This window comes from Salvia splendens, chromosome 16 (assembly GCF_004379255.2).
Source record: "Salvia splendens isolate huo1 chromosome 16, SspV2, whole genome shotgun sequence".
Lineage (NCBI taxonomy): Eukaryota > Viridiplantae > Streptophyta > Magnoliopsida > Lamiales > Lamiaceae > Salvia > Salvia splendens.
Window position 1 is genome coordinate 22,839,870 of NC_056047.1, and position 72,089 is coordinate 22,911,958.

Sequence of the window (72,089 nt, forward strand, 5' to 3'; positions counted from 1 at the left end):
TAGCATTTTTGGCCAATGCCCTCCTTAATAAAACAAGTAAATAAAGTAGTCCTCTGATTTGGAATATTAGTTTTAGTTTTGTACCAATTGTCCCAACCGATCCCAGGGGCAACAAGTTTATGTTGGATTTGGGGAGGTGGCCAATCGATTGGATCTCCTTTATGCTTGCCCTACTATTTTCCTTTAATTGTTGTTTTGTTAGCATTGGTTATAACTAATCATAATTAAACTGATTTCGTGCGTCTAATTGAAATGGTTACAAATAATTAGTTTTAGAAAATAATTACTATCCCAGATGATATAAAATGGTCTCCGAGAGTATATAGCAATACACTTTCAAACAACCATAATATTTCAGCTTGTATTCGTCTAGTTTAAAATGAATTAAAGGTAATACTAGTACATATTTTAGATAAGATAAAGGGTGATTCTTGGAACTTCACTTCAGCACCAAGTCTTGTTTAGAACAAATCCCCTCTCTATAACCTAAAATTTAATTGATCAACTTAATTATGACAAGAAACGCTATATAGAGATTAGAGAGAAGGCATGCATTAATTATCAAAACAAAGTATGTTAATTGGATTCCATAAATGCACAAACATGTGGAATTAATTTTGCCATGTACTTAGAGCGTCCACTGTAATGTGGACGCGGCTATAGCCGCGTTTTGGGCGGAAGCGGGGCGGCTATAGTGGGGAAGGTGGGCGGACAACACGCCGCGGTGGTGGGGGTGGCGGACGCGGGATAGCCGCGTTCGGGGCGAGCCCGCGGCTGGGGTGAATGGAGGAAGAATGGGTGGGGCGATGGCCGCGGCGCCCTATAGTGTGGAAACGGGGCGGATGCGGGCGCCGCGGCGGTGGGGCGACTGTGCGAGAAGGGGGGGCGGCGCGGCGGTCGGGCGTCCGTGCCATAGTGGACGCCCTTAGGTCTTAGGTACTCGAAAATGCTGACGTATACAACTTCGGAGCCTGCCAATGGGAAATATATTGTTGTGATCCGGCTTACTCGGATATTAGTGATGCTGATACGTTAAACAAGTAAACTTATTTTTCCTTCATATTGGTTGCTCTTTTAATTGCTAGTTATGATTGATAGAAATCCATGGGTTCCATCCTAAAATCAATTGGTGATAGGAGGAGAGGCCCATGAGTCTTATATACTGGATTAAGCTCTTTGTGTACACCGATGTGGGATATTATGTTAAGGGTAATCCCCTCAACAAGAATCGGTCGACGACGAGGTGTCGACGACGCACACGTGAACGATGGACGTCCCGGGCTCTCCCCGAGATCAGCTCCGTTTGGTAACGCGGAAAAGAAAGGAAACGCAGAAACTAGGGCAAATAATATGTATTTTCTTGATGATAATTCATAGCATTCGAACCTTTTTATATCTAAGGACCCTAGACGATTCGACTCTCTTTTGCGATCCGGGAAAGAATCGACAAGAAAACTCGGAAAGGGGCTTAATGGGCCCGACTCTAAAAATTAATAAGATTCGTCCATAATGCAGCTAAAAAGAAATAAAAATTAACAAAAATATAAGTTTAACTAATCTAGGAAATCATGCTCCACTCCACGCTTCTTCTGCCGCCTCCTTACTTCGAGACGAAGTCGCCGTATCGAACGACCGATTTCCTCTGCCTCCGAGGTCGCTCAATGTGCCTAGGATCTGCCTCCGGTCCCCTGCATTCCTCCGTCGTCGCAAAGTCGCCTGCGGGCTCCTCTGCACGCGGAACTTCGGTCTCCAAGTGTTGCCGGCCATCTTCTGTCGGGGTCTCCTCACGCGGAGTCATAGTTAACTCCGTATCAACTCCCTCCCCGTTAAGCAGCTCCTTGTCCGCAAGGAGCTCCGGAAAATGACCCTCGATCACAGACATTGGCTCCCAAGTCGGTGCAGCTCCCCCCGTCATCGCTCCACTATACGCGGCCTTCCTCCGTGGCTGTTCCATCACACCACACTGTTCTTCTCTCCAATAACGCCGTCGGTCGGGCAATGGGATGACCACGAGCAAACACCTCAGGAAACTCCGACGGTTCAGGTCTCGACCCCTCCACAAACGTCCTCAACAAGCTAACGTGGAACACGTCGTGGATTCGACTCCCCGCCGGCAGCTTCAATCTGTACGCCACTTGCCCAATGCGTTCTATGATCTCAAACGGGCCGTAGAATCGGCGTGCTAACTTCACCGAAATTGGGCGAGCTACAGAGTGCTGGCGATGCTGCTGCAACTTCAAGAGCACTCTATCCCCTACCTCGAACTCCAAATGCCGTATATGATGGTTTTCCGCAGTTCGCATACGAACCTGTGCCTTCTCCAAATTTCGTCTCAAGGCAACGATCAACTCCCCTCTCTGCTGAATGTCGCGCGCCACGTCTGGTGGCGTTGATGGTGAAGGATGAACTGCGACAAGAGGTGGCGGCTCACGACCGTACAACGCGTGAAATGGTGACATGCCCAGACCCTCGTGGTGGAAGCAATTCAACGCCACCTCCGCCCACGGTAAAAAATTAACCCACTTTGCCGGGCGATCCGCCACAAACGCCCTCAGATACTGCTCAAGGCCTCTATTTTTCGGTAAAAAATTAACCCACTTTGCCGGGCGATCCGTCCGACTGAGGATGATAGGCCGTCGAGAAGTGCTGCTTAGTGCCGCTCAATTTCAACATATGCTCCCAAACGTCGCTTAGAAATATGGGGTCCCTATCTGACACCAGCGTTTTCGGAAACCCGTGATGTTTCACCACCGTATCAATAAATATGTTGGCCACTCTCCACGCGTCGAACCGTGCCGGAAGCGGTGCAAAGTGTGCGTATTTAGATAAACGATCCACTGCCACCAATATCGTGGTATACCCCCGGGATTGTGGCAAACTAGTGATGAAGTCCATCGAGACGTCCTCCCATACTTGAGACGGGATTGGCAATGGCTGCAATAGGCCCGCAGGTTTCTGCGTGGAGTACTTCGTCGTTTGACACTCAAAACACGCCTCCACGAAACACTTCACATCTCTGCGCATGTGTCGCCAGAAGAAGCACGCGGCCAGTCTACGGAACGTGCGGTCGACCCCTGGGTGACCCGCCATCGGTGTACTGTGGTGCTCATAAAGGAGTGCCTCTTTTGCTGCCGGCGACGTTGCAACCACCACCCGTCTTCGCGACCGAGAAGTGAGGGTTCGCGCTACCCGTCCGGACTGCAATGTGCAACTCCAACAACTCTCCCAATGTGCGATTCTCCTCACGCAAGATCTCCATGATGTCCGGGATTGGGTGACTCACGGCTGTAAGGAGCAATGCCTCGGCGTCTGGGGTAGGTCCATCGGCATCGCGGCGGGATAGTGCATCAGCCGCTTTGTTCGACGCTCCCGTTTTGTATTCTATACGGAATTTGTATCCCATCAACTTCCGCACATATAACTGTTGGTCAGGAGTCTGGATCACCTGCTGTAACAATTCTTTCAGACTCTTCTGGTCACTTCTGATAACAAATTCTCGACCCAACAAGTACTGCCTCCACTTCTGCACCGCCTCCACAATCGCATACAACTCCTTGTGGTAGGTTGACGTAACTCGCCGTCTTGGACCCAATATCTTGCTAAAGAAAGCCAAAGGATGGCCATCTTGGAGCAACACCGCACCGACACCAAAATCTGATGCGTCGGTCTCCAAAAAGAATGTCTTGTTGAAGTTGGGTAAGCGCAAAACAGGAGCCAATGTCATGGCCGCCTTTAAAGCGACGAAGCTCTCCTCTGCTCTGGGTGTCCACTGAAACACATCTTTTCTAAGTAGCTCGGTCAATGGCCCTGCGATAGACGCGTATCCCGCAATAAAGCGCCTGTAGTAACCTATGAGCCCCAGAAATCCGCGTAACTGTTTGATATTAACCGGAACTGGCCACGCTACCATGGCCTCTATTTTGCTTGGGTCTGCTCGCAGCTGCCCATCCTCTATCAAATGGCCCAGATAATCCACCGTTGTGCTACAAAAGGTGCACTTTGATAACTTCACAAAGAAACACCACGACGCAAGGATAGAAAGCACCTCCTGTAAGTGAGTCATGTGGCTCTCCATTGTCGGGCTGTATATGAGAATGTCGTCAAAGAATACGATGACCGACTGTCGAAGCAGGGGCCGAAAGATGTCATTCATCGCTGCCTGAAAGGTGGACGGGGCGTTCGTCAACCCAAACGGCATTACCAAGAATTCGAAATGCCTGTCATGCGTCCGAAATGCAGTTTTGAATACGTCCTCCGAGTGCATTCGGATCTGATGATATCCCGCCCTAAGATCCAATTTTGTGAACACTCTAGCCGCCCCGAGTTCATCAAATAGTTCGTCCGTTGTCGGAATTGGGAAGTGGTCCGGCACTGTTATGGAATTATGAGCTCTATAATCGATGCAAAACCTAAACGAACCATCGTTCTTCCTTATAAGGAGCACTGGCGATGAGAAGGGGCTGTGACTGCGTCGAATAATCCTCGAGTCAAGCATTTCCCGCACCTGCCGTTCTATCTCTGTCTTCTGGAAATATGGATATCTGTAGGGTCGGACATTTACTGGTTTCGAGTTGGGTAACAGGTGAATCCTGTGGTCAAAGGGGCGAGGTGGAGGCATCCCTTTCGGAACCCGGAAAATCGCACGGTTGTCGTCCAAAACGGCCACTATAGGGGCCGGAAGATCCGTCGGAAACACTGCTTCTTCCTCGGCCACATCCCCAGCTGGTGGTAACTGTACTAACTCAAAAACATGGGCGTCAGTCGCGTGTAGCAACAAAAGCGAGGTTGCGCGGAGAGACACCTCCTTTTGCCTAGTTGGGGCCACTCTGAGACAAACCGGCACTCCATCTCGCAAGAATTCAATCGTGCCAGCCACGAAGTCATTCGTCACTCGTTGCAACGAGTGTAACCACTCCAATCCAAGCACCACGTCCGGCCCGTGTATGGGCAAAATGTGTAGTGTTATCGGAAAGGTCTCTTGTTGAGTCTGGAGCTTCGTATCCACACTAGCAAAAGAACATACCAAGGAAGCCCCATTCCCGATATATACCCTGAACGGTCGCACTGCCGTCAGTGGCAGCTTCAACTTCTCGGCGACACGGGGGTGCAAAAAATCATGGGAGCTGCCCGTGTCGACCATAACCTGAACCGGCTCACACCCAATCTGTCCCTGAAGAACCATAGAACCTGCTCACGGCTTTCCCTTCATCGCGTAAATGTGCGAGAGGTCGGCGGCGACCAATTCCTCCGACGGGGGCTCCTCCTCTACCACCTCCTGATCGCCCTCATCAAAACCCATGTAAGCCAGGAATGTCTTCTTGCAAGCGTGTCCTGGTATCCATTTTTCCGGGCAGTACCAGCAATGGCCCTTCCGAGTTCTCTCCGCCTTTTCTGCCGCAGTCACCCTGATCACCGGTATCCCTGCGTAATCCGCGGTTTGAGAAGGAATAGGGCGGCCCGGTAAAGGGTCAGACCCATGCTGCTGCAGCCTGACTGCCTCCATTCCCCGATGGCGCTCTCGAGTCCCGAGGTTGCCACTACCGCTTTTAAAAGGGCGGCTGCGCCGGCGGTCTCTCCATAGCCGCGTCAAACTCCACCGCAAGTGCCATAGCGGCCGCCACCGATGGTGGGTACTGAAACTTCACCTGATTCCGGACCGGTTGCTGTAACCCCTCAACATACAAAGTCACCAATCGGTGTTTCGGAACCACCCCCCGCGCACTCTATTTAACATCCCATCAAACTCCGCAGTGTAATCCGCCACCATGCCCGTCTGCCGCAACTTCGCTAGCACACCGAAATAATCAACAAAACATTTGGGGTCAAACCTACGGCGAACATCCTCTAGAAACTCACTCCATCCCACCGTCGGGTTGCCTTCGCGATAGTTAAAAACCATTCCGCCACCTGTGGATCGAATAGCATAACTGCATAATGTAGACGTTGGTCCTCCGGAAGCATAAAGTGATCAAAGTAGAACTGAACCCTCGATATCCAACTGACGACGTTGGAGCCGTCGAATCGCGGAGGTTTCATCGGTAATCCAGAGGGCTTGTCCCCGAATGGTAATTGTGGCTGCTGTCGGGTTCCGGGAGGATCCCACGATGATCTATTTCGCTGGCCGGGATCATCACCAAAGCGAGAACCCCACGTATCCCAAAGCAGAGCCCACGCTGACTGTTGCTCCTGCATCGCAAGCCGTTGGGCTTGGCCGGCCCGCCAAGAGGCTGATGGGCCTCTAGGGTTCTGGCGAAGCCCGTCACACCCACCAGGAAAGGTACCGCTGGCCGGTAGATGCGGCGTGGTCACGCTAACCACCGTGAACGGAGGCGCAAAGGCCATGGTCATCTCCAAGGATTGCGGAGGGGGCCTGCTGTACGGTGGGGCAGGCTCCTGGCGCTGCTGCTGCCGATTCGACGAAGGCCGACGCTCCAAATCATCCAAGCGGTTCTCAACCCTACCGACGATGACGACCAGATGTTCCAGCATGGTGCGGATTGGGTCCAGAGGTGGGGAATCCTCCGCCGGCACGAGAATCGGATCTGTTATCGATGGCAACGAACACATAGGGTCAGTTCGTCCCACAGCAGATTGAAAATCAGACATGAGATCAACAATGGAATCACCAATTGTTAAGGGTAATCCCCTCAACAAGAATCGGTCGACGACGAGGTGTCGACGACGCACACGTGAACGATGGACGTCCCGGGCTCTCCCCGAGATCAGCTCCGTTTGGTGACGTGGAAAAGAAAGGAAACGCAGAAACTAGGGCAAATAATATGTATTTTCTTGATGATAATTCATAGCATTCGACCCTTTTTATATCTAAGGACCCTAGACGATTCGACTCTCTTTTGCGATCCGGGAAAGAATCGACAAGAAAACCCGGAAAGGGGCTTAATGGGCCCGACTCTAAAAATTAATAAGATTCGTCCATAATGCAGCTAAAAGAAATAAAAATTAACAAAAATATAAGTTTAACTAATCTAGGAAATCATGCTCCACTCCACGCTTCTTCTGCCGCCTCCTTACTTCGAGACGAAGTCGCCGTATCGATTGACCGGTTTCCTCTGCCTCCGAGGTCGCTCAATGTGCCTAGGATCTGCCTCCGGTCCCCTGCATTCCTCCGTCGTCGCAAAGTCGCCTACGGGCTCCTCTGCACGCGGAACTTCGGTCTCCAAGTGTTGCCGGCCATCTTCTGTCGGGGTCTCCTCACGCGGAGTCGTAGTTAACTCCGTATCATATTATTATATTCCTTTTTATGTTTCAATTGTCAACACCCTCCCTCAAACCCTTCAAGGTGAATCTTGGATATTATCTTGAAGTAAGGAGTTGATTTGTGTTTCAACAACTCCTTCGAACTACTCGAACCCTTGGTGGCGTAATTTGTCTTTCCTCCTTGTTATAGGAGTTGATTTGTAATTTCCTCCTTCGGTATCCAGCACCCTTTACTGCTAGGCCAAGGGGCTTGGATCCCTTCAAGATGAATCTTGAAGGGGTGAATCTTAGATATTATTATATTCATTTTTATGTTTCAATTGCCAACAGCCTCTCTCAAACCCTTCAATGTGAATCTTGATATTATTATATTCATTTTTATGTTTCAATTGCCAACACTCTCCCTCAAACCCTTCAAGGTGAATCTTGGAGGGGTGAATCTTGGATATTATTATATTCATTTTTATGTTTCAATTGCCAACAACCTCCCTCAAACCCTTCAAGGTGAATCTTGGAGGGGTTGGACTTTTTTATGATCGGTTGGACAATCGGCCCAATCTTTTTTTCGATGGGTTGGACTACTGGCCCAAAATTTTAGCCCAGCCCAAATTTTTAGCCCAGTTATACTACTAGGTCAGTCATTTTTTTCGGTTTCAGCCCAGATATACTGGTGGGTCTTCACCTTGGAGGGGTTGAACTTTTTTATGATCGATTGGACAATCGGCCCAATCTTTTTTTTTTCGATCGGCTGGACCACTGGCCCAAATTTTTAGCCCAATTATACTGCTAGGTCAGTCATTTTTTCCGGTTTCAGCCCAGATATACTGCTGGGTCAGTTAAATATGACCCACAGTCGGCGACCCGCTCTGATACCATGATAGAAATCCATGGGTTCCATCCTAAAACCAATTGGTGATAGGAGGAGAGGCCCATGAGACTTATATAGTGGATTAAGCTCTTTGTGTACACCGATGTGGGATATTATTATATTCATTTTTATGTTTCAATTGCCAACAATGATAGTTAAGTTTTGAGCTTGTTTGATCTTTGATTGTGTAGAATCTACGGCCACCAGACATCCCTCGTTGTTGCCCAAGCTCTCTTGCAAGCATAATGAAACGGTGTTGGGATGTGAACCTGAATAAACGGCCGGAGATGGATGAGGTTGTGAGAATGCTCGAGTCAATCGACACCAATAGAGGCGGCGGCGGCATGATGCCGGAAGACAAGTCATTAGGCTGTTTATGCTTTGCTCCCACTAGGGGGCCATAAAAATGGAAAAAATGTCTATGTTTTAGAAAACTTTCCAATTGTTAGTTTATTTCTTTTATATACTCCATTTGTTTCATTTTAAGTGAAACAAAATTTTTGTAAAATTTTTGTAAGTCGTGGAGAGAAAATAAAGCAGAGAAATAGATGTTTTGTATTTTAGGCATTATAGAGAAATTTGTTACTCACTGATGAATCGGCGAATTTTTGATGATGATGAATGCTCGTAAAAATAAATTACGACACAGAGAATTTTACGTGGTTCGATTTACGGAGGTAAATCTACATCCACGGGGAGAAACGGGGGCAGGTTTGTATTGCTTGATCTGCGAATTACAGCTTACAACACAGACTTGCTATATGATTATTTCTCTAGAGAGATTCTAACCTCTCTCTATCAGATCTAAGTCCTATTTATATATTGAACTAAGATCGTGGCTTGCATCACCACCCTAAGTCGTGGATGTCGTGTAGGTCATGGCCTAAGATCGTGGCCTGAGTTGACGCCACGTGGTAGTGGGTGTGTTGGAAGTTGTGGAAATCCTGCATGGGTCCACTAACTCCTTGTTCGGTCGAATACTGAGACCGAACTGCTTTGGTTGCCGATCTGAGAGTAGAGCTTGATGCCGACCTGAGAGCAGAGCTTGATTGGTTGGCTTTTACCGAGCTGTAGGCTGAGGCCGAACTCTTTGGTAATGCCGAACTCCTCCGAACTCTTTGGTATTGCCGAACTCATACTCTTCCTTGGGCTTTGGGCTGATGGGCTTGTTTAGTTCGTACCCCATCACTACCCCCCCCGAAAGACGAAGTGAATCACTTCGGCGAAGCGAGTCACTTCGGCATTCTGGATAAAGGTACGGGGGAGGCTGACGTCAGGGGACGTGCCTTGCATGTGACTGCATTAAATGCGACAGTAAAATCCGGCCGTTGAATCCTGAAAAGGTGGGATTCGAAACGGTGCGACGATTTTGAAATCTTCGCCGAATCTGATAAATATGCTCTTTCTTCCTCATTTGAACACCTTTGCTGTTGCGTCTTCTATACTCTCTCTTTCTCGAGAAATTTTCTTCCGCTTTCAAGAGCTTCTTCAGACTTTCTTCACTTTCAAAAAGTAAGAAAAATGTCTTCTTCTTCTTCTTCGGTGTCGGGTAGCGGTAGGAAAGGGGATAAGGGGTCTTCTAGCCGGAAAGAATCCGGGGAGAAGACCGTAGAGTATTTTCACAGTATCTTGAGTAAGGATACTGTGATATCCCTTCACGAGAAATATTTTTTACCTGGGGGGAAGGCGGTGGTTCCCGACGATGATCATAGGGCTAACGACCCGCCGGAGGGTTATGCCACCGTTTACGAAGCCTGCTTAGAATGCGGGCTTCGTTTCCCTCTTCCCCCACCTTTTGTAGAGCTTCTTGATTTTTTTCAACTCCCTTTAGGTCAGGTGACTCCGAATTCTTGGAGGCACTTGTCGGCTTTTGCTGCCGAACTCCGTAGGTTAGATAAGGATCTGTCTCTGCGGGCAATCCTTAATTTTTTCCAATTTAAAAGGAAGGGATCTTGGTTTTACTTGATCCCCTTACAGCCTTTTAGGGCATTCTGCAAAACCAAGTGGCCGAAATGGCAAAACCGCTTCTTTTTTTATAATAGGACAGCGGCTCCGGGCTTCCCCTGGAGAGGGCCGAAGTCCGTGATTCCTCACCCTCGGTTAGAACCATTGGCCGAGCTCGATGACGAGCTCAACAAGATTCCCATAGTTAGGAAACAATACACGGAGTCTGAGCTCGTCAAGGGCGACGTCGTGTTCGACATCTCGTCTTCGGACGAAGAGGCCGAGGGTGAGGATTTCTCTTTACCTTTATGTTCTACTGCTTTAACGAAGAAAACTAACCTTGCTTTCTTGCTTTTTGGCAGTGTTCATGCTGAACAAGGCTACCCGAAAATCTTCGGAGTCCAAGGAGCCGGAGAGGCCGAAAACCACCAGCTCGGCGTCTGATGCCGAGAGGACTCCGAAAAGGCAAAAAACCGCTTCGGATCCGAAGAAGCCGGAGTCAACTTCGGCAAAGGGGAGGGGGAAGGCCCAGAAGCCCCCGAGAGCGCCAGAGAAAGACGTGGTCTTGGCGCCTCCTTCGGAACATATCTGTGAGCCGTTTTTATGGCCCACGGACTTCGCCGAGGTGAATTCTCTTCTTGATTTTCTGGCCTTGCTTTTTTTCTGTATTTTTTGTGGTCCCTTTGTTGACTTTTTTCTTTATTCATTTTCAGAGGAACGATATGCTCTCCAAGCTCGTCGCCGTCGAACTCTCCAAAGCGTCCAATGACTATGCCGAGATGCAGAGGAAGTTGGCGGCTGCTTGTCATCGGGCCGAACAGGCTGAGGCTAACTTTGAGAAGGCCAGAGCTGCTAGGATTTCGGCCCAGGATGAAGCTCAGTTTGCCAAAAACCAGCTCGTCATCCAGCGAGAGCAGGCGAAGCGGAGCGATGCTGCTGCAGTGGTTGCCCAAGGGGAGGCTCTCCGTGTTTACACGGAGAAACTCTTTTTGAGCAGCCAGTTCTCGGCCTTTGTCGGTAGTCTGGTAAGGCTAATTGCCGATAAGGGCGAGCAGGGGGCCGACGTCGTGCTGCCTCTGTACAGCCGAGAGATAGCAGCTCGGCTTCAGAATCTGCCGCTCCTTGAGGAGCTCGCTTCATCTTCGGTCCTGCTTTCTGCAGACCGAGTCCGGAGTTGTCGAGCTGATCGGGACGAGAACCTGGAGGCTATCTTTGCCTCCGTGGGACCCGTTTCACCCGCTTCGACTTACAACGGAGAGGGTGAGGCCGAGCCGCTGGAGCGGGAGGCCGAAGTCGAGCGAGCCGGGCATCCGGAGAAGGAAGCCGATCAGGAGACGCAGCAGATCGGCTACGGTGGCGCCGAGCAGGCTGGGGAGAGCAAGGAGGCAGAGGCTGAAGCTGAAGCAGAGAAGGAAGCTGAACCTCACCGAGAAGGTGGAGACGAAGCTAGCGAAGTATGATTTCGTCTCCCTTCTCTTAGTTTAGTTTCTTCCTTTATGTAAAATGGCCTTGAAGCCCTCCTTGTATAGAAAAATTTTTTTTCTTATGAATGAAAAAATTCTTCTTTCTGCTCTTGTGTCTTCGTATAGCCTTTCGTACTCGCCTTTATTCCTGTTGTATTTTACTATCTACTCGGTACAGCTGCCGAACTAATATAGCTGCTTTGTACCCAAGGAGATGGAGATACTTCACTGGAAACGGCTGTACTCTTCGGCTTTGGACGAAGCTGAGAGAAGAGCTATAGCCGATCAGACGAAGAATGACGAACTCTTGGCTCGTTCAATGAAGCTGGAGGCCGATAATAGGGACTTAGAGTCCGAAAAGAAAGATCTGGAGGCCGAGCTGAATACCGCCGTGGCTGAGAGGACTGCGTATGAGGATTTCATCAGCAGGCGCGGGGGAATGACCATCTCAGAAGTTCAGGAACGAGTTGACGAACTGTGGGAGGAATATCATGCACTCCGGAGGAACAACGCGCTGGAGAGCTCGGCTTGCCAACAAGTTGTGAAATCACTGCGGCGTTGGGCTTCTCGGTACAACATTGTTCTTTCTCGGCGCCCCTCCATAGAAAGATTCCTTCGGCATATCGTGCCAACAGATGCTCGCACTCCAGATCAAACCTCTGGTTCCCTTGTTCAAAATCCTACTCCCAGTCAACAACGAACTCCGGAACAGCCGGAAACGTCGAGACGAGAACGGGCTCAGGAGCAACCGGAATCGTCAAGACAGGGACGGACTGAAATTCGCCGAGGAGTTGTGACTATGAGCGAGCAAGATCAGCAGATGCTTATTGCAGAGACTCTTCATCGCCGAGGTGTTAGGACTTCTCGGGCTCGGGGAAGAGGCGTTGGGTCGAGGATAGCATCTCGTCGACCTGCTTATTCTTCATCTGCTCGGAACAACCGAACTCGGCTTCCAGAGGATTTTGCAGATAGGTGGCTTAACTTCAGCAACCCTGGACAGTAGAATAGTCCTTTGTAATAGCGTAACGCCATTTTGTAGGGTAGCGGAGTTGTATGCCGAACAAGATTTGAAAATGAAATTTTGTTTTCGCTTCTAACACTGTATTTACAGCTTAGCGAAAAAATTTCATCGTACTTGTCCTCGGTCTTATGAAGTAAACTTCTTTGACCGGACTTGGTCCTTGATCTTATGAAGTAAACTTCTTTGACCGGACTTGGTCCTTGGTCTGATGAAATAAACATCTTTGCCCGGACTCGTCTTTGGTCTGATGAAATAAACATCTTTGACCGGACTCGTCTTTGGTCTGATGAAATAAACATCTTTGACCGGACTCGTCTTTGGTCTGATGAAATAAACATCTTTGACCGGAATCGTCTTTGGTCTGATGAAATAAACATCTTTGACCGGACTCGTCTTTGGTCTGATGAAATAAACATCTTTGACCGGACTCGTCTTTGGTCTGATGAAATAAACATCTTTTGACCGGACTCGTCTTTAGTCTGATGAAATAAACATCTTTGACCGGACTCGTCTTTGGTCTGATGAAATAAACATCTTTTGACCGGACTCGTCTTTGGTCTGATGAAATAAACATCTTTTGACCGGACTCGGTTTGTGTTCTAATTTGGCGATTTGTTGCCGGGATCGAACTTTCCCTTGTCCTAATTCGGCGAGTTTTATCGCGTGGATCGGACTTTCCTAGTTAACCGAAGTGGTCTTATGCAGTAAACCTCTTTGACTAGACATGGTCGTCCTCGGTCTTATGAGGTAAACTGCTTTGACCGAACTTGGTCGTCCTAATTCGGCGAGTTTTATCGCATGGATTGGACTTTCCCTTGTCCTAATTCAGGCAAGTTTTATCGCGAGAATCGGACTTTTGTTGCAGTTCGTTTCAGACGAAGTGCTTGATTTTTAAGCAGAATTGTGGTCTTGTATCCTCTTTAGAAGCTTTGACACACAATCTTTGGCTTGTTGCAGCTCGTTTCGGACGAACTGCTTGTTTAAGCTGAATTGTGGTCTTGTATCCTCTTTAGAAGCTTTGACGCACAATCGTTGGCTTGTTGCAGCTCGTTTCGGACGAACTGCTTGTTTAAGCTGAATTGTGGTCTTGTATCCTCTTTAGAAGCTTTGACGCACAATCGTTGGCTTGTTGCAGCTCGTTTCGGACGAACTGCTTGTTTAAGCTGAATTGTGGTCTTGTATCCTCTTTAGAAGCTTTGACTCACAATCGTTGGCTTGTTTATGTTCTAAGAAGGGGATCAGCCTTCGAAGAACAAGATACCTCAGTTTTATTTGTAAGAGACGACACTCACATAGACAGACACAACGCACGTAGAGACGAGAACAAGTAAAAAACAAAGAAAACACATAAGACTGACTGACCGGACTGTCTCTTACAAATGGAACTTTTTGAGGTTGGAAACGTACCATGTTCGGGGTACTTGTGCTCCTGACGCGTGAGTCAATTTGTAAGACCCTTTGCCGAGGACTTCTGACACCCGATATGGACCTTCCTATGTGGGTTCGAGTTCGCCCAGCTTTTCTGCTCGGCTTACTTCGTTGTTTCTCAAGACGAGATCTCCCACTTGAAATTGCAGCTTCTTCACCCTTTGGTTGTAATACCGGGCTACTTGCTCCTTGTACTTGGCTGCTTTTAGGCAGGCCAATTCTCTTCTTTCTTCGGTAAGATCTAGTTCGGCTCTCAGTCCGTCACCATTCATTTCTGAGGAGAAATTGAGTTCGGGGACTGGATATGCCGATCTCAACCGAATCACGGCTTCAGTGCCGTACACCATCGAGTTCGGCTCCGGTGTGACTTCGGTCATTTCGCCGGCCTCTGATTCCGGCTGCTGTGATTGCTATGCTTGATGGTGCCGAACTGATTGCTCGGCACTTTTAAGCGCAATCTGCGAACACACTTGCTCTTTTTCGATCACCTCGGATGACCGCTATCTCTCCTTTAGTGGAGAAGGTGTTCGGCGAGGATGCCTCTGATCGCTATGACCGGGCTTCTTTTTGTCTTCTCTAGATGAGCTGTCTAAAGACCGTTTTCGACGGTCTGCCTCATCGGCACGAGAAAACTTGTCCGCAATGTCCCACATCTCTTGAGCTGTTTGCGGACCGCACTCCACGAGCTTTCTGTAGAGAGCTCCGGGCAGGATTCCATTTTGGAATGCCGAAATGACAAGTAGATCATTGAGATTATCTACCTGTAGGCATTCCTTATGGAATCTCGTCAGGAAGTCGCTGATCTTTTCGTCGCGACCTTGACGTATAGAAAGCAGCTGAGCCGAAGTAATCCGGGCTTCCGCTTTCTGAAAGAACCTCCTGTGGAAAGCATCCATTAGATCTCGGTAAGATCTAATGCTGCCTTGGGGGAGGCTATCGAACCACCTTCTTGCGTTCCCGATAAGCAGCTCGGGAAACAGCTTGCACATGTGGACCTCGTTGAGGCCCTGGTTCGCCATGTTATATTGATAGCGTCCCAAGAAATCATGAGGATCCACGAGTCCGTCATAGGTTATCGACGGAGTTCGGTAGTTCGGTGGTAGGGAAGCTCGGGTAATATCGTCCGAGAACGGAGTCCTCAATGCTCCGTACATGGCGAACCCGACATTTCTTCGGTATGGAGGAGATGGAGTTCTCCTGTGATTCCGGTACCGAGGATTCTTTCTTCTGGAAGACATGACACTACTGCGGTAGTGACTGTCTCGTATGGAGGGAGAGGGAGAATCCGCCGTTTTTGTCCCCGGCTGCTTTTGGCTTTTTTGCAGGAAGGTTAAGAATTCCTCCTGCTTTTCCGCCAAAAACAGCTTGACAGCCTCGTTCAAATCAGGCTGCTGGGAAGACTCGGTGGGGCGATTTTTGGAGCGGCTTGTTCCTTCGCCATGAGAACTGGTGGTGGATTTATCCCTAGGCTGTTTTCCAGACCTATGGGATGGATTGGCTTTCTCCTGGTTCTCACGGGCAGGAATACGGGTACTCTGCGATCTGGTATGCATTTTTTGGGTTGAAAAAATGGTCAAAAATTCGCTTTATCACAAATTTGGTTCTCTGGTTCCCACAGACGGCGCCAGTGATGAATCGGCGAATTTTTGATGATGATGAATGCTCGTAAAAATAAATTACGACACAGAGAATTTTACGTGGTTCGATTTACGGAGGTAAATCTACATCCACGGGGAGAAACGGGGGCAGGTTTGTATTGCTTGATCTGCGAATTACAGCTTACAACACAGACTTGCTATATGATTATTTCTCTAGAGAGATTCTAACCTCTCTCTATCAGATCTAAGTCCTATTTATATATTGAACTAAGATCGTGGCTTGCATCACCACCCTAAGTCGTGGATGTCGTGTAGGTCATGGCCTAAGATCGTGGCCTGAGTTGACGCCACGTGGTAGTGGGTGTGTTGGAAGTTGTGGAAATCCTGCATGGGTCCACTAACTCCTTGTTCGGTCGAATACTGAGACCGAACTGCTTTGGTTGCCGATCTGAGAGTAGAGCTTGATGCCGACCTGAGAGCAGAGCTTGATTGGTTGGCTTTTACCGAGCTGTAGGCTGAGGCCGAACTCTTTGGTAATGCCGAACTCCTCCGAACTCTTTGGTATTGCCGAACTCATACTCTTCCTTGGGCTTTGGGCTGATGGGCTTGTTTAGTTCGTACCCCATCACTCACTTTTAGTTATTACGATCAAATTCCAAACAAAACAGAAAATGGGAAGGAGGAGAAATAGCTAAATGGAATGAATAATATTATAGGATATGAACAATGGTATTTTATTTTTTTATGATAGCAATACCATAATGAAATTATCCTGAGAGCGGTGGTTGCACAACGTAAGCTAAAATAGGCAGCAACTGAAGATTCTTATCAAACATGCATGTGGTCTACATATGTAAATAATGAATGCTAGAGGGATTTGAAATGACATATATAGATATGGAAACCGTAAGTTTTGTTGGCATGGGTCATAGAAGGGTACATAAATAAAATTTGGCATATATTAGATATAAATACCCCATGTCAAGGACGCCCTTGCGACATATTTTTTAGGTATGAGATTTAACAAAATTGATGTATCAAAGGTTAACATGGAAAGTATAAAATGTGAGAATGAATAAAGTATGTCTGAGAATAAAGTGTGCAAAAAAAAGAAATGATACAACTACCTTGGGACAGACTGAAAACGAAAACTCCCTTCGTAAATATGGGCAATTGGTATGGCACAGAAATTAAGAAAAATTGGTAAAGTAAAAGAGAGGAGGAGAATGGTCTGATAAAGTAAGAGAGAGAAGGAGAATGATATTGTAAAGTAAGAGAAAGGATGAGAATGATAGTTAAAGAGTATTAAATATATTGATATAACTTTCCAAAAATGGAATGCCCATATTTTTGTGGAACGAACGAAAATGAAAAGTGCATATATTTTTATGGGACGGAGGAAGTATGAACTTTTGAAGGCACGAATTTCAATGCATAATTGATAATGTAATAAAGAGATAAAAAGAAACAAAAATGATTGAAATAACTATTAGCGGGGAACGAGTCTCACTTCATATAGAAACAAAACTTTCATTGACTAAATAGTTCACAATATTAAAAGACAGACTAAAAATCAAAATAGTTCATATATTTAAGTGATGGGGAGGGAGTATTTGTTGAAAGGTATATTTCTGTTATATTATTCACAATGACAATGATACACGATATATAGGCTAAGGAGATGTTATACAAGGTAAGATTTTTCTCAATCTATTTCCCTAATCAATCATCTAGAAATCTTCTCAATTTCGTGTCTGATTTCATGCAATCTTTGTAGAATATCCCTTGATTTCTTCCATGATTTCCAACACTCCCCCTCAAGTTAAGTGACGGGATTTTCGAAACTTAACTTGCCTAAAACTTCTTGAAAGTTCTTTGCAGGTACGGCCTTCGTCAAGATGTCTGCCAGTTGGTCTTCGGTTTTCACATATGGGATTTCTACTATCTTCTCTTCAAGGTTCTCCTTTATGAAGTGTCGATCAATCTCGACGTGTTTGGTTCTATCATGTTGCACAGGATTTTCTGAGATACTTATTGTTGTCTTATTGTCACATAGTAGCTTGCAAGATTTCTGTGACTCGAGATTTAGTTCCTTCATCACTCTCCTAAGCCAAAGGATTTCAGTGAGTCCACTTTTGATGCCTCGGAACTCGGCCTCTGCACTTGACAAAGCCACTACTTTCTGCTTCTTACTTCTCCAAGTTACCAGATTCCCACCCACAAAGGTGAAATATCCTCCTGTTGATCGCCTATCAACCGGGTTCCCTGCCCAGTCTGCATCTGTGTATCCATGAATGTCGAGATGTCCATTTTTCCGGAACAGCACTCCATGTCAGGCGGTTCCCTTCAGGTAGCGCACTACTCTAAGTGCTGCCTCCCAATGTTCGTCTTGTGGGTTATGCATAAACTGACTCAGAACCCCAACTGCATATGCAATGTCCGGCCGAGTGTGGGATAGATAGATGAGTTTCCCTACTAACCTTTGGTATCTTCCTCGATCAGTCGACGCTGCTCCTTTAATAATTTGAAGGCCATGATTCTGCACCATAGGAGTATCTGCGGGTTTGCACTCGAGCATCCCTATTTCTGTTAAAAGATCGAGAACATACTTTCGCTGATTAATGAAGATTCCCTTTCCAGATCTGAGCACTTCGATCCCAAGGAAGTATTTGAGATCTCCTAGATTCTTCATCTCAAATTCTGTAGCCAAATGTCCCTTAAGACCCTTTATCTCCTCTGCATCATCGCCTGTAATGATCATATCATCCACATAGATGATTAGGCAGGTGATCTTTTCTCCCCTCTGTTTGATGAAAAGCGTGTGATCGGAGTTACTCTGCTGATAGCCATATTGCTTCATTACTTCTGTGAATCTCCCGAACCAAGCTCTCGGGGACTGCTTCAGCCCATACAGTGTTTTCTTCAGCTTGTACACTTTGTCTTCTCCAAATTCTTCTGTGGACCCGGGTGGAGCCTCCATATAGATGGGATCTTTTAATTCTCCGTGAAGAAAGGCGTTGGTGACGTCATACTGATGTAGTGGCCAGTCTTTATTTGCCGCAACTGATAGCAAGACCCTTATAGTATTCATTTTTGCGACTGAGGAGAATGTCTCCGAATAGTCCACTCCCTGAGTCTTGTGTGTAGCCCTTTGCTACCAATCGAGCCTTGTATCGATCAATACTTCCATCTGGTCTCCATTTAATTGTGAAGACCCACCTGCAGCCAACTGTGTGCTTTCCATTGGGCAACGAGCTAACTTCCCAGGTGCCGTTTCTTTTCAGTGCCCTCATCTCGACTTGCATTGCCTCCCTCCAGTGCTTAACTTTGACAGCTTCTTCAAAGGTTCTAGGGATCTCCTCCTCGCACAGTGCCGTATGGAACGCTCTAGCCATTTTTGATATGTTGGCTTCGGAAAAGTTTGCTACTGAGTACCTGCTCTTCCTTCCTATTCGTTCTGGCGAATATCTCTTTGGCGGAACTCCTCTCGTACTCCGAGGAGGGAGTACATACTGCCCTGTATCCTGATCAATAATGGTATCCTCCTCGTCTTCTGTATCAAGTGAGTTAGGGGTGATATCTGAAATTTCAGGATTACTAGATATTACCTCGGATTCCGTTACGGTAGGATCAGAGGTGCACGGCGGAAGCGTCGTCGGGATCGTCTCTGTAGATGGGATCGGCTCATGAACAGTGCCAACTTGCTCTGTTGGGTCCGAATCAAAGGTACTTGGCACATACCACCGAAGGGAGTCATTTTGGACAGACGGCTCCCCCTGTCTCACACTCTCCCCCTGAGTCCCAAGGTGGAAGAAAAATTCGGTTTCAAGGAAGTTGCAGTTCATGGTGGTAATGACTCGCTTGGTCTTGGGTTCATAGCATCGATAGCCTTTCTGGTTAACCCCATATCCCAAGAAAACACACTTAATTGCACAAGGAGAGAATTTATGTCTTTCATGTTTTGGGACTTGCACGTAGACGGAGCAACCAAAAGTCCTAGGGGGTAAGGATAAGGCTGATGGGACTTTAGTTAAGGTAGATAGATGATCTAGAGGGGTCTTTCGGTTTAGCACTTTAGTGGGAAGGCGATTAAGAAGGTAAACGGAGGTGGCTATAGCTTCAGGCCAGAAGGATAGGGGTACCTTAGAGTCAAATAAGAGGGCTCGGGTCATTTCAAGGATGATTCTATTTTTTCGTTCTGCTACCCCGTTTTGTTCTGGTGTGTGGGAACAAGAAGTTTGGTGTACTAACCCATTTTCACTGAAAAAATTTGTCATGGAGCTATTTAAAAATTCCCCCCCATTGTCAGATCGCAAGATTTTGATAGACGTCTGAAATTGAGTTCGAATCATTTTATAAAACATCACAAATTTATCATATACTTCCGATTTATGTTTCATGAAATAAACCCAAGTAGCTCTACTGCAATCATCGACAAATATCACAAAATATTGAAAGCCAGAACTAGTTCCTACAGGCGCTGGGCCCCACACATCAGAGTGAATCAAGGAAAAAACAGTGTCAACACGAGTATCATTTGGTTTAAAAGAGTTTCGGTGGCTCTTGGCCAAAACACAAGCTTCACATGAAAAATTTCTAGGAACAAAGAGTTTAGGAAATAAGGATTTCAAATAACCCGGAGAGGTATGGCCCATCCGACGGTGCCAGAGCCAAGTATCTTGATTAGTAGACCCGTGAGCAAGCATCGCCGCACCATCTTGTCGAGCAATCTCGTCCACAAAGTAGAGCCCACGACGCTCAGTGCCACGTCCAATAATCTTTCCCCGTCCGGATATCCTGCAACATACAGAAGTTCAGGTGCATCAGTAGAGAACAATTCAAATTCTTCGTCACATGACTGATTGACATTAATTTCTGGGACAGTTTAGGAACATAGAGGCAGTTGGGAATGTGAACATTAGGGAAAATTTCTATAGTTCCCGCCCCTTCAACTGGTATTATCCCCCCACTTGCAGTTTTTATGTGTGATTTTGGGGTCTTATGAATTTCTAAAAAATCATTCCGATCGTAAGACATAGTATCAGTGGCCCAACAATCGAAGATCCATCCCGTGTCATTAACAATACCACAATCCTGGGCCTCAAAGCATAAGATAGATTTTCTAGGGGTGAAAACATGTTTTTGCAGATGATGGGGTCGTTTTTGGAATTATCAAAACTCTGGGGGGTCCTATGTTTATAACTACCAGAATGGGGTAAAATACCAAATTTCCTAGGAATTGGGGATTTAATTGCAAGGCTTTTTCTAAATGGGCTAAGGTTTTCATCCCCCAGCCCTGTACCTCCATTTCCGCCGTCGTCGATTCTGAGAGAGGCGCTCATCGCCTCTGCGGTCTTCCCTCCGTCGCAGCTGCTCTCACTGCGGCCGCCACCGCCAGTCGAGAGACCTCCGGCTTCGGTCCTCCTCTCCTGGAATTTCATCACGGCTTGACCCCCTTCAATCTGGTTTTTCCCTCCGCCATTGATTCCGACGGCAACCTTAGCTTTGGCGGCTTTCTCTTCCTCCCACCACTCTGGGTACCCTACCAATTGAAAGCACGTTTCTTTGGTATGTTTGTGCATTCCGCAATGGGAGCACCAGAGGTTTGACTTGTCTGGCCGGTTGTTTCCCCGGCGGTTGGTGGCCGAACGTGGTGTCGGCGTCGGCTGACCTCGGTTCTGTTTCTGTTTTGGACGATACTCTCTTGCCCCAAATCCGAATCTGACCCCCGATGATGCTTCATTCCCGACAGTGATGGATGTTGAATCGGACGCCGGTGACATGATCTTGAGTCGAGCTGCCTCCCGTTTCACCCATCCATACGCTACGTCGGCTGAGGGGTAGGGATCCTCTTTGAGGATCTCTCGTCGAATCCAGTCATACTTCTCGTTTAGTCCGGTGAGAAATTTGAATAGACGCAATTCTGATTTGATTTCTCGGTATTGTTCCACTCCTTTGTCGCAACAATTCATGGTCTTATGTGAACATCGATCGATATCGATCCACAGACCGTGTAAACGGCTCCAGTACGCTTCTAGCGTTGAATCTCCTTACAATTCATGATCTCTTGGATTGTCTCGCAGGTCATAAATTAGGTACGAGTCCGATGAACTCGCAAATGTCACCGCGAGCGTATCCCACAGGGACTTCGCTGTTTGGTGGTGTGCGAAGTCGGCTATGAGATTTGTCTCCATGTTGTCGATAATCCAAGAGAAGACAATCAAGTCTATCTCTTCCCAATCTGTGAATCCGTTCTCCCCCGGCTTCGGTGGGGACGGTACTCCGGAGATGTGGGGGTAGACTCCTCGGCCGCCAATGGACACCTTCATTAATCGTGCCCATAGTGAGTAATTCGAGCCATTCAATTTGAAGGCTATGGTGACGCTCTTACTTGATCTGATTTTTTCGGCTATGGGTTCAATATCGGGTTTGTTTTCTGACATTTTCCTTGGACAGATTCTCGCATGTATTGGTCGAGAAGGGTATTTTCTGGGCTATGATGATTTGTTTCTGAGCCTTAAATTTGCTCTTGATGCCATGTTGAAAGGTATATTTCTGTTATATTATTCACAATGACAATGATACACGATATATAGGCTAAGGAGATGTTATACAAGGTAAGATTTTTCTCAATCTATTTCCCTAATCAATCATCTAGAAATTCTCAATTTCGTGTCTGATTTCATGCAATCTTTGTAGAATATCCCTTGATTTCTTCCATGATTTCCAACAGTATTAACTTTGGGAAAAGAAATGATTATTACTCCCTCCGTCCCCCAATTTGAGTCACTCTTTTCCATTTTGGGTCGTCCCCCAATAAGAGTCACTCTTCCCACTTACCATTTTTGGACATCAAAATTACCCTTCATTACACCAAAAGTCAAAGGGGCCCCACATTTCACTACCTAACTCCATTTATTACACCACACATTCAAACTTTTCCTTAAAACTCGTGCCGAGTCAAATAGTGACTCAAATTGGGGGACGGAGGGAGTAATAATTACTAAATTATTTCCGCTCGATCTTGAATGAAAATTCTCCTTTAATTCCCACTACGGATGAATCCTATAAATAGAAGATAGAAAGAGTTGGATTGCATAGATAAACATAATTAAGAATTATAGCAAAAAATAAGATCGGAGATGAGGAGGGGAGAGAGTTCAAGTTCATCGTCGAACACCACAGTCGCCGTCCCCGAATTCGATTTCTTCAAACGAAAACCGCACCGGCCCCCGACGCATCCACCACATTCCCCCACCTCTGCCGCTGTTCTTGATAAGAAGTGTGGTCAACGAAGATGATGCGAAGATGATGTTCGAGAAGACTCTGGGGTTTTGGGACGTCAATTACTGGCCGAACCATCTTTCTCTGAGGTCGGAGGAGATGGCGTTGTGGGCTCTGAAACAAGAAGAGAGAAGCAAATTGGCGACAGATGGGTTTCTTGATAACCCAATCTCTGGCTCAACATTTAGAGTTAACATTTTATTATAGTAACTAGTAAGCTTCATCTACTTAGCTATTTTCTTCCAAATAAAAAAATTGCTTCCAAATAAAAATACTGATAAAATGTGTAATCAATTACTTGCAAAAGTCTTGAACTCTCTATATTATATATTTATACAGATACATGAAATTAAATAATTTGAAATGTTATTTGATTTGATTTGATTTGATTTTTTTTTGGTATGATAGGATAGTGAAAATGAATATTATTCCAGGAAGAGAGTGGATGTATAAGAGAAAATTTCCCACTGGAGAATTCAATCAGGATTTTATTGATGGATTAGATGAGTTTATAAATTTTGCTATTCAACACCCTTCTAGAATGGATGGCTCGAAAATTAGATGTCCATGTGCACGTTGTGATAATATCAAATATTTTCATACGGACAGGGTGAAGGAGCATCTTGTGAAGAAGGGGTTTACTCGGAATTATTATGATTGGAGATTTCATTACGATGTTGGAGCACCGTCTGATGTCGGAGCATCGTCACAGACATAATCCATGGATTTTGATACACCATCAAATCCATACCAGCATATGGTGCAGGATGTGTGGGGACAATCAAGTGCTCACGAGCCTTGGCAATATGTTCCGCCTACGTACATGCCAGAGCCCCCCATTAATGAGTCGCAACAGTTCTATAATATGTTAGAAGCGTCTAAGTCTGATTTGTGGGCTGGATGTGATTATTCTGAGTTGTCAACAAATGCTCGACTAATGACTCTAAAGTCTGAACATCAATTGTCTCAACGAGCTGTTGACGAGTTGTGTCAGTTTATGGAAGAGCATTTGCCGAAACCGAATCGTATGCCTAACGGTTTTTATAAGTGCAAGAAACAAATGCAGGCTTTAGATATGCCTGTTCTCAAGATACATTGTTGCACGAAAGGGTGCATGATCAATTGGAAAGAAGACGAAAATAGGACCGAATGCAAAGTTTGTGGTCATGCTAGATTTAAGGGTAATGGCAGTCGTCCATTCAAGAAGATGTACTGTTTTCCTCTATGCCCAAGATTAAGAAGTTTGTATGCATTTGAAGTTACAGCTCAATCAATGCGATGGCACGCAGAGAACGCCCAGACTTCAGGGGAGATGCGTCATCCGGCGGATTCTGCAGCCTTGAAAACATTCGACAAGACACATCCCCTATTTGCTTCTGAATCAAGAAATGTCAGGTTGGCACTTAGCACAAATGGATTTCAACCATTTGGTCAATCTGGTTCATAGTACTCAGTATGGCCGGTGATTTTAACTCCATTCAATTTGCCTCTGTGGATGTGCATGAAAAATCCATACATGTTTCTCACTGTGATTGTGCCTGGTCCGAAGAATCCAAAACAGAAAATTGATGTATTTCTACAACCCATGATTGCAGAGCTCAAAGATTTATGGACTGAAGGAATTCCAGCATATGATATATCAAGAAAATAGAACTTTCAATTGCACACAGTATTGATGTGGACTATCAGTGACTTCCCCGCATATTCAATGTTATCCAGATGGAGCACATCTGGGCACCGTGCATGTCCATATTGTATGGAGGACTCACGAGCTTTCTCCCTGAAGCATGGACGAAAAACCACTTGGTTTGATTGTCATAGGAGGTTTCTCAATAGAAATCACCAATTCCGCAGAGACAAAAAGAACTTTATGAAGAACAGAACTGAGCATTCTGGTCCTCCTCCGTTCTTAAAAGGAGAAGAGATACTTGATAACTTGGAACAATTTGAATTCCATAGAGTGTTTGATGAAGGTGCAGAAACAGCAAACTCCAAGTTGAGTAAGATTTTTGGATGGAATAAACGAAGCATATTTTGGGATCTCCCGTATTGGATGACAAATGTGATTAGTCACAACCTGGATGTCATGCACATAGAGAAGAATGTTTTCGACAATATCTTCAATACCATCATGAATGTAGAAGGCATGACGAAGGACAATGCCAATGCAAGAAGAGATTTGGAAGAGATTGGTATAACACCTGAACTTTGGCCATATGGCGGGAAATATCATAAGGCTAATTTCACGCTTGACAAAGAAAGTATGAATTTATTGCTTAAGTGGCTGAACATTTTGAAATTCCCAGATGGTTATGTTTCTATGTGTAACTCTGAATTTCAATGCAGAAACATGTTTGCTTTATGATTCTATGTGTAACTCTGAATCTTCAGATCTCATTCACCTCGCTGAATCTCGGCACCACTTCCTTCCTAAGCTTTTCTTTTCAATTTCCCTCTCTACTATCAATTCATTTCTTCAAATCATCACTTAAATTACTTGTAATTCACTATGTCCAATTAAATTGTGCTATCCCCGTCGTGAATTGCCATATTTTCCCTTAGGATAAATAGCTTGTATGCTTCTTTTCACACATCAATACACTTGAATTGGAAACATAAAACTCAGAGGCTATTGGTCCAACATAGTTAGGGTAATGCACATATACATATAGTTAGGCTAAGAGGCTTTGTAAACTTGAGGAGTTGTTTTTGGTTAAATGTGTGAGGTGTCCTTTTATATTCCTGAAGCCGTGAAGCTCGGTGCATCTCTCTCTCTTTTTGTTTTGTTTTAATAATTCGTGCTTCTGATTGCAGGTTAAGCTACCAGAGCAGCCAAGTTCTATTGTCGCCAAGGTGCTTTTCTTTTGATCATGTTTACACCCACTTGTTGTTCCTAGTAGGGAAGAAATGTACCTGACTTAGCTTCGTTGATCTAATTTATCTATAAATTTTCTCCTGAGCCCTAGTATGATATGTTTCTTATTGTCTCCCAGTGCATAACTTGCATATTTATCATAACCTGATGATACAAATTTTTTCATAACTAGTTTAGGAATGGACAGGAACAATTCTCTTGCTATTCGCTTGCTTGCTGTTTCCACAAATCTGAATGTATCTTGCTTTCATTCATGAACATCATTTTATTCATTCATCAAAATGTCATTTAACATGTAGAATAGCACCAAGAATTTGAAAATAGAGAAAATATTACATAATGTTTGAACTTATAGTTAAATGCCTAGAGGAGGATTTACCGGACGACTTAGAGAAGCCTCATCCCGTGGCACTCAGCTTAAGGAACTAGTGGACGTTCCTCCTGAGATAGAGAATATCTTCACACTTTTTGACATAGAAGTGTCACCAGAAGAAGAAGGGGATGAAGAAACAGTTGGAGTACATTCACCAATAGCACCTGATCAACCTGATCTCCCTGATCGATACGGAAGAAAAATCATACATCTTAGGGAGGATGGAATGTAAGTGGATGATTATGTTAACCGAATTTTTATAATTTACTAACTATACATTGATTGATGTGCAGGCTCTACCCTACCAAAGATGTATCCAATATTTGTCTTGATGTTTTTCATAAGATTGTTCTCCCAGACGCCTTCTTTCAAAAAAGTCTTAAGCAACACCACATTGAAGTTTATTGGCTGGAATTCAAGGTAATATGCATCTTTTTTTTTTTATCATCATTGATTAGATAGTGTTTAGAATTTACCTTGACTGTCATTATAACACACTTCTTTTCTTTTTTATATTTATTTGATATATTGTTCTAACACTCTTTTTCTTTTATTATTTGTGCAGAAACATGCTAACGTCGAGAAATATGATCAAAATCTCGCGTTAGATGCATTTAAAAGAAAATGCAAAGTTAGGTATGGAGATTATATCAGCAAGATGAGAAAGGCAAAAAAGAAACCAACCTACTTCCTTGGCGCCGTGTGGAATGACTATTGTAAAGCTTGGAATACGGCTGATGCTATAAAGGCTTCCAAAAGACGTTCGAACAATCGCAGACAGGGGAAAGTGAAGGCTCTTGGCACACATGCTAATGGCTGTGTTGCATTTGATGTGACAGCCAAAAAAATGGTAAGAATTGTATTTTCCAGTTTCAGTTGTTTACATTTTTAATTATTGTTAAATTTTTATTAAAATTGTTTGCAGGCTAAAGAGAACCATAGAAATCTCCCTCCATTTTGGGAACTATTTCTCAAGACTCATAGGCTAAAGGACTCATACGAGTTATGTTCACAACAAGCCAAAGAAATTGAGGTAATTTGCTGTTTGAGCTTTAGTTTCCTGTTTCAGTTTAGGTGAATTTTATTGACATTATAAAACATGTTTAGCTTATTATCATGCTTCTGTAAGTTCTGTTTTGGGAGAGTATGCTTCTGTAACTTTTCAGAAGAGTAAGTTCTGTAAGTTCTGTTTTCAGAAGATTAAGAGCTCTGAATATATGCGTCCATATATTTACAAAATGAACTCAGATTTTGGAAACACAAATAGATAGACTATGCAGACATTATCTTTTGCTAATTGCTTGCTATTGTACGTTTGTTTGTTTGTTTGAAGGAGAGAGTTTTGGCAAGGGCTGAAGAGTTGCGTGCTGAAGGGGAAGATCCAGATTACGATGCAATCTTTCTCGAGCTTTTTGGGAGGGCTAAGAAAAGGAAACAGGTTCCTGGAGCTGGGCAAGCGACAAGCATGTATTTTCCATGTGCTACCAGCTCAGCTGCGGGCTATGCATCTTCCGGCTCATCTTCCGGCTCGTCTGGCCTCAGCACTGAGCAGGTTGATGAGCTTCTCGAGCGACGAGTACAGCCTTTGCATCAAGAGATCGAAGAATTGCGGGAGCTAGTAAAAGTCCTCCGTTAGCAAGTTCAAGAGTGTAGAAGAAGTGGCTAGTAGTATTTGAACTAAATAGTGGAAACTAGTAGTATTTGAACTTAATTTGTGATTTGATTGAATTGAAGTGTGAAACAATATATTGTATCTACGTAAAATTTGAATTTTCTTCATTCAATTGAGTTATTTCATACTATGATTTGAAAAAATAAATTCTAATATTAATTTTTAAAAAAATTAAAAATATTTAATAGAAAGTTTTTTCAAATAAATGCTGAACAGCAAGCACAGCGGTGCTTGCAAAATGAAGTTAGAAAATGGAATTATTTTTGCAAGCACGAGAATGCTCGCCGAAGTTGAATTTGCGACATTAAGTATTGCGAGCAAAAATTTCTTGCAAAGGCCACCAGATTTTGCAAGCCAGTTTGCGAGCACTAGTTAATGTGCTTGCAAATTTTCAGAATGTGCTTGCTATTGTTCTCGCAAACTTTGCGACAAGCGAAAATGCTAGCACCCTTTCTACTTGCAAAGTGCTTGCAAAATGATGTTTTTGCGAGCATATCAACGTTTTTTTTGTAGTGTCACCAATTTTTCTTCGTGTTTGATAGAAATCCATGGGTTCCATCCTAAAACCAATTGGTGATAGGAGGAGGGGCCCATGAGACTTATATACTAGTTTCAGTCTTGACACCGATGTGGGACAGTTATATGTTATATTTTTAGTTTCAATTGCCAACACCCTCTCTCAAACCCTTCAAGGTGAACGTTGGAGGGGTTGGACTTTTTTCTAATCGGTTGGACAATCGGTCCAATTTTTTTCGATCGGTTGGGATTACTTGGCCCAAATTTTCAGGCCAGTTATACTGCTGGGTCGGTCATTTTTTTCGGTTTCAGCCCAGATATACTGCTGGGTCAGTTAAATAAGACCCACAGTCGGCGACCAGCTCTGGTACCATGTTGAAAATATAATGCGGAAAATAAAATACAAATGCAGAAGGTAAAAGACGGGAAAAGCTTTATGGACTACATTGTATTAGACTGGAATTATTTCTATGTGTTTTGTTGTGTGTTGTTGTGTCTACAATGAAAGCAGCCGAGTCCCTTATATAGGGTGGACTCGGACCCTATGTATGGTAATACAATTAAGGCCATATTTCACTCTATTACATTTATGATAATTGCTATCAATTCCCTTGATTCTCTATGTCAATCTTCCTTAATTCTTGCTCTGTCAATCTCCTTGATTGTTGCTTGATTGATTGCCCATGATTGCTTGAATTGCTGATCTTCAACACTCCCCCTCAAGTTGAGTATCGAACTTTTCGATATTCAACTTGCACGATATCCAATTTGATAAATAGTTTATACTCATATTTAGGAGTCCTTCAATATTCCATTGATAGTTTATGCTCGTATCATAGAGCTTCTTCAGTTCATCATTGATAGTTTAGACTCATATCAAGGAGTTCTTCAATTTTGGTTGACAGTTTTAACTCGTGTCTTAGGAGCCAATTCCGACAGTTTTTGCTTGTGTCTTAGGAGCCGATCTGACAGTTTTTACTCGTGTCGAGGAGCCTTCTTCAATTTTTCTGACAGTTTTGACTCTTGTCAAGGAGCTAATTCTGACAGTTTTGACTCTTGTCGAGGAGCTAGTTCTGACGGTTTTGACTCTTGTCAAGGAGCTAATTCTGACAGTTTTTACTTTTATCGAGGAGCTAGTTCTGACAGTTTTGACTCTTGTAAAGGAGCTAATTCTGACAGATTTGACTCATGTAATGATCATGCACCGCGCCTCCTTTCACAGCTACTTGTTGTTTTCTTCTCATGTAGATCAGTCAGCTACTTCTTTCTCTTTTCTCGGTTGCTTCTTCTTCGCCGGGCATAGTTACCTCGATGAATTATCCGGCTGGGGCTGACCTCTCCCCCTAACCGGATAATTCTTTAACTATTTGCTCTTGGGTCATTCCTCCATTGATCCTTCTCGTCCTCTCACTGGCTGTCGTCTTTGGCCTACTCGGCCAACATAGGTTTGGAGAGGAATTGTTCGGTCGGATTTCATCCTCTCCCCCTCGGCCGGACATTCCTTGAATACAGATTTATCTCCGGATTTAGGGTTACTGTCACCTCCTGATCTGCGCTCCCCACCACGGGCCAATCAACCATTTTTGTTCTTTCTCAATTGCATGAGCATATAACATAATCTTTGCAAAATTCTTAAGTTTCGGAATGGGTTTAGGGACTGCCCCGATATTTTCCGAAAGTTGCTGGGGGCTTTGTGTATGATTACTTTGGCTGGGGTCGTGGGGAAATATAGCAGAAGTTGGGGGCTGTCTACTGGAATTAAAAAATGAATGGGGTATTGGCTATAATTTAACAAGACTTGAGGGATTTATTGTAAATCCCTCTTTACATTACGCTAAGTAGGAATTCCCCCAATCTTCCAAAATAAACCCTAATTCAAGAAGAGAACCAGCGCCGCCTCCCGTTTCTTCACGGCAACTCGACGCTGTCGCCGACCATCCGGATTGAAGCTTGCCCTTGTCTTCCGCTGGAACGAAGCAAGCTCGACTTCCAGCGCGTTCAGCCGTCGCTCTGTCTGTCCTCTACTGCCGCCGTCGGTGGAGCTGCCACGCCTTCGGCCGGCGCGACTAGCCACCGGTCTGCTGCTCGGCGTACATGCGCCGCTGCCGTCTCCTCACGCGACACCGTGTTCCTGTCCATTCGACGCCGTGGCGACATCCTCTATCGCGTTCACGTCGCGCTCGTCGAGACCCCCTGCTTCTACTCAGCGATGGTCGTAACGCTTCCGCGTCGGGGTCACACCTTTCCCGTTTGAATCGGTACCGTCGATCTTGGTCGCTGCGTCGGGCAGCGACGCCATCCCTCGCGGAGGCCGCGGTCGTAGCCGTTCAGTGGCTACTTCGCCATCCAAGGTAGGAGCTTTCGCCGCCGTGCATTGACCTCGACGTCAGCGGCCCCGATTAAGACTCCGATGTTGGATAATTTTGTCGCTTGGTAGCCAAAAGACCGTGGCTGGCAGCCAGGCTCTAGCACCTCTTCAAACCTGCCAAATTGCTCATTCACAGCAACAGTAGACTGATCTACTTGAATACAACCAAGCATTTGACCCATTTTTGGATATAGACAACTGATCGAGAGAGAGATCAGAAACAGGTAGCTTAGCCGGGGAAATTTGAACTGGGGTTTTACAATTTTGCTTGCGCGTAGTGGAGCACTATTATGTGGAGGTTTAGGGTTGGTTTGGATTGTTGCTCGGATTTGTAGTCGAGGGGCTTGGTTTGAGGGGATGACAATATGATAAATCGAAGCATCAAATTTGGTTTGTGTGAATTTTTTTGTTTGTTTTTGGATAGGTATATTAACAATTGGTTATCAAACAAACTAACGAATTACAGATCGTTAGCTGCTCTGATACCATGATAGAAATTCATGGGTTCCATCCTAAAATCAATTGGTGATAGGAGGAGGGGTCCATGAGACTTATATACTAGTTTCAGTCTTGACACCGATGTGAGACAGTTATATGTTATATTTTTAGTTTCAATTGCCAACAGTGTTATCTTGGTTTCAATCATCGAGATTTTCTTCGTATTATGTTGGTTTGAATCTTCTATATTCATGATTTTCTTCCTCTTATCGTGTTATGTTGTTTAGTTTTTCTCTTTTTTCATTTTTTTTTTGGTTTATTTATCATTTGCACTACTGTTTTCCTGCGTGATTAATACTCCAGAAATGGCTAGCTAGTTAATTGATTTATCATGCACGGACTCAATTGACCTAATTTTCTCTTCTGTAATCCAGAATTTCTTTCGTATTGTGTTGGTTTGAATCAAGAATTTCTTCCTCTTCGTGTTTATTGATCATTTCCGCATTTTGCACTACTGATTATAAATTAGCAGTGAATTAAGATGCAATAGTGAACTTCAGAAATGGCTAGTTAATTGATTTGAAGTTTAAAACAAAAATAATTGGTTTTATGAGACATTTTATTTCCCAGAGTTTATTATTTAGAAACAAACCTATTATTATCAAAACATTTCGTTATGAATTTTACGTTACATTCGTTTACATTAAGGGGGAAAAAATAAAGCACAATGAAAGTATTTTTAAATTCTTAAAAATACATATGAAAAATGACCAAAATTTTTCGCGTTTGAGAACCGACTGCAAATCAAGAATCAATTTCTCGTGGAGCTAATTAATGTAACTGCTTCATGGATCATTTAGTTTGAGTGAAAAATCGATATAGTTGGCTTTATGAGTCATTTTATTTCCCAGGGTTTATTAGTATTTAGAAACAAATTAGATGCACCTATTTTTTAGTTAGTTATTATCAAAACATTTCGTTATAAATTTTACGTTACATTTGTTTCACTACTAGAAAATTGGCTTGTAATGACACTTAAAATTGTCACTAGAAAATTACTGTGCTGACACTTCATCTATAATGACACTTATGCAAGTGCAGCACCGGGTACCTGTAGTAAGAGGTAGTGTGTAGATAGTACATCTATGATGGCACTTTTTATGTTGAAGTGCAGTAACAATATATTATAAAGTGCAGTGAAAAGCTAGTGTGTAGATAGTACATCTATGCTGGCACTTTTTATAAAGTGTGATAAAAAAAGTGTAGTGAGAAGCAATTTTTCTAGTAGTGTTTACGTGATTTGGGCTCTGAAAGAAGAAGAGAGAAGGGTTTCTTGAGGTTCCAACAGTACAAGACGCAGTTAAGGCATCGTCGGTCGACAAGATCGGCTGTGAATGGTGCAATCAAGGAAGGGGATAGGGTTCAAGGCTGGGCGTAGTTACTCTTTTTCTTATGTTTTTTGTTTCAGCATTTTCTTTCACCTCCATCTTCGTCTTGTGGGGGTTTTTTTTCTCTTTTGTTTTCTTTCTTTATCGATCATATCCACATTTTGCAATACTGCATTGATTCCGGTATGATTAATAAACCATAGATTAAGATGCACACCGATCTCAGGGGAGGGGCAACAAGTTTATGTTGGATTTGGGGAGGTGGCCAATCGATTGGATCTCCTTTGTGCTCGCCCTACTATTTTCCTTTAATTGTTGTTTTGTTAGTATTGGTTATAACTCATAATTAAACTGACTTCATTCGTCTAATTAATTGAAATGGTTACAAATAAATAGTTTGAGAAAATAATTACTCCTTAGCAATACTCTTTCAAACAACCATAACATTTCAGCTTGTATTCCTCTAGTTTCAAGTGAATTATAGATAACATAAAGAGTGATTCTTGGAACTTCACTTCAGCATAAGTCTTGTTTACAACAAATCCCCTCTCTATAACCTGAAATTTAATTGATCAACTTATTAAGCGGGGAAAATGGCAAGAAACACTATATAGAGATTAGAGAGATGACATGCATTAATTATAAAAACAAAATATGTTAATTGGATTCCATGAATGCACAAACATGGAATTAAAGCCATAACTTTAGTTGAAAGATAGAAATAGGACAACCCCACTACTGACTTAGTAAGCATGTGTTACAGATCAAGAATGCGTGTACCAATTCATACTCTTATTCAGAAACTCTCTCTTTCACCACTTTGACTCACTTCTTTTGATCTTTTTCATTCTCTCAGCAAACTTACTTTCCTACTGGTTGTGACAAAAACTAGTTTTGCCAATAAATTTACCTAATACTCAATTGGTGGGGACTGCAGCATACTGTTTATCTACAACTTGGATGAGCTTGTCTGCAACTGCACTCGCATACACAATTGAGCCCTCTCAAATCTGCCACCATAATCATGTAGATTAATATCGATAAACAAGTGCAAAACTAAAATGAAAGTAGTATACAAGTTAATTAACCTTGGAGTTAAAATGGTAAGTGTAGTAATCACCAATGAGGCCACCAGCAACATGATTCAGGTCAAGCTGCATTTCATCAAGCACCTTGGATGCAGACAGCAGGCAGTTGCTGCACCAGCTTCACCGTGATCTCATCGTCCACGATCCGCACATCCACCTCGGTGTTCTTCGATTTCCTGTGCAGTCACGATGATCCACCCTTCTCATCCATCTTAGGCCCCTCTCTCGCGCGTCTCTTTCTCTCTAGCAAAACCTTCAGCTCAGCCACAGTCGTCTTCATGCTAGAGATATCGGTTGATGAGGATGCTGGCTGCTCGACATAAAATTTGTGTTGTCAATTCACGAGGTATAGTTTGAAGATATGAAACTTCATTCTTCTTTCCAAATCTCCTCATCCTCAAGATTAATGATAATTCTATGTGTTTTGGCTTCTGCCACTTGTATCGGAGACTACATTTTATAGGCGATTTGTATTAGTTAAGGGCGTGTTCACCTTTCCCAATATGCCCAGAAATGGGTTCAATTAGGGGGTAAATATGATGTTCATCTTCTATGATTCATTACTTCTAGGCCTTTGAATTAAGGGGAAGCCCGCACTGTTACTGTCATTTTTGGCCAAATTAAATTCTTTCAAAAATGGTGATATACAAATATGAGAGGCCAAGTTACTGAGGAATTGTACACAAAATGACTTCTTTAACCCCTGACATAAATCGAAAATTGGTGTCTATTTTATTCACATGAGAAAAATCAGTCTGCACACGGCATTGCGGCGAGGCGTGTGTGCCACCGTGGCCAGCGAGCGGTGCTGACACCGACGGATGTGGTGAAGCAGCTCCTCCTCCAGCTGAGGGGCAGCCCGAATTGCGGCGTCTAGTACTGTGTGGGGAGGGTGGCGAGGGAGGACGAGATTGGGGCTTTTTTCACAGCAGTACATTTTGCGACGTACAAGGCGGCAGGAGAGGGCTGATGGATGTGTTGCCGGAGAGCGGCGGGGAGGAGAAGTTTGTGGTTACTGGTCTGGGGCGGTGGCAGAGGGGGGCTCTACCTGCTGTTGTGAAGAAACATTTGGGGGGCTTTTCGTCCTTTAGCTTAAGAGAGGACCCCAAATCTGATGGCAATCGGGCAACCTGAACACCATTTTCATCTCCACGTTGGTGGGCCACACCCATCTCAAATCTGCTCTAAAACTGCTCAACTTTATTTCTTACTGAAAGAATTCTGTGTAACTGAACATGTCCTTAATTAGGGATTGATTCCTAATCAAACTCCAACAAGGAAAATAGTTGAGTTTATTTTATGAAATTTAACTTCCGAGATATTGTAATTATGAAAACCTCACAGTTTAATTATGGAATCTGCAAATATGTACTACATACATATATATTGTTTCCTTATTTGAGCTTATAATTCTACTAATTAAACTTCTAGAATGAATTTTTATTATAATTATTATTGAAAACACGGTGGAGTTTCCTTATATCATGTGCATTATTCTAAATGTTATTAGCGTACTTTTATAAATTTGAAATAATTGTACTCCATGTATTATTTTAATTATCAATAATTTCAGTCATAATCGATAATCTTTTGGCTTCACTTCATTTAGGAAATTTACTTCTCGAAGATGTATATAATCGAGAACTACGGAATCTGAAAATATATACACGTACACACATATTTTGTTTCCTTATCTTAGACGGTGTAGACGGCAAACTAGGACGACAATACACAATTGGTAAAGTAAGAAAGATCGAAAGAAAAAGTAATTGGAATATTGTTTGGGGAGATTGGGGCTCATCATATTAGAAAGAAAGAAGTTACCAAAATTAGAAGTGGATTATTTTATGGGACAGACCAAAATAGAAAAGGCCTCTATTTTTATGAGACGAAGAGGGAGAACAAAATTTTATTTTTATTATAAGAAACAAAACTGAATCAAAATTGATGATTTTTCCAACAATTGATTGAATGCACTACTCACATCTAACGAAGTAGAGCCAACATGAGAAGTGAGTTCCGTTTTCATTGGACCACTTGGTCGAAACTCATCTAACGAAGGAACTATGATCCAATGATATACACCCGCCATGACCCACATTAGTAGTCTTTCTAATTTAATACTTATGTTTGTCAATGATAAAAGTATTTATAAAGTCCAATATTATGCGCGCCTTATGTCTATTTTACTGTGGCTCTGTCAAGTGTGACAAGTGGGAGAATTGAAAACTTTGTGTCCCATATGTTCGCCAAGTGGGAGAATGAAAGTTTTATGTCTCACATATGTGACATGTGATATAATCATAAATAGAACTGGATTTTTAATATAATACATTTAACTTGGTATTAGACACATTTTTTCCTAATTAATTAGCTATCAATTAAATATATTGATTTAAGTAGGGCGTTTCCTAATTAGTCATTAAGTTTGACTTAAATATATGTTCCTATACTAATAAGGAAAATGGAGAATATATTAACATAATTATAAGTAAATGTATGCGTTTGATTATAGTCATTAAGTGAAAGGAATAGTATTTTATTCCTCTGATTATTAAGGGAAGAAATGGACGCATATATATAATTATGGTTTGATATATTATTGGCTAACAAAATCAAATCAAATTATTATGTTCGATTATTTAATATAATTTTGGTATTACTTGGTCAAAGAAACGTTTTAATTAAATAGTCACTTTGATGGAAAGGGCTTTAATGTTTTACGATTAGAGTTTGTCCTCTTTCTGCCTATAAATACAAGTGTAGTGATCCCATCAAATCACACACATTACAGAGAACACATAAACGGGGGAAAGAGAGAAACAAATCCTTGGAGTTGGAGTTGCGCTACTACGCCAAAGAAAGTCTGAGGAAGTTCTCTCCGTCTTCCCCAATCGCTTCCGGTATGGATCGTGAAGGTAAGTTTTCGATCCATTATATTTATGGTTAATACTTGAAATACATGATGTTCTATGATCTTGCTTTATTTATATTCAAGTATGTATTCTTGAATATATGACGATAAATAATTTCCAACATGTGGTATCAGAGCAAGGTTGAGAACTCATGTATTTTTGTATTATTGAAACAATAATTTTCAAATTTTGATTTGAATTATGTGATTATGAAATGACTTGAGATAAAGTTTTAGTTTATTTTTGCATATGTGACAATATATAGTAAACAGCAATGTATACGTACTTTTTTTAAAGTTATCTTGAATTGGTTGTTAGTGTCCACAATGGTGGCCCTTGAAGGCCACCATTTGTGGCCCGGCCACCATTCGTGGCTCTCATGTGGCTTCCGTAATGGTAAAGTCAACAAAACTATCAAAAATAACAAGGGCCACCAAATGTGGCCCTCTTTAAAAAAAATTAATTTGTTTATTTTTTTAATATTATTTTTTAATTTAAGTCTAATAAATTTTATTAGTTTTAAATTTATGATATTTATAAATTTAATTAAAGTAAAATAATGTGGATTGTAAATTAGAAAATTCACAACCTAGAAAAATGTAACAATAACTTCGTTGTATTATATTGAAATAGGAAAATTATACAACGAAAGTGACATAATTTAAAAACAACAAGCCGGAAACCCAAATCACTCTGCAGCGCCCCTTCTACGGTTCCAGACCTCTTCAACCATATCAACCTGCAGTGAATCATGCGATATTTGGCTCCGCATATCGGTGTACCTCTGGATCAAGTATTCATTACTACGTGGTACACCCATCTGTATGGGCTCCATGGCAATACCCGACCTCGTACTAGCACCTTCTTCGGGTGTCCATCGCTCTGCAGCAAATCCTTCGTCATCTATTATCATATTGTGCAATATGATACATGCAGTTATGATGTCTGCGACATCATTTTCGTGCCATTGTCGAGCCGGGCACCGTATAATGGCCCATCGCGCTTGCAGTACACCAAAAGCTCGCTCAACGTCCTTCCTAGCACCCTCTTGTTTTTTCGTGAAGTAGGTTTGCTTCGGCCCAACGGGTTGTCGGATCGTCTTCACAAACACGGGCCAGCGAGGGTATATCCCATCGGCCAAATAGTACCACATGTTGTACTGAGTTCCGTTGGCCGTGAATCTCACTTGCGGACCCTCACCCCGGCTCTCGTCATTAAACAAGTGTGACGATCGTAGAACGTTGATGTCGTTGTTCGATCCAGCGACACCAAAATACGCATGCCAGATTCGCAAGCGGTAATCAGCAATGGCTTCCAAAATCATCGTGGGATGTCTGCCTTTGAAGCCAGAAGTGAACTGCCCCTTCCAAGCCACTGGACAGTTCCTCCACTCCCAGTGCATGCAATCGATGCTCCCCAACATCCCCGGAAAATGATGTGCAGTCCCGTGCATAGCAATCAATCTCTGGCAATCATCGGTCGATGGCTTCCGTAGATACTCCCCTTTGAAGATATCCTTGATCCCCCTGCAAAACTGCCTCAACGTCTGTAGTCCAGTCGTTTCGCCCATCTGTAGGTATTCATCAAACATGTCAGCGGGCCCGGCATAGGCAAGCTGTCTAATTGCCATCGTACACTTCTGGAAAGTCGACAAGCCGGGTCGGCCGGTGGCATCATATCGCAAGTTGAAGCACCTGAACCGCTGCGCCAAACACGTCGCTATATGGACGAAGAGATTTTTCGACATTCTGAATCGCCGACGGAAAACTTCTGGCGGATAACGGGCGTTGTCGTTGAAGTAGTCCTCCATCAACCTGCGGTCTGCCCCGACATGATCACGATCGAAAAATCGCCGATGATGGAATGGCCGGCAACTGCCACCGCCGCCTCAGCCGCCGCCTCCGCCGCCTCTTCTGCCTCTTCCGCTTCACGTTGCACCGCCGCAACAAGGTTTTGGAACTCTAGATCTACCGCTTGTTGGAATTGTTCATCGTCGGAATCCATAATTACAAGGTTAAATTGAAGTTGGAAGGGAAGATTGGAGGAAAATGGGAGTAAAATGGAGTTGGAAAATGGAGTGGAAATGTAGTATATTTATAATAAAATTTCGAAAATTAAAAAAAAATAATAATAATTTTCCGCGGCCCAGCCGCGATTCGCGGCCCTTGCAATGGGAGGGCCGCGGCTCACACGGCTCAGCCGCGTGAAGGCCGCTGCCGTGGCTCAGCCACGATTCTCGCCTCACCGCCCCGGCTCTCGGCCTTTGCCATGGGGGGCCGCGCGCCGAGCCGCGGGCCGCGGCTCCCCCATTGTGGACACTCTTAGAAAAAAAAAATTAGTTGACCGCTGCAATTTCTCATGATATGCTCAAGTGTTTTTGGATATTCTGAAAATTTGAAAAACGATACAAGTATTCGTATTTAGTAAATTAATCGTGAATTATGTATCAAATCAAGTTGTTCCTTTTTTGTTGCTCAATCTGGACGCCGCCTATGAGGAATAAAACATTGTGTACGAATATGGAATATTTAATTATGTTATCATTGTATGTGTATAGAATGAAATTAATTGATATTTTGTCAGAGATTTGATTTTGAGTATGTTATTTTTTCATAAATTGAAATCTTGTTTTCATTTGATTATGGATATTTTTAATTGATGAATTATCAATTCATATTTGTATATTCACTACTATGAATTAATGGTTTCCATGATAAGGCTAATTTCATGCATCGGTCTAGGGGTTTTATTTCGTGAAATTACTGGGTCTAACGCACGATTTAAGCCAGGTGTGTGAAGATTTTCGCTAGATCCAGGAAAAGAAGAGGACGCTTGCATGGTCCTAGGAAACTGGCGAAAAAGTGGACATGATGAAGGAAATTGCTTGACGGAGGAAGCCTCGGAGTTGAAGGGTAGAATAGGGATTTCTACGAAGACTCTAGAAGGCTATGTCCGCATCTATAAAAGGAAGAAGCATGCAAGCTGGAGGGATCTTTTGGGTGGAGACCTTGCTAACAGCCTGTAGCTTAGTCCATTCTCTTCACACTCTTGGGTTCTTTCGGTGGGAAATTCAGGGCACACTAGGGGGTTCACCTCTAGCTTTCATACATTTTCGATCTGGTTGTAACACCGTCCTTCTTTAGGGCGAAGAAACAATTTATTTTCCGCTTCCGTTTCTGCTGAATTTGCCGAGCTTCGCTGTTCGAAGCTCGGACCTCTTTTGTTTCTGGATATTTCTTACTTTTATGCAAGTTTCGTTTTCGTTTACGTAGATCGTGATGGTTCCTGTTGTTTGATTGTGTTTACTTGAATTCTGGAGTTGGATTGTTGGAGTTGGTTGATTTCTGGATTATTGCAGGTTAATGGTTGAATCTGGGAGAATGGAGCTGGTTTGTGAATGAATCGGGGTTTTGTCTGGTTAATGTTGTGGAGTTGTTCGTGATTGTTGGAATTTGGCGGTGATCGGAGCAGATCTGTTAGAATCGGAGTTATGGAGTTGATTTTGTTGATTGTTGAGTTTGGATTGCTTGGATCCGGAGTGGATTAAGCGTCTGACGTGATTCTGAGCAGGAGTGTTTAATTTTATGCCGCGCTTACGTGTTTTCATTTCATTTCGCCTAGTTTACGTAGATCTGGTGTATTTCCGATTCGTAGCAAGTTTCCGGCGTCCAAATTTCTAAATTCTGTTCGAATCCAGGAGTATGCTCTGTTTTCTGCATTTACGCGTCTGAGTTGGTTAGGAAATTGCATGGGTTGGTTGTCTGCAGCTTTTACCGTACTTGCTATTTCTGGAAACATGGTCCCCACTGTTAGTTGCTTCCTGTTTAGCTAGATTAGGTAATTGTTTACTTAGTCTAGGGAGTAATTGTGTCTTTCGGATTTGATGTCTGATTCCAGTAAGTTTTCTGTGTCCTAGGTCTAGCGTTTACATTTCTTGCCTAGATCTAGTGATAGTTAAAATCTCAACCCCTTTGCGTGGCAGCAGCCGTTTGTTTCCATAGTCTCTTAGCACTACTTTGCGAATCCATCTCTGTGGGATCGACCCCATTTCCCTATACTAATTCATAGTATTCGGGTTGAGGGATTTATTTTTGAAGGGGAGTCGAGTGTGTCCAACGACAAAAACACTGTAGTTCTCTTGAGTTCCTGGACCCAGTGATCCAGTGGATTTAAGGAGCGTTGTGTCTGGACCGAGCTTTGCATTAATTCTCATATGTGCACACTTGCTTACTCCTGAGTCTAGTCATTCGACATTAGAGTCGAGTGAGAGGACTACCACTTCAAATGGCGCCATTGCCGGGGATGGATGGCGTGCTTAGTGTTAGTGTTCGAAGTCTGTGGTGTAAATAGTTTTGATTTGTTTTCTTTCTCTTTTGTTTGCAGTTTATGAGCAGAGGCTCAAGGTCTACCTACTGGAGCAACTCATCTGGGTGGAAACACGGCCAGTTTGATTGGCGGGTTAAGGATACAGTCTCTATTGTGACCACCAGATCAGGGTTCACCACGGAAGATCCATTTCCGAGTGAATTTACTAGCGACGAATCTTGGACGTCATCAGGACGCGAAGATCCAGAATCACCACCCGAATCAGAAACAGAGTCAGAAACAGGGGAAGCAGAGGAAGTAGTCATGGCGCAGGTGGTAGACCCAGATCCAGAAATCAGCTCTCTCACTGCCCATTTAGATGGAGAACCAGCTCAAGCTATAGTGATGAATCCACGCCAGAGAACTATCGAGATCAAGACAAACGTACTCGGCATCTTGCCGACGTTCTCTGGGCGTAGAAATGAGTGTCCGTATGAGTTCTTAAATGAATTCAGTAAGTTATGTGGTATTCAGAAGAGGCCGAATGATGCAACAGAGGAGGATTATCGCCTACGAGCGATTCCGTTTACCTTGAAGGGGGAAGCTAATACGTGGCTATTGAGGTTGCCTCCGAATTCTATCCGCACGTGGAGGGACTTCAAGTTAGAATTCTTAGATTTTTTCTTCCCATCCAACAAGACGAATGCACTTAAGAAAGAAATACTAGAGTGTAAGCAAGATTACGATGAATCGTTGAGTCAGTATTGGTCGAGATTTAAGGGGTTGTTGGATGCATGCCTGAATCACCGAATGATAGAGGCAGAGACCTACTCTCTGTTTTACGAAGGAGCAACTCCCGAGTCAAAGGACTTAATGAACTCCTCGAGTGGGGGAAATTTCACAAGAAAAAGGGGAAGTGAGGCAAGAGAGATCCTAGGGAAGTTGATTGACGCTAAGAAGGCGTACGATAACCCCAGGAATGCAGTGAAAAGAGGATCGGTGCATGCTGTGAGAGAACAAGAAGATGACAAAGTCGAAGCAAGGATTGATAGGCTCGAGAAGGCTCTTTTGAACGCGATTGAAAAGACGATTCCACTGGCTTCACAAGGGAAGGAGAAATCTCCTGGTCCAGGAGATAATCAAATGCAACAATATTACGGGACCCAGGAAGGAGATTATCAGGCCCAGGTCAATGCAATGGGAAGTTGGAATCCCGATGGGAGCTGGAATCCAGGGAGACAGAGAGATGCGCCTTGGAGAAACCATCCAAATTTTAGATGGACTGACAATGAACAGAATCAGCCGGCACCACAACAAAGTCAGCAGTTTGCACCTTAGCCCGAAAGACAAGGTAACTGGTCAGGAAGGAATCAAGAGGGGCAGGGCAACTGGATTAATCGGAACCAAGGAGACCACTCGAGCTGGGGAAACAGGAATCAGAGCAATCAGGGGAACTCTTATGTACCCCCACACCAAAGGAATTTTCAGAACAATTACCAGGGCCAAGGAAATCAATACAATAACTCTTCAGGCGGTCAAGGAAACGCTCGTCAGAATCAAGCAAGTGGACCAACTCTGAGTATAGGGCCAGGGCCCAGTCAACCCCCGAAACCACCAAAGAGTATCGATGATATGGTGCACGACCTCGTCAGTTCTCAGCAACATATGCAAAACAACCTGCAATTGAACAATGACGTAGTGCACAAGCTTCAAGATGCTCAACAGGAACAGAAGGCAGCGATGGATATGCTGGCAAAGCAACTGTCACAAATAGCTACTTCCTTGAGTGATATGCGGGGAAACGAGGGCAAAATTCCTGCCTCAGTAAGGCCACCTGATAGAGCTAATATAAGTCAGATTACCTTGAGATCCGGGAAAGGGTATGATGGGCCAGTGGTAAGAACAAAGGAGGTGACAGATCCCAAAGAAGACAGGGAAGAAGAGGATACAATTCCTAGGCCAAGACACTTGGGGGGGAGTATTCCCTTGGTCAAGGATGACCTTAAGACAGGAGATTTAGAGAAACCTTTGCCTAGATCAACTGAATCATTCTTCCTCGATCCAGAGCCGGAGTTGGAAGATGAGGCAGTGGGAAAAGAAACTGGAGAGTTATCAGCTGAAAGTTCTACCGGAGCAGGAAAGCGACCGAAACCCTTTCCAAGCCGAGGGGAAGCCAAGAAGCAAAAGGAAGAGCCGGTGGACTTCATGGACATTTTTGGGAAGTTGGAGATCAATCTGCCATTCTTACAGGCCCTGAAGATGCCAGTCTTTAGTAAGTTCATCAAGGAATTTATAGCTGGGAAGGCTAGACCCAGTGGGAAAATTCTGATAGGCGAGAACGTCTCCGCAGTGATTCAGAAGAGGAAGATGCCTTCAAAATGCAATGACCCAGGTATGTTCACCTTACTCATCTCTATTGGTGACGTGAAAATCGAGCATGCTATGTGTGATTTGGGTGCGTCGATAAATGTGTTACCACTTTCCATATACAAGAAATTAGTGGGGGTAGGCATGGTAGACACGAAGGTAGTGATTCAACTGGCGGACAGGTCATGCATCTGTCCTGAAGGGGTGCTTGAGAATGTGATAGTAAAGGTACATGACTTCTTGTACCCTGCTGATTTCCATTTGATTAAGATGAGTGATAATGAGTCTGCAGAGTCGGGCGTAGTACTTTTAGGGAGACCCTTCCTACGTACCGCTAAGACTATCATTGATGTTTTTGATGGAACAATTTGCCTTGATTATAATGGGGAGAAATACACATTCAGCATTGATGAGGCAATGAAGAAACCTCTTGACGTTGAAAATTTGCATGCTATAGATGTTATTAACCCTTTGGTCCAAGAATACCTTGAGACGGAATTAATGCAGGAACAGATTGAGAACTCCGAGATGAGTCATGCCATTGATAGAGAAGTGGCCAATTGGTGTCAGGCAATGAACACAAGTGAGTTATCTGATGAGGAGTTAGCTGAAGCAATTCTGGAATTCTGTGCAAATCCGGAGCTAGCTAGGTCAAGGAATACACCTTATGTGGCGAGTGTGGAAGGTTCTGCTGGGTCGAGGAAGGGAATGACAACCGAAACAACAGAGAAAAATCCCTTGCCCCAGGAAAAAGACGTTCCCAAGAAAGAGTTGAAAACACTTCCACTAGGCCTAAAGTATGCTTATTTAGAGGAAAATGAAACTTTCCCTGTGATTATCAACAGCAGCTTGACCAAGGGACATGAAGAGGAACTGTTGAAGGTAATCCGAAGAAACAAGAAGGATATTGGGTGGACACTCTCTGACCTGGTAGGAATTAGTCAAGATTTGTGCATGCATCACATCCGCTTGGAGAAAGGAGCAAAAGCCTGCAGAGATCCTCAACGCAAATTGAATCCTAACATGAGGGAGGAAGTGCTGAAGGAAGTATTGAAACTACTCTCCCTAGGAATCATTTATTCCATACCAGACAGTGAATGGGTGAGTCCAGTCCATATGGTACCCAAGAAGTCAGGAATACAGGTAGTCAAGAACGACAAGAATGAATTGGTGCCCACCAGACTAGTCACTGGGTGGAGGATGTGCATCGATTATAGGAAGTTAAATGAAGCGACCAAGAAAGACCATTTCCCTCTACCTTTCATTGACCAGATGCTGGAGAGGCTAGCGGGCAAGCAATACTTCTGTTTCCTAGACGGGTATAGTGGGTATTTTCAAATCTATGTGGATCTCGAGGACCAGGAGAAGACAACTTTCACGTGTCCTTTCGGCACGTATGCTTACAGGAGGATGTCGTTTGGCCTGTGCAATGCGCCAGACACTTTTCAGCGGTGTATGATGAGTATCTTCTCGGATCTCTTGGAGGACTGCATCGAGATTTTTATGGATGACTTCACTGTGTACGGGAATTCATTTGGCTCATGTTTGGCTAGTTTGGATATAGTATTGAGAAGGTGCCAGGAAAAACATTTGGTTTTAAACTTCGAGAAATGCCACTTTATGGTCCCTGAGGGAATTGTCCTAGGGCACGTAGTCTCTGAAAGAGGTATACAGGTAGACCAGACAAAGATTGAGGTGATCTCAAAACTGCCTTACCCGACGAATCAGAAGGAGGTGAGAGGATTCCTAGGGCATGCCGGATTCTATAGGAGGTTCATAAAAGATTTCGCAAAAATTGCTCAGCCACTCACCCACTTGTTGCATAACGATGTTGATTTTGTCTTTGATGAGGAATGCAAAAAGGCTTTTCAGTTGTTAAAAGACAGGCTAGTATCTGCGCCTATTATTAGAGCGCCCGACTGGAATCTACCCTTTGAGATTATGTGTGACGCAAGCGATTATGCGGTGGGAGCGGTGCTAGGTCAAAGAGTTGATGGGAAAAGCTATGTGATCTTTTATGCTTCAAAAACGCTGAATCAAGCTCAGAGAAATTATGACACTACTGAAAAAGAAATGCTGGCGGTAGTATACTCATTTGAGAAATTTCGCCCGTACTTGCTTGGGTCGAGGGTGATAGTCTTCACCGACCACGCGGCTATAAAGTACTTGTTGGCAAAGAAAGAATCCAAGCCGAGATTAATCTGATGGGTGTTGCTTTTGCAGGAATTCGATTGGGAAGTCAGAGACAAAAAAGGAACAGAAAATAAAGTAGCCGATCATCTGAGCAGGATATTTCAAGGGGAGACCGAGGAAGCAATACCGGATGCATTCCCAGAGGAACATTTGTACTACGTGAAAAATTTCCTCGACCTATCAGCTGGGAAGAGATTATGGTGTTAACAGGTCCAGGGGATGCCGAAAAAGGGAAATGTCATCAAAACGCTGAGCCATGGTTCGCTGACCTGGCAAATTACTTAGTCACTGGAGAGGTGCCCAGTTCGCAAGTAATTTCCCGGGCCCAGAAGATGAAATTGAAGAGCGAGGCCAAGTACTATTTCTGGGATGACCCGTATTTGTGGCGAATGGGAGCCGACCAAGTAATCCGGAGGTGTATTCCGGAGTGGGAACAGAGGGATGTGCTGAATCATTGCCATGCTCTAGCATGTGGAGGTCACTTTGGACCTAGGAAGACCGCAAGGAAGGTGTTAGATAATGGTTTTTACTGGCCTACATTGCATAAGGATGCGTTCGAGTTTTGTCAGAATTGTGAGAGGTGTCAACAGACTGGGGGAATCTCCAGAAGAGATGAAATGCCGCAAGTCCCGGTGATCGTTTGTGAAATTTTCGATGTTTGGGTAATGGACTTCATGGGTCCATTTTCATCTTCATACGGGAATACATACATACTAGTGGCAGTGGATTATGTTTCGAAATGGATAGAAGCCAAGGCGACCACATCTTGCGAAGCTAAGGAGGTATCGAAGTTTCTTAGAGCTAATGTCTTCAATCGGTACGGAGTGCCCAGAGCTATAATATCTGACAATGGGACGCATTTCCGCAACCGGACTATTGAAGCTTTGATGAGAAAGTATGGCGTCCACCACAGATTGTCTACACCTTATCATCCTCAATCTAACGGTCAGGCAGAAATATCAAACAGAGAAATCAAAGCGATCCTGGAAAAAAGGTGAATCCGTCGAGGAAAGACTGGAGCAAGAGAATTGATGATGCATTATGGGCATACAGAACAGCGTATAAAATACCCATTGGAATGTCTCCTTACAGGTTAGTATTCGGTAAGATGTGTCACTTGCCGGTGGAAATTGAGCACAAGGCGTACTGGGCGGTCAAGGAGATTAATATGAATCCTCAACTTGTGAGGAAGAGAGGAAACTGCAACTCCAGGAGTTGGAAGAATTGCGACTTGAATCCTATAAGTCAGCAATGTGGTACAAGGAAAAGACCAAGTTGTGGCATGATAAGAATCTCCGGAACAAGGAACTGCAAGTGGGGCAGAAGGTTCTCCTGTTCCAGTCCCGACTCAAGTTAATGCCCGGTAAGCTGAAGTCCAAATGGACTGGACCATACACTGTTGTGAGTCTGCGTGCGAACGGAGCGGTAGAAATCCAGGGAAGTTTTTCAAACTCTACTCCATTTCTTGTCAATGGCCATAGGGTAAAGGTATTTAGGGATAACTCGGAGATGTGTGTAGTGGACGAAGTTCCACTACGCGTACTCCCTAATATCGCCTGATCATTCTGGGAAGTGAGTGTTCTTGGAGATTTCCTAGGTCCAGTATCGAAGAAGTTTTATCATGGCCTGGTCTAGGGAATCTTGAGAACACTGGAACATAAATTGTAAATATTTAGTCGCTTTTAGTAAATCAAGAAAACCCAAACAAATCAGAAAACAAACAATCTTCCAAAAATATTTTTGAAATACCAGGCTCCTTTAGGAATGTTTTTGATACTGTCATACCCTAGACCCGGGGAGTCTGGCGTTTCAATTTTTAGTTTAATGTTTTTCTCTAAGTGTGATTTTGCAGAAGGAAGTTACTTGGGCAGGGAATTGAGGAGTAAAATTTTGGAGGGAGTATTCACCCCCTCGGATAATAACCGTGTTCTCCTTTTATTTTACTTATTCACTCTCTCTCTCTATACATCCGAAATTCCCCAAATTCTCTCTTGGCTTTCTCTTTTCTAACCCTAATCAAAGTAATTTCCGTCCAAGTCTGTGTAAAAAATTTTTTGCAGAGTTCTCCATGGATAACAAGCAAAGTGCCGGGAACACCTCAGGATCCGCCGATTCAAGTGCGGCAACGTTTATGGCCGAGCTATTCCAGAAATTCGGGGGTGCGGAGAAGGCGATGGAGGCATTCGCCATGTTTGCAACCGCAATGGGTAAATAAGTACAGGCTGCTCCGACTTCTAGTGTACCACAACCGGAGGCCGTTTCAGAACCCGTCGCCGAACCTGAAATCGTTCAAGAAGTCATCGCCATTCCAGAACCCACTCCCGTACTAGAGGAGACAGCTGTTCCAGAGACCACCACACAACCGGAGGACGTTCCAGAATCCACGACCACCAGTTCGGAACCACCCACAACAGGGGATCGTGAAGACGACTCAGATCTGGTCACAGGGTTGGAATTGTTGGCTGTGAACGAACCAAGGTTAGACTCTGCAACTGAGGGGGAAACCCTTATTTCGATTAGTGTTTCCGAGGGGGTGAATCTCGTACTCGCCAGTGAGGAATGTGTTGAGAGAGATGTTCTGAAACCGTCTGGGGAAGTCAAAGATTTTATTGTTGATGTTAGTATTTCTGAGGGGGAAACCCCTGTTTTGAAAGAATCTGTGGGGGGGAGGCCCCTATAGTTGGTAAAGATGAGGGCGACGAGGCCCTAAATTCTGAACAAAATGTGGAGGGGGATACCCCCGAGAAACCGGTGGGTACTGAGGCCCACGTCGGAGAAGGATTTGAGGGGGTAGAGACTCCTGTTTATATTTCGGGGGAAACCCCATTGTTGTCCACGGAGGGAGAAGCCCTCGATTCTGAAGTTGGCCAGAAACCCGCAGACGCTGGGGTGGATTTGATTGTGGATCTGACCGAGATCCCAGAGGAGACCGACTCACCGGTAAATCCCAGAGATACTAGGACGCAGGCTCGCCGGAGCCTCCTTGATGAGATTGATGAAACAGTGGAGCCGACGGAGGAAGAATTGCTAGGTCTAGAGACCGCAGCATCTGAACAAGAGAACTCTCCCAGACCTGGCAGGGGGGAGAGTGATGAGGAGAAATGCTGCCAAACGGCTGAGAAGAAAAGGAAGGGGAAACAAATTGCTCCTTCCTCGACCAAGAAGGCAAGAGGGAAGTCTACTGAATCCACACTTCTGCCGGCAGCTAAGGTGCCATATGCCGCAGAAACCGAGAGCCCCTCTGAGTCCAGCGACTCGGAAGAAGAACAAGAAGAGGAACTCTACTTTGAGCCAGCCGAAGTGTGGATAACAAACCGCTTGCTAGATGAAATGAGGAAGTTTGACGACCCAAAACGCAAGGCCATTTATAAAGAGAAGAGTACTGAGGGGAAGGTCGCTAAGTCTGGAAAGATGTATAGCTCATCGGAGCTCAAGAAGATTACTTGCAACGGTGAATTCAGGACTTATATCGACGCCATAGGCTTCGATTGGTTGCTCAAGCACAGTACTGTCGAGGTTCCGATTGACCTGGCCCGAGAATTCTTTTCCACCTTCCGATTTAAGTCCACTACCGATTTGGATGCTGACTCAATTAATTTCAGACTTCTCAATGAGGAACATACGATGAGCATCCGGGAATGGACCTTGCGGATGGGTTTGCTGACACGAACGGAGGACGATGAGGGCCTGTGGAATGCAAGAATGGTGGGTCCGCCGAAAATGACGCCGGGATTCAAAGCGCAAAGCGCATGGGAGTTTTTGACTCACCCGAGGGTGGGTCAGTTTAAAACAAGCTGTTCGAAGGCACACCATATTGAGGACAGGGTCCTGCGATTTGCCCGGACTTTTATTAGTTACAATTTAATGGGCACAGCCAACAACGCTCTGACTACCGCCGATCTGTACTTCACATGGTGCATGGCTACGGGGGTAAGAGTTCACTTGGGCTACTGGTTAGCCCAAGCCTGCCATCATGACTGCAAATCCTTCTCGGCACCTATACACATGCCACCTACTCGGGGCTTATGTGCAGAGGAATGTGATCATGAAGTTCCATAAGGCATGCCGAGAGGTAAAGACATGCTCGCCCCCTGAGGTTTTTAACATGGATTATTTTTTCAATAAAGGGTTGCTGATCGCACGCGGAAGGGAAGTATGCTTTTACGAGGTTGGGCAGTCAGAGACTCAGGTGAAACAGGAACCCGATGTGGTGGAAGTGAAGGATATTGCTGACATGGAAGCAGGAGCCAGGATAGAAGTTGAGGAAGTGCGAAAGGAGGTTAGTTGGATGAGGTCAGAAATGAAAATGGTTTTGGAGGGGATTGTGGCCCTGCGGGGAGAAGGGAAGAATAGTGCTGAGGCTGAGAGTGTCAGGAAAGAAGTCGCTGGAGTACGAACGGAACTAGAAGAAATAAGGACGGAAGTTGGGAAGGTTCGGGAGGAAATGGTGGCCCTCAAGGGGCGCATTTCTGATCTAGTGGTATCATCGTCCAGATGTACTGAGCGGATGACGGAGGGCGTCGCACTGATGATGAAGATGACGAAGTGGCTTCAAGCGAAGTTCCCCGAGACACCGAAGGGACTTCCTGAACCTAGCGGCGGTTCCAAGATGCCGGGTCAAGGGAGTCTAGCTGTGCAGAAGCCGCCACAAGCCCAAAGGTCTCAGACCACCTCGTCTTCCTCCAGGCCCGTGATTTTGAAGAAAACCGTACCCCGACCACAGAAGATCAGAAGGAGACGCCGGAGTCACCGGCACGAATGAAAGCTAAGGTGACCCAGCAGACAGTGCCACCAAAGTCTAGCCCTCGCGGGGGCCAGACCCCGAATTAAAATCCCCCAAAACCAAGTAATTCTTATTTTATTTTATTTTTCTGTCTTTTACTTTTCGTTTTTCTTTCGTTTGTGTTTTTATGTGCCAGCATGCTTCGTTTGTATATATGTGTTATACCTTCCCACACTTAGCCCATTTTTTGGTCTAAGTGTGAGAAGGGGCTTTTGTTTTGCATGTCTTGGTTTTGTATGTTGCGCCTTCTCCCACTTAGCCCGATGTTCGGTCTAAGTGTGAGAAATTTGTTTTGTTCATATGTTTTGTTTGTTGTCTGCTGTTCTTACTTCCTTTTCCCCCCTTCACTAGGATAGCTTGGGGACAAGCTTGAGTGAAGTGGGAGGGAGGGGGAGTAAGTAAGTATGTGTCTGTTTTTTTTTTCTGTTTTAGAGTCTTTAGGATGTGTGTTTCGCATGAGCTAGTGAGATAATAAGACAGGTTTCCCCTAGTAAGAGTGTTTGAAGAAAGAAAGCAGATCAACTTTGACACCTTCTTCCTTAATAAGCCGAATGCGATCTGAATGAAGTTAGGACGATGGAAAATGCCTTAGATAACCTAGCTGTGCAGCCCTACTATAAAGTGAGTTATAAGCCTAAACACCTTTTGTGCTAACATGTAAATTGGGTTGCCACTCGATGCTTAGGGAGTAGAGTATGAAGGAGAAAAAAAATGGGTTAAGAAGGTATAAGCTGGACAAAGTCTAGAAAACCGGAGGTATAAGCTGGACGAAGTCCAGAGAAAGAAGGTATAAGCTGGACAAAGTCCAGAAAACCGGAGGTATAAGCTGGAGGAAGTCCAGAAAAAGGAGGTATAAGCTGGACGAAGTCCAGGGGAGGTTTGAAAAACTCTCATAACCCGACGCATCAGTGGTATAACCTTAACTGTGGAGCGTTTTGATCCTAGCATCCCTGGTGAGGAATGAGTGATCGAGCGAACCTAACAGATGGGAAATCGATAGGCTATCTTGACAAACTGACGGACCGTTTAGGCAGACGAAGGAAGGGGGAAGATTTGAAGACTGTAATCGATCAGATTGAACTTAAACTTGTGGGGATAGTAGCTTAAAATTCGAAACTAGTTCATGCTTGTTTGTTTTGTTGTGTTTCTGTTCTTTGTGTTGTTTTCTTTTCCAATTCCGTAGTTGCTTAGGTCTAGGAGTTTGTTTTCATTTTCAGGATTTTACTTGGTAACCATGCATTGAAATTCGCCTTATTCCTATTTTCTTGTCTTTCATACTTGAGGACAAGCATGGTTTAAGTGTGAGCAGTTTGATAAGGCTAATTTCATGCATCGGTCTAGGGTTTTATTTCGTGAAATTACTGGGTCTAACGCACGATTTAAGCCAGGTGTGTGAAGATTTTCGCTAGATCCAGGAAAAGAAGAGGACGCTTGCATGGTCCTAGGAAACTGGCGAAAAAGTGGACATGATGAAGGAAATTGCTTGACGGAGGAAGCCTCGGAGTTGAAGGGTAGAATAGGGATTTCTACAAAGACTCTAGAAGGCTATGTCCGCATCTATAAAAGGAAGAAGCATGCAAGCTGGAGGGATCTTCTGGGTGGAGACCTTGCTAACAGCCTGTAGCTTAGTCCATTCTCTTCACACTCTTGGGTTCTTTCGATGCGAAATTCAGGGCACACTAGGGGGTTCACCTCTAGCTTTCATACATTTTCGATCTGGTTGTAACACCGTCCTTCTTTAGGGCGAAGAAACAATTTATTTTCCGCTTTCGTTTCTGCTGAATTTGCCGAGCTTCGCTGTTCGAAGCTCGGACCTCTTTTGTTTCTGGATATTTCTTACTTTTATGCAAGTTTCGTTTTCGTTTACGTAGATCGTGATGGTTCCTGTTGTTTGATTGTGTTTACTTGAATTCTGGAGTTGGATTGTTGGAGTTGGTTTATTTCTGGATTATTGCAGGTTAATGGTTGAATCTGGGAGAATGGAGCTGGTTTGTGAATGAATCGGGGTTTTGTCTGGTTAATGTTGTGGAGTTGTTCGTGATTGTTGGAATTTGGCGGTGATCGGAGCAGATCTGTTAGAATCGGAGTTATGGAGTTGATTTTGTTGATTGTTGAGTTTGGATTGCTTGGATCCGGAGTGGATTAAGCGTCCGACGTGATTCTGAGCAGGAGTGTTTAATTTTATGCCGCGCTTACGTGTTTTCATTTCATTTCGCCTAGTTTACGTAGATCTGGTGTATTTCCGATTCGTAGCAAGTTTCCGGCGTCCAAATTTCTAAATTCTGTTCGAATCCAGGAGTATGCTCTGTTTTCTGCATTTACGCGTCTGAGTTGGTTAGGAAATTGCATGGGTTGGTTGTCTGCAGCTTTTACCGTACTTGCTATTTCTGGAAACATGGTCCCCACTGTTAGTTGCTTCCTGTTTAGCTAGATTAGGTAATTGTTTACTTAGTCTAGGGAGTAATTGTGTCTTTCGGATTTGATGTCTGATTCCAGTAAGTTTTCTGTGTCCTAGGTCTAGCGTTTACATTTCTTGCCTAGATCTAGTGATAGTTAAAATCTCAACCCCTTTGCGTGGCAGCAGCAGTTTGTTTCCATAGTCTCTTAGCACTACTTTGCGAATCCATCTCTGTGGGATCGACCCCACTTCCCTATACTAATTCATAGTATTCGGGTTGAGGGATTTATTTTTGAAGGGGAGTCGAGTGTGTCCAACGACAAAAACACTGTAGTTCTCTTGAGTTCCTGGACCCAGTGATCCAGTGGATTTAAGGAGCGTTGTGTCTGGACCGAGCTTTGCATTAATTCTCATATGTGCACACTTGCTTACTCCTGAGTCTAGTCATTCGACATTAGAGTCGAGTGAGAGGACTACCACTTCAATATTGTTTCCAAATTGATTCTATTTATGTATATGGAATTGATTTGAGTATATTGATTGTGTATATATTATATGTAAATTGAGTTAGAATATATGTATTGGTGAATTGAGATTTAAATTAAATGTTTCATGATTATAAATCTACCAAGATGGTGGAATGAATGATTACATAATTCAATTCATGTTTTAATATGCATCTTGAGTATATTATGTTTATTTTGCAATCACCAAAATGAGGCAAAATAAGAAGAGTCTATAATCAAGTTCATATGCAAATCCGTTTAAGCAATTAATCAGTATACATTTTGATTATATTATGTTTATTTTGCAATCACCAAAGTAAGGTAAAATAATAAGAGTTTATAATCAAATTAAATAAAAATCGGCTTAAGCTATTAATCACTATACATTCTTGATTATATTATGTTTATTTTGTAATCACCAAACTGGGGTAAAAAGGACCAAAGGAAATAGTCTTTTGCGACACATAATGAACACTAATGGAGTTAATAGTATAAATTGGTGTCGATTACCCAAAGGTAACGTCAATTTATTATTACTCAATTATTAAACTAAGATATGGATATTAAAAGCAAGATCTTTATTATTGTATGAAGACAACCCAATGGAGTTTTCATAATTGCCTCATGATATGGGTTTTCAATATAATGTTCGTGTTACTATTCAAAGCTTTTATATGTGAGCATTCATTCTTTTAATTGCTCCTACAATGTCAAGCATCGCTTTCTACTAGCATGTTTACGTCAAATGTTCCGCAACTTAATAGAACCAACTTTTGTAAATGGAAATAAAAACTTGAGTTCACACTTGGAGTAATGAATTTGGACCTAGCACTGTTGAATGACAAGCCAACCAATCTTACATTTGAAAGTAGTTCGGTTGATTTCCCATAATGCTTGAAAAAATCTAACATGCTAAGTTTAAAATTCATAAGAATGTTCGTTGCCAATAATATTAAGAAAAGCCTCCCAGTAACTGATGTTGCAAAAGAATATTTGCAGAATGTTAAGATCGCTTCAAAAAACTACATATAAGTTTCTGGCAAGAAAACTTATCTTTGTCAATGATGAAAGTATTTATAAAGTCCAATATTATGCGCGCCTTTTGTCTATTTTTCTGTGGCTCTGTCAAGTGTGATAAGTGAGAGAATCAAAAACTTTGTGTCCCACATGTTCGCCAAGTGGGAGAATGAAAGTTTTATGTCTCACATATGTGACATGTGATAGAATCCTAAATAGAATTGGATTTTTAATATAATACATTAACTTGGTATTAGACACCTTTTTCCCTAATTAATTAGCTATCAATTGAATATATTGATTTAAGTAGGACGTTTCCTAATTAGTCATTAAGTTTGACTAAATATATATTCATATACTAATAAGGAAAATGGAGAATATATTAACATAATTATAAGTATATGTATGCGTTTGATTATAGTCATTAAGTGAAAGGAATAGTATTTTATTCCTCTGATTATTAAGGGAAGAAATGGACGCATATATATAATTATGGTTTGATATATTATTGGCTAACAAAATCAAATCAAATTATTATGTTCAATTATATAATGCTTTCTCTGTCCACGAAAAATAGGGCTATTCCATTTTTATCCCTCCTTTTGGAAAAATGATAATAAATAGTTAAAGTAGAGAGAAAGAAAAGTAAGAGAGAAAATAATATAGATAAGAGACTTCTCTATATTATTCTCTCTCTTACTTTTCTTTCTATCCACTTTAACTATTTATTATCATTTTTTCAAAACGAGGGATAAAAATGGAATAACCCTATTTTTCATGGACGGAGGGAGTATGATTTTGGTATTACTTGGTAAAAAAGAAACGTCCTAATTAAATAGCTTCTTTGATGGAAAAAGGCTTTAATGTTTTACAATTAGGGTTTGTACTATCTCTGCCTACAAATGCAAGTGTAGTGATCCCATCAAATCACACACATTACAGAGAACACATTAACGAGGGAAAAAGAGAGAAACAAATCCTTGGAGTTGGAGTTGCGCTACTACGCCAAAGAAAGTCCAAGGAAGTTCTCTCCGTCTTCCCCAATCGCTTCCGCTATGGATCGTGAAGGTAAGTTTTCGACCCATTATGTTTATGGTCAATACGTAAAATACATGATGTTCAAAGATCTTGCTTTATTTATATTTAATTATGTATTCTTGAATCTATGACGATAAATAATTTCCAACATGATCACCTCTCCTTTAAGGCTCGGATTGTTTGGGTTTGTCAACAAAACTGCTTCAGGATAACCAAGTTGTTTTCCCGATTTCCGATTCGTATCTGTTGGCATAATCCGTTGTATGTCGTCCGAGATCGTCCGAGATCTCCATGTAATGAAACCTAGTTTCATACATCATCACCCTTAATTAGACGAAACGAACATAGAAAGCATGCTATTAAAAGATTGAATTTTAATTTATTCACATGTTTTGTTTAAGCTTGGATGCAATTCTTGCTACTTCGATTTTCAAAAGAAGGCCATCCCTTCATGTGCTCAATTATGGCATACGAGTAGAAACCAGAGACACCACGCAACATTATAAACCTGCACAAAATTAATCATTACAAAAAATTCATTAGATTTGAACAGGGTCGTGTTAGGATAATACACTAATTTACAGTAATAACTTATACTCCCTCTGTCCCTCTACAATAGAGGCGTTTCATTTTCAGCACCTGTTTTGGAAAAATAATAATAAATAGTTAAAGTATAGAAAAAGTAACGTAAAAGATAGAATAATATAGAGAAGAGAAGACTCTTATCTATATTATTCTCTCTCTACACTTTAACTATTTATTATCATTTTTTCAAAATAAGTGCTCAAAATGAAACGCATCTACTACAGAGGGACGGAGAGAGTAACTTTCAATTCTGTGTATTAAATTTATCAACACAAAGACATAATTATATCAATACAACATGTAAATTTAAATATCAACACAAAAACATAAGTTTATCAACATTAGAAGATTGATAAATTTATGGCTTTGTGTTAAAATTAGTTATTAGTTATTACTGTAAATTAGTTAGCATTTGATCACACAACATATATAAATGTAAGATATTTGAATGTTGGCACGCCTCTTGTCTATGTTGAGAGGAACCACTTTGAATTGAAGAGAAGGGTTCCATTTTGAGGCCAATGAAACTTCGATTACATTTTCTGTCTTTGTTATTATACCTAAAGTGGAATTTTCCCGCCTGCGCCATGCCAAGAAATTAAATTACACAATGTTGACTAAGATTTGGTTCAAATTTCGATTAGTTAAATGATTAATGTGAGTGAAATGAAGAGTACTTGTCGAAAGAACTCAAGCTGATCTTAGGCACGCCCCATGTAATATCTCAATACCTACAATTTGATACAGCAGTGTTAAACTATTAATGACACGGATTTTAATGTGCAATTATTAAACTGTTCTTAGTGAGATAATAGTTCTAACTAAAAAATGAGTAAATTCAATACTATATCCGTCCTTAAAAAATAGACAACTTGTAAATGACACAGAGTTTTAATCTGCAATTAGTAAAGTAAGAGAACGATGAAAAAAAGTAGTGAAATGAATGTTGGTTGATTGTGAGGTTCAACCATTATCAATTTCAACCTGCACAAATCCTCTAATCAATTTGATAATGACAATTTACACTCCTATTAAGGGACAGAGATCGTAAATTGGGCCATGTTGTTGGCTATTTTTTACATAAATAAAATTTATTAAAAAAACATGCATGAGATGTAACATTTCCAGCATTCAGGCGGAAAATGTGCAGAAAACATTTTCTGTGTCGAAATGACTTGAAATTCGCATGGTGTTTGTGAATCGAGTTGAGGAATCAAAGTCTTAGCTATGTCATGATGCACGACGGCTTTTTGGCCATTCGACATCATTTAGGAGGGGGAAACAAGCATAGCAGTGTTTATTTTTACCCGTTTTTTAATTATTAAGATTATTTACATTTTCAAGAAACTAGAGTTCAATTACTCTTTATACATTTTCGCATCAAAACCCAAGACATAACAAAATTAAAAAGTTACAAGACAAACATGATCACAACAAATCAAGACATAAAGATGGATTACAAATTCAATCTCTCATTTAATTCAAATATCGACAAACATTACAAAAATACGAGGAAACTAAAGATTATAAATTTATAATATTCGTGTTTATTAATATACAAAAATATTTATATAAATATAGTTGATTTTATGCTTGCAGTGTCACGCTCTACGCGAAGCTGGAGTTGAGAAGTTGAGCTCTCGTTGATATATATGGAATCGATTTTCCAGAATTGATACTTAGGAAGTTAGGATTGAATAATATATGCAAACACACAGATTTAAAACCCATATTTTCATTTGCTTAGATTTCGTTTTATTTTCATTTTTTTTTGAAAGAGAAGCATTTGGTAAAGAACTTTATTCTTTCAGTTGATGTATATAAATAACTACGATCAATTTTGTTATTATAGTTTCATACGTTAAACTAGTGAGATTAATAATAAATTCATAATTCAAGGATTACAACTATCGAAACATCCTTAAATTTATGTTTCGATGTTATATCACTCATATAGTCAGGAAATAGACAAATGCTAATTATTTTTTCTGTAAACATATGGAATGCGAAAGAGTGCCACAAAATAAATTAATGAATAATAAAATTAAGAAAAGAGTATCCTATTATTTTATGTTATTTTATTTTTGAGGAAATAATAAAATTAAAGTATATAATCTAAAACTGAAATTTAATTTTGTATTGCATAGTGGGTTTGAACTGTACAAAAATTAACTGAGGTAGTTAATGCATGAATCTATCACTAATTAATTGTGGAAATAAATGAAAGTTTACTGCGGCTTCATTTTATATTTGGGAGGTTTGCTTTAATACATGGATGATAAAGAATGAATGCACGTTTATATTAGTACCGTGCGATGAAATACACAATTCACTTATGCTATATGATCACATTAGTCACAATATTAATTCAATAGGAGTAAATTTAAGTATTAATAAAATATTAATTACATATAATGGACAAATAAAAAATTTATCTTCTTATTTTCATTTTTCTAATTCCCTGCATCAATTGGAGAGAAACAATATACGTATAATCAAATCAGATGTGATTGTTTTAAAAGGACTACATTTACATAATAAAATACGTAAACAATATTAGATCTAACATAGAGAATTTCGTAGTATTTTGTTTCTACTCTGCTACTCCTGTATTTATCGATGAAGGGCTTTCTAAACGTATATAGTCATACATGACACTATTAAAGGGTCCAAGCTTTGATCCATTCCTATCTGCTTGTGTTAAGAATAACTTGTTCTCTCCCACAACAAGTTTTTGGCCTTGCACCGGGATGCTGTAGAAACGGTACAACCCTCGAATCCCATGTCTTCCTACTGCATTGTCACGACCTATTAATTGTTAGGAATTCTTGTATTCATCTAATGAGCGCAGCGGAAATTGCAAACAAGAATAACAGATCTAGATTCATAATCATATTGCAAGTTGAGCACGTAATACACAACGAAACTAAATCTTACTTGTTGTTGTGTTTTCTTCTACGATTGTGTCCTGCAAGTTGAATCCACTACTATCGAGGTCCACGTGTATTCTGATCCGATGCAGGAACAATTCCTCGGTACAATCGTTCTATAGAGAAAGCTAGTAAATCTCTTGTGAACGTAGCGCCGCTTTTCTCTCTTAGAGAATTAGGTTTTCTGTGTCTCTTCTATTCTCTACAATAGAGCATATATATAATAGAATAAATGTAACATTGGACCAAGCCCAATAGAATTATTTCCTATTAATCTAATCTAGCCCATTAATCTTTCAATCTCCCACTTAGACTAGCATTAGATATAATACATAGCTCTAACATTGTACCCTTGAGCGGATCAAAATACACATATAGTGTGACCCTTTATTTAGGCCCTTATTATTGACGACGATCTAATCGAAGTCTGCACAAAACTCCTAGACTGCGTTGGCAGCGTAGCTCAATATATGAAGGACGTTTACGTGAATTCGGTAAACAAGCCTTTACACAAAGTTTATAGTAATATCCTTTCATTCACGAACCACCCGATTGAGCCTAAGATTTGTCATGTGTTATCCAAATAGCTCAATCACTTTATCTCATCTTTATTAAATGACCCATTCGATCATATTCAATTACTTTAATTGAATATATCTTTGCATTGGCCAATGACTTAATGGTCAAGTAATATAGAGAATATGAGTGTTCTCTCGAAATTCTAATCGAGTAATGAATCTCATTCTTGGCTCAACTACCATTTCCATTTATCTTATGATATACCCAACACAAGTCCGTGTCTCAATCCTCCTTTGGGAGGCAAAGCGTTGGATAAGATCAAAGCACACCACTCAACAAACAAAATGTGTAATGACCTCAGATCCAAGGACTATTACATACTTCATGTACTAATAAACTGTAGACACCTAACAAAACAGTTTAATAGTAGGGTATACCAATACTGTCCAAAGTATACCATGTGTCCATCACGAGTATCTAATATCTCATAGTTGTGAGAACAACTACATTCTCGAAGAATGTGATGCAAACCCCATGCTAACCTATAACATATCATCAATATCTCATTCTTGATGATCATTGGTTAGGGCTATTTTAGAATTATGCTATATCATTAATGTCTCACACCATTAACGACAGTCATAATTCAAGGGAACAAATATTTAGAATAAATACAAACATTTTAAACAATTATTCCAATAAGTGCACAAAATCCATAGAAAATTAAAATTTTCATATAATGTGATCAAGTAATATTGTCTCAACACAAAATATTTCTAAGACATATAAAACTGTAACTCCCACTGACTTAAAGCCATCTACCAACATTCTTAACACCTAAGCTCTCAAAGTGCTTGTTATGTTTTGCAATACATAACGGTTTGGTGAAAGGATCAGCCAAATTATCATCAGTGGGTACTCTTTCTAATTTTATGTCGCCTCTTTCAATTATTTCTCTGATCAGATGATATCTTCTGGGAACATGCTTGTTCCTGTTCGTAGCTCTGGGTTCTTTTGCTTGCGCAACAGCACCAGTGTTGTCACAATACAAAGATATTGCACTATTGGCACTCAGAATGACACCCAGTTCTTTAACGAACTCTAACAAAGCAACAACTTTGGCAGCTTCAGATGCAACAATATACTCGGCTTCGGTGGTGGAATCGGCAGTTGTACCTTGTTTGGAACTATTCCAACTCACTGCTCCACCATTGAGGACAAAAACATATCCAGACTGAGACTTATAGTCGTCATGTTCTATTTGGAAACTAGCATCAGTGTACCCAGTAACTGATAACTCTGGTTGTCCAACATAAACTAAGAAATATTCTTTAGTCCTTCTAAGGTACTTAAGAATAGTCTTAACAGTTTTCCAATGTTCCTCACCGGGATTTTGCTTAAATCTGCCTGACATGCTAAGCGCATAGGCCACATCTGGCCTAGTAGAAATCATGGTATACATAATAGATCCTATAGCCGAAGCATACGGGATCCTTTTCATGCTGTCTCTTTCTTTGTCATTAGAAGGACAATCCTTCTTTGACAATACAATGCCATGTCCCATAGGAAGAAAACCTTTCTTAGAATTCTCCATTGAGAAGCGCCTTAGCAACTTGTCTATGTAAGTGGATTGTGATAATCCTAACATCCTATTTGGTCTATCTCGATAGATCTTAATTCCAAGGATGTAGGAAGCATCACCCAGATCCTTCATCATAAAGGAACTAGACAACCATTCTTTCGCGGATTGCATCATGGAAAGATCGCTTCCATAATCAAGATGTCATCAACATATGTGATAAGGAAGACAACGTTACCATTCTCGCGTTTACTATAAACACATGGGTCATCTTTGCTTCTAACAAAACCAAACGATTTGATTGTTCTGTCAAAACAAATATTCCAACTCCTCAAAGCTTGCTTAAGTCCATAAATGGACTTCTTTAGTTTGCACACTGCATTCGGCCTTTCTTTCAACACAAAACCTTCAGGCTGTGTCATATAGACATCGCCTTCTAATTCTCCATTGAGAAATGTGGTTTTGACATCCATTTGCCAAATATCAAAGTTGTAGTATGCAGCTATTGCAAGTAATATCCTAATGGACTTGATCTTAGCAACTGGCGAAAAGGTTTCATCATAGTCAATGCCTTCGCGTTGACTATAACCCTTTGCCACTAACCTAGCCTTGTAGGTTTGTACTTTGCCATCTGCATCTATCTTCTTTTTGAAGATCCATTTGCAGCCTATAGGGTAAACCCCATCTGGCAAGTCAACTAGTTCCCAGACTAAGTTAAGTACATCGAGTTCATTTCAGATATCAAGGCTTCAAGCCACTTCTCTCGATCAGTGTCTGACACCGCCTCGGTATAGGTCTTAGGCTCATCGTCATCTAAATCAACTTCATCATCTTGGTTCTCAACCATTAGATTCAGTCTCTCAAGTGCACGACGAATCCTTCTAGGCCTATTGAGTTGGTTTTGCTCTGGTTTAGGTTGTTCATTCTGTATGTGAGAAGGTTCAGGAATATCACTATGATCTTCTTGAGGTAGAGGTGATGCAACTATTGTATCATCTTGTCTTTGATGCATCTCATTGTCTTGAGGTGGTCCTTGGAGAGTTTCTCTAAGGTCCTGTCTAAGAGTAATTTCCCCTCCCAATAGATCATCAAAAACTCCCCCTGAGTTATTGTCCAATCCAGTGGATAATATCTCATCCTCATTGTTAACTTGTGGTTCTTGAATTTCTTCAAGATCTACTGTATTTTGACCTTGTTCCTTGCAGACATAATTGTCTTCAAGGAACGTCACATTCCTTGATGTTATCACCTTGTGATTTTCAGGACAGTAGAAATCATACCCTTTAGTTTCTTTAGGATATCCCACAAAATAACATTTCTCACTTTTAGTTTCCAATTTATCAGCCATCATTTTCTTAACAAAAACTGGACAACCCCAGGTCCGGATATGGTTAAGACTTGCTTTCTTGCCACACCATAACTCATATGGTGTTTTCTCGACTGATTTAGAAGGAACCCTATTTAGAATGTAAATAGCCGTTTGTAAAGCATGACCCCAGAGAAATAAAGGAAGACTAGCTAAACTCATCATGGATCGAACCATATCTAATAATGTTCGGTTTCTCCTTTTAGATACTCCATTCATTTGTGGTGTACCAGGAGGTGTCCAGTCTGACTGAATTCCATGCGATTTCAAGTAATCAAGAAATTCTTGGCTTAAGTATTCCCCTCCTCGATCTGATTGAAGAGTTTTGATACTTTTCCCAAGCTGTTTTTCAACTTCACACTTAAACTCTTTAAATTTCTCAAAAGCACCAGACTTGTGTTTCATAAGATACACATATCCATACCTTGTCAAATCATCAGTGAAAGTAATGAAGTATGAATAACCACCTTTTGCTTGAGTTGGAAACGGTCCGCACACATCTGTGTGAATTCACAAGCACCATATGATTCAAAATCAAATGAATTTAGATAGTCTAACTTTCTCAATCTCGCTATCCTTTTCTCATTGATATGACCAAGTCTACAATGCCAAAGATAAGTAGCATTATTCGTATTACATAGCTTAAGTCTTTTATTTTGCACATTGAGAATATTCCGTTTGCATTCAAGCATATATAATCCATTCTGTAAAGAGGCATTTCCATAAAACAATCCATTATTAGAAAACGAGCATCTGTTGTTTGTAAAATGGAAGGAAAAACCTTCGATGTTCTTTGAAATAACTGGAACAAAATAACAATTATGTAAATCTAGTCTATGTCGTGAGGGAAGATCTAATCTATAAGTTCTCAAGCGTTCGGCAGCAACTTTTGCTCTATTTCCAACACGTAGGTCTACTTCCCCAGGCCTCACTTTCCTGCTGTCAATTAAACCTTTCACATTATTACAAATGTGTGAACCACAAGCGGTATCCAATACCCAGGATTGTGAGTTATTCATAGACATATTTATCTCAATGACAAACATAGCTGAGCTCCCACTCATTGCACCTTGTGCCTTGAGTTTTAGGCAGTCTCTCTGCCACTCCGTGAAATTTGACCTAGTCACTTTGTTTGTTTCCATCATACACTCATAAGATAAGTTTGACATATTATCTGAACAGAAAATAAAACGAAAAGCAAATTAGAAAAGCATGCAAAGATCACATTCGCATCACTAATCAAACAAAGGTTTATTGTATTGATTAGCTCCCACTAATTTTGACATATATTATGCCCCCAAACATAAAATACGAATTTATATCAAATATAAATTTTAGTGGTCCAAGATCCAAGTCTATATTATTGCAGCCCCTGCTGTGGCTAATCACTACAATAATATCACAAGGTAGGCCTCCAAGTCAATTGCAACAACTATTTTACAATTCTTGGTTTATTAATCCAATTAATATGCATCCATAAATTATTAGGTCGCTTTGGCGTCACTAAACAATTTAAGCAAGTCAACCCCATCACACGATGCCAACCATGCATCTATGAATGAGCCTAGGCCTTGTAGATTTAGAGTAAACACTTTGGCGTAAAACTCGTGGTCGAAAAGGCTAGGAACATCAAACAATTATGATGGACGATGCATTTGTTTCAAAATAAGACTTATATTTTGTGGGGAAAAGTGTGATACTAGTTCTGTGAATATAATATCTGATATTAAATTTCAAACAATTACTGGGCGCCGCCTACCCAGACATAGTATAACACGGACTACAAATATTGGACGCCGCCTACCCAGAAATAGTATAACACGGACTACACATACTGTGCGCCGCCTACCCAGACATCATATAACACGGTCTCTAACTACTATAGTTAAATAAAATAAGCATAAATCAAATAGCATGCTTATCACATAGCATATCAAATAATGCTCAACAAATACAATCAAATTTTATTCTCTAATTAAATGTGGATTAAACTAGTCATATTAATTCTGAATTAATATAACTATATATATGTAATATTAATTCCAAATAAAAATTAAACATATGAAATGTTAATAACTTGTCTACAATTGCAATTTATATAAGTAATCTAATTAATTACTATAACTTCTATGTACGTTCAATACAATTCGAATCTCATTTGAGATTATCAATCATTGCAGTAGCCTTTTGACCCATTTTGAAAGAAATAGCAGCCCAACTGCAAATATTCATAAGCTCAACCAAAGTTAAAACACCAGCCTAGCCATGGATTCATTTTGATCTAACAAAAGGAGAAATAATGAATCGGCAGTACAACCAATCACGCCCAATAGCAGCGGTCTGCGACACCCCAACACATGCGAACCAAATCCATTACCAGATCTGACCCGCGGCCCACGACCCGTTAGGGTTTGGGGCTGTAAACGCAGCCGCCTCTTGCTGCTCTTCTCTCGTTTCAAGGTCGAGCGCCGACCATTGGTGTTGTTGCTGCCTAGCAGCAATATGTCTGAATATTTTATCCTCCCATGTCGCCCAGCAACGTCTCTGAGGAGCGACTCACGCCGCTTACGTCACAGGAGCCATGACCTCGCCCCTGTTCACATCCATTCCGATGGATCACAGTTTGTGATGGAAAGGAGTCACGAACAACAACAATTGACGCGCCGCCCAACGGCCATTACGTTGCTGCCTTCGGCTGTCTCCCTTTATGGCGAGTCCCGTAGACCTGGTCTTAGAGTCCTGCAACGTTTTCTTCAGCAGTCGTTTGAACACAACAATTATTCTGTACCGGCAATTTAGACCCATTCGGTCTCGACCTATGCCACGCCATCGATGGAATTGGAGATATACGTCTGATTTCCAAAACCCGAGTTTGAAGAGGATTCTTAAAATTTCTTATTTTGCGGAAGAACAAAATCTGAAAAGGTAGTTTTATTTCTTTTCCAAAATTTTTATCTATCGAAAATATTACTCAAAACTTGATTTCATTTTGCAAAATTGTTTTCAAGAACAAATCTTCCAAAGATATCTATAATCCCAATTTCAAACTCACTGTTGGTTCCCAAAACTTTTACCGTGAGACTAATTTCAAAAGTTAAATACAAGAAATCAAATTTCAATTCCAGCGACATAGTTGAAATCCGATTTCCATGCGAAAACCAATTACATAGGTTTAACTTCAAAATTAATCCACAAATTAATTAGGAAACAAAATTAATTATGAATCAAGCCCCGTGCTCTGATACCACTGTTAGGAATTCTTGTATTCATCTAATGAGCGCAGCGGAAATTGCAAACAAGAATAATAGATCTAGATTCATAATCATATTGCAAGTTGAGCACGTAATACACAACGAAACTAAATCTTACTTGTTGTTGTGTTTTCTTCTACGATTGTGTCCTGCAAGTTGAATCCACTACTATCGAGGTCCACGTGCAGGAACAATTCCTCGGTACAATCGTTCTATAGAGAAAGCTAGGAAATCTCTTGTGAACGTAGCGCCGCTTTTCTCTCTTAGAGAATTAGGTTTTCTGTGTCTCTTCTATTCTCTACAATAGAACATATATATAATAGAATAAATGTAACATTGGACCAAGCCCAATAGAATTATTTCCTATTAATCTAATTTAGCCCATTAATCTTTCATTAATCCCGTCTCAAAATGTGGAGGGGATGTTTGATCATTGAAACGTACCTTAATTTAAACAAGATTGATATAAATATAGGAGTTGAGCATGAGTATGTGATACTGAATTAAAATTGATTGATGGTAAGAAAAATGTGGAGGTACTTGTAAATCTAGTGCAGTGGCTGATGCTAGGGCCAATTGGAGAGTGTAATTTGCTTGTTTGTCGACGGTATTGAGGTTGAACATTATTTGCCATGTTGTTCGTGCATATTCTGTATCTCCCATTTTCCTAAATTGAAATGTTAATAGTTATATATTGATACGAGTATTCTATTATTATTATTTTGTTTAGATATTATAAGGATTTAGCTTAGCATATCTTTTTTGTATCCACACATATTATAAATATGTGTGGAGTCTTCCATAATAATTAGTCAATGAATATATGAAACTATCATTCTTTTGGCTCAATTGATTAGCAAACAAGAAACCTATCCTAAGGCTACCGACGAGACTGATCTCGCGCTCAGCCGCCCTTCGCCGGAGTAGTCGCCGACCCAAATACGTTGGGCGCTCGACAACGATGGTACTAGTTTCTTGATTGTGATTGGAATTTGAACGTTGAGGATCAAGATCCTTAACATATATATATAGCTCTAATAAAATAAAATTAGTAAGGGAAGCAAGGTAGCTAGTGTTTGTTACCTTGTGACATGTGCGAAATAACAATCTATTTTATAGTTGCTAGTCCCAATTGTGAAAACAAGGTCATTTTTAGGGTATAAATCCGTGAAGCGATCCCAAAGCCCATATTGGCGGAACCTGTAAATAGAATTTTTTTAAACAATATAAGTTTTAATGCACTATTGGTAAAGTAAGAGAGTTGAATTAGTAAAATAAGAGAGATAAAGAAAAATGAATAAAGTAAGAGATGAAGAGAAAAGTGATTGAGGTCCATGTCCTAAAATAGAAAGTTTAAAAAGTTTCTATTTTTAAGGGACGACCCAAAATGGAAATAATTTCTATTTTTAAGGGTATGAGGCATGCACTTGAAGAGATAATTACTTTTGAATGGGAAGTTTGTATGGATGAAGCTTGAATTTTGGATTAGGATCCGGAATGAAAAACTCAGCAGCAGTGCGATCTGGAATCCCAATCTCCCAAAAAGTTGGACCATTTCTCCGGGGATCAAACACCAGGTTTACAATCTTGACACTAGATCCAGGGTTGATGGTGATGTCAGATGCATGCTTAAAGTCTCCTACAACTCCAGGAACCCATCCAAACAAGTTGTAGGTTCCCGAAATCACATTCTTGATCTCGAAATTTCCCTCTTCATCAGTCTGTGTCCAGAATTGATACCCCTAATTAAAATCGAAAAACCAAAGATATCACAATTAATCACACGAAAACTAATTGACCTTTTTCCCAAGTGTGAGCTCAAAATAACCTTATTCTCAATCTTCCATGACCCAGCCACCCCCGGTGGAGCTAATCCCACCACATAAGCTGAGCCAGCCGGCATAGGTTGCTCACTAACCAACCTATCAACATCAAAATAACAAGCTAATTAACTAGAGAAAAATATAAAATTGGCCATTTTATATATAATCGTACCAATTATGAACTAGCAATTGACCGGTAATAGATCCCCGTTGATCGGATTTGAGGTATTCTATCGAATTTAGGAAATTATACGGCCAATCGGCTTCCTCCTTTTGCAGCTGATCAATCGACCCAAAGACGAATCATAAATACAATTCTCAAATCAAGTTCATAATTATAATTGTGTGATTATTTATAGTACTACTAAAAAATTGTAGTACTATGATAACGAAAATGTCCTTATCAGAGATCAGCGGCTGGATTCTGACAAAAAAATTGGGAAGAGGGAGCTTCGCAGACTCGAAATCCGTCGAACACTCTTGTGTTTGTAAACTTTTCAACGAGAGAAAACAGAGAAAACTGAAATAGACCTTGTTATTTTTATATAATCCCCTTAAGTAAACAAGTTAAGTCTCTATTTATACTAAGGACCCTAGGGTAGTTCGATTCTCTTTTGCGATCCGGGAAAGAACCACATAGAAAACCCGGAAAAGAGCTTATAAATATATGCTCGACGCTCTATCCTATTACAACTTATATAAAGAAAATAAAATAGAATACTTATATTGGAATATGACTAATAACAACTTCTATCGTTGAACATAATCCTGATGGCGTTCTGGCGGCTTGATTGCACGACGAGCCCTCTGGTTCTTCATGTTGTCTTCCAGCTCGATCGTCTCCGTTGGTGGCTGTGTAAGGTCTTCATCTCTGTCCTGTGGTGGAATGGTTACAGACGTATCAACTCCTCCCCGTTGGGAACGTCCTTGCCCTCAAGGAGCAATGAAGGAAAATGCCTTGAGATCTCTTGAGGTGGTTCCCAAGTAGGTGTCGGTTGTTCATCGCCAGACCAGCGGACTAAAACTTGATCGACCGGCCGGCCATCATGCAGTACAATACGACTCCCCAGGATCTGAATAGGCTTTGAAACCGGCAGATTTGCAATGAATTCCAAGGGAAGATCTACAGCAGATGGACCTGGTTGTCCTTGGACGAATTTCCGCAGCAAACTCAGATGGAAAACGTCATGTATGCGAGCACCAGGAGGTAGTTCCAAACGGTAAGCAACAGGTCCGATGCGTTCAAGTACCTTGAAAGGACCATAATATCTTCGAGCCAACTTAGCTGATAAAGGGTGTGCTATAGAATGTTGACGGTATTGCTGCAACTTCAATAAAACCAAATCTCCTATCTCAAATTGGACATCACGACGATGGCGGTTAGCATGAGAACGCATACGCTGCTGAGCTCTTTCCAGATTCCGAAAGAGAACAACTAAAAGACTCCCGCGCTAATGTATCAAATAAGCGACAGCAGGGGGCGTTGTGCGCGACGGATGAGCAGAGATCAAGGCCGGTGGCTCGCGGCCATACAAAGCATGAAATGGAGAAGTCCCCAATCCCTCATTATAGAAACAATTGAGTGCTAACTCATCCCAAGGAAGTAAGTTCGCCCATTTCGACGGTTTGTCCGCTGTAAATACTCTCAAGCATTGTTCGAGACCCCTATTCCGGACCTCTATCTGACCGTCTGACTGTGGATGATATGTTGTCGTAAAATGCAATTTTGTGCCACTCAAATTTAACATATTCACCCAAACAGCATTCAAAAAGACGGTGTCACGATCGGAGACCAAAGTTTTTGGAAAACCGTGGTGCTTGACTACGGTATCAACAAAAAGGAGCGCGACACGCATAGCATCAAAACGTGTAGGTAGAGGAGTGAAGTGCGCGTACTTAGTAAGTCGATCAACGACTACCATGATTGTAGTTTAACCTCTCGACGGAGGAAGACCAGTTATAAAGTCCATCGAAACATCTTCCCAAACCTTAGAAGGAATAGGTAGCGACTGAAGTAGTCCTGTGGGCTTTTGGGTAGAATATTTAGTTGTTTGGCAGTCAACGCAAGTTGCCACAAATTTTTCGACATCTTTGCGCATCTTCGGCCAAAAGAATGACATTGCCAAATGACGAAACGTACGCTCTACCCCTGGGTGGCCAGCTGTGAGCGTGGAGTGATGCTCATGCAAGAGGTCCAGCCGTGACGGGGACGAGGCATCCACATAGACTCGATGATTATAATAGATAAGACCATCACAATAAGATAAATGAGAAGGAGCTGTTCCATCACTGATAGAAGCTACTATCTGTTTCAGTTTTGGAGAAGTTGTTATTTCAAGCATTTCAACACGAGAAAGAGCGTCTGCTGCTCTATTGGTAGAGACCTTTTTATACTAGATCCTAAATTTAAAACCCATCAATTTTCGAATATAAAAATGTTGGTCCGGAGTCTGGACTACCTGCTGTAGGAGTTCCTTTAAACTCTTCTGATCACTGCGTATTACAAACTCTCGTCCCAATAGGTATTGTCTCCATTTTTGCACCGCTTCAACAATGGCATACAATTCTTTGTGATAGGTAGAAGAACTTCTACGACGTAGGCCCAATTTCTTGCTATAGAATGCCAATGGATGCTATAAAACAGCCCTGATACCGACGTTCGATGCATCTGTGTCTAGATACAAGGGCTTGTTAAAGTCTGGTAGATGGAGAACGGGTGCTGCTGTCATTGCAAATTTCAAAGCAATGAAGCTATCCTCGGTTGATGTAGACCAACGAAATGCATCTTTTTAAAGCAGCTCAGTGAGTGGTGCTGCAATCATAGCTTAATGTCGGATAAAACGACGATAATAACCTGTAAGACCGAGAAATCCACGCAGCTGCTTAATATTTTTTGGCGTCGGCCAAGCTGACATTGACTCAATCTTCTTAAGATCTGCTTTGAGCACACCATCCATAATAAGATGTCCTAAATAATCAATGGAGTTGCTGCAGAAGGAACATTTTGAGAGTTTTACGAAGAATTTATGTAAAGCTAAAATTGATAAAAACCTCAGAAAGATGGAAAGCGTGCTCCTCCAAAGTTGCACTATAAATAAGGATGTCGTCAAAAAAGACAATCACAGATTTCCGCAAGAATTGCTTGAATATAATATTCATTGTTGCTTGGAACGTTGAAGGTGCATTTGTCAAGCCAAACGGCATCACCAAGAACTCATAATGACCTTCGTGAGTACGAAAGGCCGTCTTGAAAATGTCGTTGTGATGCATCCGGATTTGGTGGTACCCCGATCGAAGATCCAACTTTGTTAAAAAACATGCCGCCCCTAACTCATCAAATAATTCATCGGCGGTAGGAATGGGGATATGATCCGGAACAGTGGCTGTGTTTAGAGCTCTATAGTCAACACAGAATCTAAAAGTGCCATCTTTCTTGCGAACCAAAAGGACAGGAGATGAAAACGAGCTCTGACTGTGGCGAATAATACCTTGATCCAACATTTGTTGCACTTGATGCTCGATCTTATTCTTTTAAAAGTACGGATATCTGTACGGACGGACATTGACCGATTTCGTGTTGGGTAGGAGATGTATACGGTGGTCAAATTGTCGAGGTGGTGGTAAGCCTGCAGGTAACTGAAAGACTTCACAATGAGACTACAAAACGTTGCTGATTAAAGCAGGCAGATCAGTTGGAAAACAGATATGCGTGCTGCTCTGCGACGACGTGGTGTCGTCGGTCAATGAGAATAGCTCATAAATATCATAGTCACATGGCTGGCTGAAAATCGCGGACATTGGATTGAGAGAGATCCGACGCGGTCTCAGATAGTCTGCCTTTAAGCATATATGAACATCTCCTCTATGAAATTCCATAGTGCGTTTAACATAGTCATGAGTGACCCGTCCCAATGATTCCAACCAAGTCATGTCCAATATAATATCCGGTCCGTGGATAGGCAAAATAGACAGGTCAACAAGAAAAAGAACATCTTGTATCTTCAACTCAGTCACGCAAGTGACGTGGGAACAGAGAAGTGAAGCCCCATTTCCAACGTACACTCGAAATGGTGAAATGGATGTTAAAGAAAGGCTGAGTTGTTCGAGAATCCGAGGGTGTATAAAGTCATGAGAGCTTCCTGTATCGACTAACACCCGTACCATAGTACTTCTGATGTCGCCAATGAGACTAATGGATTTATACCGTACCAAGCCGTCGATGGAATGGACGTGAGAAATATCGTCTGTAATCAAGTCAGGCTCATCTTGATCCACATCTGTAGGAGGGTCTATTTCTTGAATATCATCATCCGTTCCCATATAAGCCAATCGTTCATCACAATACCAACAAAGGCCTTTTTTGGATCTATCCGCCTTCTCTTCACGTGATAGACGAATGACAGGCAATTTAGAATGATCCGGACTCGATTTTGGTGATTACCCCGATTTGCCTTGATGAAGTCCGGCAGACTGTGGAGGACCTTGAGTAGATGATGATTCAGTATTGACACGCGAATCTCTAGATTGCCATGGTCGATGTTGAAAGCCAGAAGAATGTGTCAACCGATCGTCATTGCAGGCTGATAATTCCTGTGCCAATGCAAAAGCCGAAGCAAGTGTAGGCGGACGATGCAACTTTACTTGTCGTTGGGTCGGTTGCTTTAAGCCAACTATATAAATTGGCAATAGGGTTGACTCCGGTACACTAGAAATCCTATTCAATAATTTCTCAAATGTCGCTTGGTATTCGGCAACACTTCCCATCTGGTAAAGATTGGATAAAAGGCCAATATAACTCTCATAGCAATGGGGATCAAAACGTTGACGGGCGTCCTCTAAAAAATCATGCTAGGTAACAAACATATTGTTAGCACGATAGTTAAATATCCAGTCAGCAGCCGGAGGGTCGAACATCATGACAAGTAATGTAGTCGTTGCACATCGGGCATCTGCACATGATCAAAATAATATT

The 72,089-nt window shown here is 42.1% G+C and overlaps 2 protein-coding genes and 1 pseudogene across 8 annotated transcripts; 2 read left to right on the forward strand and 1 right to left on the reverse strand.

Moving 5' to 3' along the window:
• The first annotated feature begins 22,549 nt into the window (after nucleotides 1-22,549).
• Nucleotides 22,550-27,818, forward strand: LOC121770529. 7 transcript variants are annotated; one of them, XM_042167248.1, is made up of 8 exons: nucleotides 22,550-23,037; nucleotides 23,233-25,085; nucleotides 25,639-25,677; nucleotides 26,055-26,300; nucleotides 26,366-26,492; nucleotides 26,638-26,922; nucleotides 26,998-27,105; nucleotides 27,406-27,818. In XM_042167248.1, exons 4-8 carry the CDS (start codon nucleotides 26,059-26,061, stop codon nucleotides 27,706-27,708), a joined length of 1,065 nt encoding a protein of 354 aa, XP_042023182.1. In that variant the 5' UTR covers nucleotides 22,550-23,037; nucleotides 23,233-25,085; nucleotides 25,639-25,677; nucleotides 26,055-26,058; the 3' UTR covers nucleotides 27,709-27,818. The 7 variants fall into 7 exon arrangements, with proteins under 7 accessions (XP_042023182.1, XP_042023186.1, XP_042023181.1 ...); XM_042167252.1 differs by having other exon boundaries at nucleotides 23,233-25,016; XM_042167247.1 differs by having other exon boundaries at nucleotides 25,639-26,300.
• On the forward strand, nucleotides 23,546-25,189 carry LOC121770371. The gene is made up of 2 exons (XM_042167111.1): nucleotides 23,546-24,219; nucleotides 24,544-25,189. Exons 1-2 carry the CDS (start codon nucleotides 23,546-23,548, stop codon nucleotides 25,187-25,189), a joined length of 1,320 nt encoding a protein of 439 aa, XP_042023045.1.
• Nucleotides 27,819-33,111: 5,293 nt separating the features above from the next.
• LOC121770531 lies at nucleotides 33,112-34,495 on the reverse strand (annotated as a pseudogene).
• Nucleotides 34,496-72,089: the final 37,594 nt, after the last annotated feature.

Coding starts and splice junctions, on each gene's coding strand:
- LOC121770371 (XM_042167111.1), top strand. CDS start 23,546: ATGGATTTTGATACACCATCAAATCCATACCAGCATATGGTGCAGGAT. Junction 24,220..24,543: donor TCTGAATCAAGAAATGTCAG/GTTGGCACTTAG, acceptor AATGTTATCCAG/ATGGAGCACATCTGGGCACC.
- LOC121770529 (XM_042167247.1), top strand. CDS start 26,059: ATGCCTAGAGGAGGATTTACCGGACGACTTAGAGAAGCCTCATCCCGT. Junction 26,493..26,637: donor TTTATTGGCTGGAATTCAAG/GTAATATGCATC, acceptor TTATTTGTGCAG/AAACATGCTAACGTCGAGAA. Junction 27,106..27,405: donor AACAAGCCAAAGAAATTGAG/GTAATTTGCTGT, acceptor GTTTGTTTGAAG/GAGAGAGTTTTGGCAAGGGC.